General features: G+C 49.7%; 3 long non-coding RNA genes across 3 annotated transcripts; 2 read left to right on the top strand and 1 right to left on the bottom strand.

Annotated features, from left to right (window-relative positions):
• Nucleotides 1–37,506: 37,506 nt before the first annotated feature.
• LOC148685791 (uncharacterized) lies at nt 37,507–41,549 on the bottom strand. Its single transcript, XR_015949926.1, has 2 exons — nt 40,220–41,549; nt 37,507–37,794 (listed from the first exon to the last, which is right to left on the bottom strand). It is a non-coding gene; the product is annotated as an uncharacterized LOC148685791 (long non-coding RNA).
• On the top strand, nt 38,366–40,869 carry LOC148685792 (uncharacterized). The gene is made up of 2 exons (XR_015949928.1): nt 38,366–38,739; nt 40,091–40,869. It is a non-coding gene; the product is annotated as an uncharacterized LOC148685792 (long non-coding RNA).
• A 2,640-nt stretch (nt 41,550–44,189) lies between the features above and the next one.
• On the top strand, nt 44,190–46,310 carry LOC148685793 (uncharacterized). The gene is made up of 2 exons (XR_015949927.1): nt 44,190–45,844; nt 46,043–46,310. It is a non-coding gene; the product is annotated as an uncharacterized LOC148685793 (long non-coding RNA).
• The last annotated feature ends 25,012 nt before the right edge of the window (nt 46,311–71,322 follow it).

Here is a 71,322-nt window from a genome sequence, read left to right on the forward strand (position 1 = left end):
GAAGTTTCAAAGGACAGGATGGGTTGCCATTTGTCAGAGATGCTCGAAATCCTCCAGAGCACCAGCCATGCACCAATGCTCCGTTGCCACACCGCTGACCGTAACTCAAGGCTCTGCTCTGCAGGTGAGAATTGCTCGCAAGGAATCCTGGCCCTCGCAACCCAGGCCGCGTTTCCTTTCTGACGCCTGCCAGCTGCTGCAGGCCACATCACAACTGGTTAGCTGATTCTTCCTAGCTGCGCTGGGGTCAGGGTGAGGCCTTGGCACCTTTGAGTGATAGCTCGGTTGGTAGAGCACGAGACTCTTAATCTCAGGGTTGTGGGTTCGAGCCCCACGTTGGGCAAGAGATTCCTGTATTGGTTGGACCAGATGACCGCCGTGGCCCCTTCCGACTCTACAGTTTTAATCTATTCTATCAGCATTGTCAGCAGGCTCTGCAAGAGCGGGCAGCTATTTGAATGTGGGCAGCTATTTGCATGCACTGCGGTTTGAAGGAAGATTGTGCAGGCAAAGACTCGGGCATTTGCATGCTTGATGGTGAGCACCCAGGAGCCAGAGAGCATCTATCTGCCGTCTTTTCATGATGGTGGCTTGCTTGTGCAACCAGTGACTGGTTTACATACAAATTTTCTAATCTCATCTCTGCCCTTCCTTTCGTCTTCAGGATGACATGTGTGGGACAAATCTATTGTTCTGGGTTGGGGGGGTCAGGCTAGATGGTGTCTCGAGTCCCTTCCAGCTCCTGGGATCCTGTATCTGTGGGGGTCTTAATGCCGTGAACCCCTCCATCTGATGGTCAGGTTATATGCATGTGTAAATACAGTGGTACCTCGACTTACAAAGGCGATCCGTTCCATGGCGCTCTTCGTAAGTCGAAACCTTCGGTTGCCAAAGCGTCCATTTTGCGCATGCGCAAAGCGCGATTTTGCACTTTGTGCATGCGCAGACCGCGCACGCCGCTTCTGCGCAGGCGCAGAACGTGCGCACGGCGAAAAGACTTCTGGGTTTGCCGACTTTGTAAGTCGAAACCTTCGGAAGTCGAGGCATTCGGATGTCGAGGTACCACTGTAAAACCAAACTGTATATCCTGCAAGACGCCGCAATCCCTGCAAGGAAACTGAGCCCTGGGTAAGCTCTTGGAAACCCTGAAATCTCTCACCACTCAGAGATTGGAGTGGCATATGCTACTGTTTTATTCTCGCAGTGAAGTCATTTCAGTTTTGTGAGAGCAACAAGCCCTAATGTCACTCAGTGAGCATCACAGTTGAGGTGAGATTTGAACCCGGGTCTCCGTAAATTCAGTCGGGCAGGATCCCCAACAGGTGAGTTGTCACAAAGGAGAAAATGCCACCCAGGGGGTGCATTCAAGAACACCCCGTTTTATGTATTGTGGATTCACTATCCTGGAAAGTCTGGAAATTGTAGTTCGGTGACGGGGGATTAAAGTTGCTTTGTCATGCAGATTTCGGATGCCTCCAGTGTCACTATTTTGCAGGAGGAATTCAAGCACACATTGTAAATTTTGGGCTATTCGGTTAAAGTAGGTTTAATCGCTCTGCTGCCCTTGCGCAACAAAGCCACATTTTTAGAATTGTTGTTGTTGTTGTTAGGAAGCTAATGAGGAAACACTCTGAAAATAATGGGATGAACGCCTGATTAATGGAAAGATATATAAGCACCCTGCAAGCAAATCAGGATGAATGGTCTTCGCTGTTAGGGAGAGGGGAGAAAGCTGATTCGTTTCACATTTAGAGATGAACCCGCTTAATTCGCACTTTCAAAAACAATGTGTGAACGCAGCTGGCATCTCTGAATTTTGCAATGCAGTTCTCCAGCCAAGTAATAAATGTGCTTTTTAAAAATAAAAAATATGCACATACTAAGGTAATATGTGCATACAAATGCATGCATTGGTGTAAACCATATACAAATATAGCATGCTGTTAGCAAAAACAATATGTTTTGCAAAAATTAGTATTTTAGGCAAAATTGCTTTCAATAAAATGTACAGATTAGGAGAAATTTGCACTAAAAATAATAATGAACTTTTGTGGGGACTATTATTAAAAATAAATAAATAAATCACAAACTGAGGTGGAAATATGAAGACCTTAAGAGCGACGATTCTCAGAGCTCCCTGCGAATTAGGGATCGATTGTTAAACCACTCTGGGACTGTAGCTCTGGGAGAGAAATGGGAGTCTCCTCACAACTTAGCAGACTACAGTTCCCAGAATTCTTTGGGAGGAGCCATGATGATTTAAAGAGGTATGATACCACTCTAAATGTATCATGCAGCTGGGGCCTATGTCACCGTCTGTTCTCTGCCCAACGGCGCCCTCCGGTGCCAGCAGATGAAATGAACTGTGAGCCAAGCCTGTGTAGGAAGAGAAACATTTTCTGATAGCCATTGGCCATGGAGCATCCTATGAGCAGGAAACTCTTACCTTTATGTCCCACCGGTTTACCAGCTCCATCTGGTATGCAGGATGAGACCCTATCTACCCGCGGACTGTCTCGCCAGAGTGGCGCATGCTCTAGTTATCTTCCGCTTGGACTACTGCAATGCGCTCTACGTGGGGCTACTTTTGAAGGTGACCTGGAAACTACAACTAATCCAGAATGTGCAGCTAGACTGGGTGACTGGGAGCGGCCTTCTCGGTAGTGGCACCTGCCCTGTGGAACACCCTCCCACCAGGTGTCAAAGAGAAAAACAACTACCAGACTTTTAGATGACATCTGAAGGCAACCCTGTTTAGGGAAGCTTTTAATGTTTGACGCACTATTGTATTTTAATATTTTGTTGGAATCAGCCGAGAGTGGCTAGGGAAACCCAGCTAGATGGGCGGGGTATTATTATTATTATTATTATTATTATTATTATTATTATTATTATTATTTTATTCCTCCAAGGAGTTCATGGCCCCCTTCTCTCCATTTTATCCTCCAACAACCCTGTGAGATAGGCTACACTGGGAGATAACTGCCCACTTGGCTTCGTGGCCAACTGCAGATTTGAACCCCTGTCTACTAGGTCCTAGACACTCTAACCACTACACCACACTGGCTCTCGTTTCCAAGACTATAATTATCCCCTGCCACAAGATAAATCACTTTTTTGGCGGGGTATTTCAGGGGAGATCAAAGCCTTCTTCCATTCTTGCTTAAATGCCCTGTGCTTTAATTTATACCCAGCTCCCCTCTCCGCACTTTATGACTTTATGGGAATGGAGAACCAGGGAAAGGGTTGTGACTGTCTTTCAGCACATCTTTGCATGCATAATAATAATAATAATAATAATAATAATAATAATAATAATAATAATAATTTTATGATTTGTACCCCACCCATCTGACTGGGTTGCCCCAGCCATTCTTGGCAGCTGAAGGTCCCAGGTTCAATCGCCAAGGGTATCTCCCGGCAGAATAATAGAATCCTAGAATTGTTGAGTTGGAAGGGACCCTGCAGTAACGGGGTTGGACTAGATGACCCTTGGGGATCCCTTCCGACTCGACAGTTCTAGGAATCTTAAAGCAGTGTTTGAGTTCTAGGATTCTAGGAATCTAAAAGCAGTGTTTGGGCAAGAGCGACCTTCCTGAACGGGACCACAAACCCCAAGGAACTGCATAGCAAAACAAGAGAGGGAGAGATGCCTGAGTGATGTGTTTGTGTGCTTAAGGTGTGTGTGTATACAAACGAAGCACCAAGCACAAACTCTGCATGCGCTCAGAGGCATTTTCTCCTCCCGACAGCCAGCTTGCACGGGCGTGGAAAATAAAAGGTGCTTTTTTTAGTGCATGGGATGCTCACGAGATTAATATCTCACAAAGTGATGTTAAAGCGTTAAGCTCTCTGGGTGGGTTTCCACTTTTTAAAAAAGTGCTGCCGTGCCTTTAAGAGCAGCCCCGCCCGCAGAAATGTAGCCCCTCAAACTTTGGTTTGCAATTTAATCTCTGTGCTGGGGAAAGCTGTGTGGCTGACAGTTTGGGGTGGTTCTTAAAGGCACGGGGTATGGATGGGGGAAGTTGGCAACCTAGCGGCTTAACACATAGGCTAAATAAAGCGAAAGCTTTGCCCAAACTTTCCCGTTACTTTCTATTTCATTTCTTTCTCGCCTAACAGCTTCCCTGTGCTTGTGTTCATCCCTCCTATTCCGAAGGCACTTTTGCTTGTGGGTTGAGATCCAATAAATAAAATTTAATTGCTTTAATTTCAAAGGCACCTGTCTTTAGGTCACATCCCTGTTATTAATATTGGGGTGGAAGGAGAGGTTGCTGCGCTTGGAAAGCACTTGTGGTCAAAGCCTGCCCCCTGGTGGCCACCGCGAGACTCTCTCAAATTTAAATCTGCACAGCAATAAATGTTTTTGAAGTTTGCTCTCCCTATAGTTGAGACCTCCTCAGACTTTTTCCCATGGAAGCGGAGCGGCTTCAGAACAAGTTCATCCAAACACAGCCAAGATCTCACATGCCTGGGGAAGGTTTCACATTCCACCCTTTCCCCAAAAGAATTCCTCTGCCTTTTGGGAGTGCTTTACCTGCAGAAATTCAACAGGTGAAGTTTCTCCTACTGTTGAAATCCAACAGGTTTCTGGCTAACCCAGAAAAAAACCAACAGCCTGGTCTGCTCTTGCCGCTTAAAATACAGGAACAAGCTGGTGAAGCTTATCGCAGCATGGAAGGCTGTAGAATCATAGAATCATAGAGTTGGAAGAGACCACAAGGGCCATCCAGTCCAACCCCCTGCCAAGCAGGAAACACCATCAAAGCATTCTTGACATATGCCTGTCAAGCCTCTGCTTAAAGACCTCCAAAGAAGGAGACTCCACCACACTCCTTGGTAGCAAATTCCACTGCTGAACAGCTCTTACTGTCAGGAAGTTCTTCCTAATGTTTAGGTGGAATCTTCTTTCTTGAAGTTTGAATCCATTGCTCCGTGTCCGCTTCTCTGGAGCAGCAGAAAACAATCTTTCTCCCTCCTCCATATGACACCCTTTTATATATTTGAACATGGCTATCATATCACCCCTTAACCTTCTCTTCTCCAGGCTAAACATACCCAGCTCCCTAAGCCGTTCCTCATAAGGCATCGTTTCCAGGCCTTTGACCATTTTGGTTGAAAATTCTTCAATCAGGGTTCGAACACCAGCATGTTTCCCCACACCTGCTTAATGGCAGGCACATAGAAAAGATGCTAAATATGTTGCAATTAAGGAAGGGAGAGAAATTCCATTTTGGTTGCATTTTAACAGGAAGCTACCAGATTTGCACTGTGTGAACCAAACACACAGCTACTTTCCATGATAGCTTAGTTGGCAGAGCATGAGACTCTTAAATCTCAGGGTCATAGGTTCAAGTCCCACATTGAGCAAAAGATTCCTGCATTGCAGAGGGTTGGACTAGGTGTCCCTTGTGGTCCCTTCAAACTCTACCATTCTATGAATTTTGCAGTTTTCCAAATAAACAATATGTACACAAATTTATATACAGTAGATAACACACAAAAATGCCTTATATTAAGGAACATGGCTTGCAAAAATGTGTGCCTTTGTCAAAAATGCATACGAAACCTGGGCCGATTTGGAGAAACCCACGCTGAAAGGATGACAAATTTTCATGAGGGTTGCTGCGAAACTCGCAAATGGCTGCAGAAATGTGAAGAATGGACTCTGAAGCTGGGGTAAAACAAGAAACTTAAGAAAACCAAAAATGGAAAACAAGTGAGGTCCCAACTAAAGAAGAATGGCAACTTAAACTGATGGAATACAGGCAGCTGGCACACTTAACTTATAGAATAAGAGAAGAAGAATATATGTTTAAAGAATATTGGAAAATGTTTACTGAATATATGAGTGAAAATGGTGTACATTTGAAAACGTTGGCAGCATCAAGATAAATTCAACAGTGTAAATAAGTTTTGATGGATGTAAAAATGGAAAACTGAATGGTTTTTTAAATGTAAAATAAGCTGGGAACTATGACATGCAAATTGAACCATGGAAGGAGAATAAGAGAAGTCGTTGATATTTTAGAACAGGGGTCAGCAAACTTTTTCAGCAGGGGGCTGGTCCACTGTCCCTCAGACCTTGTGGGGGGCCGAACTATATTTTGAAAAAAAATATGAACAAATTACTATGCCCCACAAATAACCCAGAAATACATTTTAAATAAAAGCACACATTCTACTCATGTAAAAACACCAGGCAGGCCCCACAAATAACCCAGAGATGCATTTTAAATAAAAGGGACACATTCTACACATGTAAAAACATGCTGATTCCTGGGCCGTCCGCAGGCCGGATTTAGAAGGCGATTGGGCCACATCCGGCCCCCGGGCTTTAGTTTGGGGACCCCTGTTTTAGAAGGTAAAGGTAAAGGGACCCCTGACCATTAGGTCCAGTCGTGACCGACTCTGGGGTTGCGGCGCTCATCTTGCGTTATTGGCTGAGGGAGCCGGCGTACAGCTTCCTGGTCATGTGGCCGGCATGACTAAGCCACTTCTGGCGAACCACAAGGAAACACCGTTTACCTTCCCGCCAGAAGGTATCTACTTGCCCTTTGACGTGCTTTTGAACTGCTAGGTTGGCAGGAGCTGGGGCCGAGCAACGGGAGCTCACCCCGTCGCAGGGATTTGAATTGCCAACCTTCTGATCGGCAAGCCCTAGGCTCCGTGGTTTAACCCACAGCGCCACCCATGTCCCATAATTGATATTTTGAGGTTGTTCAAATGAATAGTCTAAAATGTAAAATAGAAAAACTTAATAAAAATCATACAAGAGAGAGAGAGAGAGAGAGAGAGAGAGAGAGAGAGAGAGAGAGAGAGAGAGAGAGGGGACCCAATCTGGCAGGTTCATCCATCCCCAGTTAAAAGGCGATGTCCAGAATCTCTGGCACTTTGCTCGTTGCCAGTTTAGTGGAAGGCAAAACTTGGAATCCCTCTTTTTTCCACACAGTGTGTCTTGCATGTTTTCATGCCACCTTGGAAAATGGGCACAGCGTGGCCAAACCAATCTGGGGACCCCTTTCATAGAATCATAGAATCGTAGAGTTGGAAGAGACCACAAGGGCCATCCAGTCCAACCCCCTGCCAAGCAGGAAACACCATCAAAGCATTCTTGATATATGCCTGTCAAGCCTCTGCTTAAAGACCTCTAAAGAAGGAGACTCCACCACACTCCTTGGTAGCAAATTCCACTGCCAAACAGCTCTTACTGTCAGGAAGTTCTTCCTAATGTTTAGGTGGAATCTTCTTTCTTGTAGCTTGAATCCATTGCTCCGTGTCCGCTTCTCTGGAGCAGCAGAAAACAACCTTTCTCCCTCCTCTATATGACATCCTTTTATATATTTGAACATGGCTATCATATCACCCCTTAACCTTCTCTTGTCCAGGCTAAACATACCCAGCTCCCTAAACCGTTCCTCATAAGGCATCGTTTCCAGGCCTTTGACCATTTTCGTTGCCCTCTTCTGGACACGTTCCAGCTTGTCAGTCTCCTTCTTGAACTGTGGTGCCCAGAACTGGACACAGTACTCCAGGTGAGGTCTGACCAGAGCAGAATACAGTGGTACTATTACTTCCCTTGATCTAGATGCTATACTCCTATTGAGTATAGTCGAACTAGTCTTATACAAACCAGCACATGTTTTCTAGGAAGCGAGTCCTATTACACCCAGGGCTACTTTACCTCCAGGTGAATATGTCCATAAAAAAATAAAATGAAAACATATTTAAAAGCATTAAGAACATAAAAAGCATTTTAAAATGTTAAGGACATCTAGAAGGTAGTTACTGGCCTCCCCACCCTCCTTGCCCCCAATAACCCTTGTTGTTAGCCTGTCCTTGGTTTGGGGTTGGGGGGAAAGTCACAGGGAATCCCAAACAGGACTTTTTCTCTCTTTGCAAAAGGGAATGTTCTGCGGCAGCTGCCCCCCAGGAAAAAAGTCCAATCCGGGGGGGGGGGGCAAGAGGAAAGAGAACAGGTGAAGACTTGGAAGGGGCTTTGAGGGATTTTCCAAGCAGGGGTGCTAAGACGCCAGGTGGAAAGAAAGTGTGTGAAGCATATGTGGCCTGGCCAGAGGTCTGGCAAACAAACAATAAAACCAAATCAAATCTAGAGTAAAAAAATGTTCTGTTAAATGGGAAAACCTGCACCCCTTCTCAAATCCATTGTAAATATACGTACATACACATCTACATGCAACAATTCTGGTGTGAATAGCGCTGGGCATTACACAAGAATGTTTCTGGGTTATTGCTGAGATCGGCGTGCCTTACAATTGGCTAAGCCACGGGTAGAAAGGAGGTTTCTCCCTTCTCTCATAACTCTCGAACTCGTGGGCATCCAATGAAGCAGAATATAGGACGATTCAGGGCGGATTAAAAAAAACCTTTGGGCTATGCTTAGTTAAACTATGGAACTCCCTGCCCCAAGATGGCCACCAACCTAGAGGCTTTAGAACAGGGGTCAGCAAACTTTTTCAGCAGGTGGCCAGTCCACTGTCTCTCAGACCTTGTGGGGGGCCGGACTGTATTTTTTTTAAAAAATAAACGAATTCCTATGCCCCACAAATAACCCAGATATGCATTTTAAATAAAAGGACACATTCTACTCATGTAAAAACACCAGGCAGGCCCCACAAATAACCCAGAGATGCATTTTAAATAAAAGGACACATTCTACTCATGTAAAAACATGCTGATTCCTGGACCGTCCGCGGGCCAGATTTAGAAGGCGATTGGGCCGCATCCGGCCCCCGGGCCTTAGTTTGGGGATCCCTGCTTTAGAAGAGGGTTAGAGACAAGTCCATAGAGGAGGAGAGGGCTATTGGTGACTAGCTACTAGCCACCAATGCTTCTGAAGACCAGTTGCTGGAAACCGCAGGAGGGGAGATTTGCTCTTGGGTTCGAATCCTGCTTAATGGTTTCCCACTGCCACCTGGTTGGTCACTGTGAGAACAGGATGTTGGACTAGATGGACCTGTGCATGGCCGTAGCCAAGGGGAGGCGGTTCCACAAAAATTGTTGAAAAGCATTGAAAGTTCTCCATTAACTGAGGCTCAACAACTTTGGCTGCTCCCCCCCCCCAAAAAAAAAATCCTGGCCATGCCCTGATCCTGCAGACTCTTTTTATGTTCTTACAGGCAGCAGCTCCTACAGTGAGGTGGAGTGGGTTGCAATTGGGGGGACTCATAAGTCACAACCATTCTCCTACTGGTATAGGGAGCAAAACTCTGGCGCTTGGCATGCTCATTCAGTGGCGCACGAGACTCTTAATCTCAGGGCTGTGAGTTTGAGCCCCGCATTGGGCGAAAAATTCCTGCATTGCAGGGCCTTCCAACTCAACAGTTCTACGGTTCTGTATCTGTTCCAGGAGCCATTCACAAAATTAGATCTAGCTAGGTTTTGTGACAGAGACAAATCACACTGTGATTCAAAACCTCGCTGCAGGATTGGACCTTCTGGCCCATCAGATCCAGCAGGGCCGTCTTACCCATAGGCGCTAGGGGTGCAGGGCACCTGGACGCCAGGCTCTCAGGGGCGCCAGGCCGAAAGTCCGGGGCCCAAGAGTTGAGTCCAGGAAGAGCCCGTCGGTCGGTCAGAGCACCACGGCAGACTCTTCTGCTGCGGGTGGTTCTGCGCCACAAGTTCGGGGGAGACCAAGCCAGCGAGATGCTGAGGTGGCCAGCCAGCTCTGCCCTCCTGCACGCCTGGGACGGGGCAAACTGGAGGGGGGGCAACAGACAGATATTTGCAACCCGGCACCGCATATGCTTAAGACAGCCCGTCCAGCATCCTTTTCTCACAAGGGCAGTATTAGTCTGTGAGGCTGTTGGTGAGGTTCCGCTCCTGCCTTTCCAATGCACCAGGTTGCTGGTGCTTAGGAAAGGCACAGGGAGCTTGGTACGGCGCATGGTAGAGAAGCCAATCCAATGCTCCCATCGCGATGTGATCCACTGTGTTGGGAAGCCAGGAGAGCAACAGTGCCCACCTGCACTGCCTCACCAATTGCTCTTGCACAGTGGACAACCAGGTTCCCTTGGGAAGCTTGCAAGTAGGATGTGGAGAGGTAGCTGGGAACCGCTCCAACTCCCAATACTTACCAGAACTGACACACCTGCACGTAGACCCAGCTGTGCCAGAGAAGGGGAGGTGTGGCTGCCGGAGTAGCCTGAAGATGTTGACTCAGGTCCCTGCTGGATATAACTGGGATGGGATGGGGAAAGAGAGGGCAGAAGCAGAGAGAGTTGCACAAGCGGTGTGCGAGAAAGAGGCGTTGAAGCAACGCCACCTCAACCTCAGAGAAAGCCTGGACAAGGCAGACTTCAGGTGAGACTTGTCTAAAAAGAGGTCTGTGAAAGAAGCAGTGGTCCAGCCCTGGACAATTGGGTGGAGAGAAATGGATATGTCTCTCTAACATAATAAAATTCTAAGGATGTCGTCACATCACAATTTGCATGGCCACAGACAGGTGGGTTATGAGCTGTGCGGCAGCCAAGTAGGCAGGCGACCCAGGAGAGGAGAGGAGAGGAGCAGATGCAACCGGATAATTGAGACATAAGCAGGTGAGCAGGTGGATGGTCCAGGCAAGGCAAGGAGGAGGGAACCTTAGAAGAGAGCAGGTGGGCACATGATCAGGTGGGTGGACCAAGCAAGTGGTTTAGACTAGCTATAGAAGAAGAGTGAGGCCCTTTGTAAAGCAGATTGTAGTACAGTCATACCTCGGTTTAAGTACGCCTCGGTTTGAGTATTTTCAATTTAAGTACTCTGCGGACCTGTCTGGAACGGATTAATCCACTTTCCATTACTTTCAATCAGGTTAAGTATGCTTCAGGTTAAGTACAGACTTCCAGAACCAATTGTGTTTGTAAACCGAAGTACCACTATTAAAACTGCACTTTTGAGTCTCAGTCTCAACCTCCTCTAAGAAAGGAGTAAGAGTCTCACCAGGCCTCCTTTGCAAATCCATCAGGGTCAAAGCAGCTTCTTAAGCTCAACATGTTATCATAACACTATCTCGCTTCAGCTAAGTTGCACTCATGCTGCCTTCCATCTTATTTGCCTCTTTCTGAATATTGGATGTCACAGGAACTGAGGGTACCCTGAAGTCTGAGGGAATCAGACTTCGTCTCCAGGGAGAACACATGTTTTCCTAAGCAACCGGTGCTCTATCTGCAACATACAACATTTTTCTGGAATTTCCAAGTGTTTCGTGAACAGTGTGTTCCGCCATTCTGCTCGGGCAGCTGCTTCACAAGGACACTCGATTTAGAAACTGCACAGAATGTTTTGGCTTTTCGAAGGAAAGCTGTCCTTCCCAGAACATCCCTCTGAGCAACGTAGCACTGGCTTTGGGCAGCGTCTTAAATTTTGCCCTTCCAGTTCTCATCAGAAAACCAGCAACTGCTCGTAACTGGGGATTTGGCAAAGAGATGAAACCCTGGTTTTTGCTGAGACCAAAAAGGAAGAGCAAAGCAATCTCTCTCTCTCTCTCTCTCTCTCTCTCTCTCTCTCTCTCTCTCTCTCTCTCACCTCAGAGCTGAAGAAAGGCCACTGCAGCAACATCTTCGAAGAAAAAGGTAAATGAAGAAATGTGATCTCCACACCAGCATCAAGGAAGGGTCCATCAGCTTTCCTTCAATCTGTAGTCGAAGCCTGTTAGCCCAAGCCATGCCCTGGTGAACTCTCCAGAGCATGGGCGTACCCAGCATGGGGCAGGGGGGCAGCTGCCCCCTAGAAGCAGGGCAGCTGGAGAGGACAGGCAGGGACTGAAGAGAAACGGCAAATGAGCAAATGCTTGGCTGAAGGGAAATGGCAAATGAGCAAATGAGGTGCCACAGAGCATTGTGGGGCAGCACTTTCTGTGCTGTGCTCGCTGTGACTTGAAAGAGTGTGGGCTGAAGTTAGCCCAGGTCCAGGTCTAGGTTTCCTTCAACGGAGGCAGCTTCGCTGCTGCTGCCTCATTTTAGTCACCGCTGCCATTAAAGGAGCGGGCGAGGCAGGAGTGCAAGCGCGGGTGGCTCCGTGTGCTGCCTTGCAAACGGCCCCCTTTCCTCTGGGGCCGTGGATGTTGACCATGCCTCCTGGGGGGATCCTGGCCACGTCATTGCCAGCTAGCCAATCGGGTGGCTGGGGTGTGTGGCTGGGGGGCGTGGCTGGTGTGCCCCCCCTAGCTTTGATCCTGGATACGCCCATGCTCCAGAGGTTCACCAGCAAGCCCAAGGCTGAACTCACAATCAGTGGCAGAGTTCACTGTCCCTAGTGCTGACACCATCATAGTTCCAGCTAAGAACTTCTTATTTGGCGATCGCTTGCGGCTGAGTAAGATTGTCTTCCATTAACACAGTTTTAACAGCGAGTCCGTAAGTGACTGTGGAGGCCAATTCTGGATCCACACGTCCTTCCACAGTGGGGACTTAGGTTTCCGGGCAGGAGTCGATCCCGGTGAGGGTTTGCCAAACATGCCTTCCTCTTAGCACATTTCTCCCTTTCATCCTGAGTTCGAGCATCTTCAAAGCCCATGACACCTTTGGTAAAGGCTGTTCTCCAACTGGAGCACTCGCAGGCCAGTGTTTGCCAGTTGCCGGTGTAAAATTTTGTTAGATTTGCCTTGAGAGAGTCTAAGACCAACATCTGCAGGATACAACATGTTCTTGACAGAATAAGGCTATGTTCACATGACCCACTTACTCTGTATGCAGGACTAGTTCTTGAAGCCACAGCCTGGATATCTCCGTTGCTTAGAGCATGGTGCTGAAGGTTGCAAGTTCGATCCCCGTATGGGACAGCGGCATATTCCTGCACTGCAGGGGGTTGGACTAGATGATCCTCAGGGTCCCTTCCAACTCTTCTGTTCTATGATTCGATGCACGCGACTCTAGCCACAGTCCATATCCACCTTGTTGTTTCTTGACAAACAATGTACTCCCCACCCCGAAACCAGCTTCAATCTTAGACAACAATGTGGAGGAAGAGGCATATGTGAGCAGCCATCGCAAGTGCGCAGGTGAGCAAGCACGCGCAAATGGCAGCTTAGTGAATAGGAGTTCCGGGTTGTGGGGTGCAGGAGCGAAAGCCAAAAATGCCATGCGCATCCTGCCCGGCTTGAAATGCAGCGAGAAAAAACATCGTTGCTGCATTTGGAGCCACTAAAGAGAACATACCCTAATAGTGCAATAATAGTGGGTTTATTCTGTATTTTTTAAAAAAATTGTTCTGCAATGCTGCTCAATGCTACCACAATGTTACTGTCCACAAAAGAAGAACAAACATATTTGGTATGGCAAGTTACAAGATTTCAGCAAGTTACTGACTGGAAATGAAACGGCATTATTATTATTATTATTATTATTATTATTATTATTATTATTATTACATGCCACCCATCTGACTAGGTTTCCCCAGCCATACTGGGAGGCTTCCAGCAAAATATAAAGACATGATAAAATATCAAACATTAAAAACTTCCCTAAACAGGGCTGCCTTCAGATGTCTTCTAAAAGTCAGATAGTTGTTTATTTCCTTGACATCTGATGGGAGGGGGTTCCACAGGGCGGGTGCCACCACCGAGAAGGCCCTCTGCCTGGTTCCCTGTAACCTCACTTTTCTCAGTGAGGGAATCGCCAGAAGGTCCTCAGAGCTGGATCTCAGGGTCCGGGCTGAACGATGGGGGTGGATACGCTCCTTCAGGTATACTGGGCCGAGGCTGTTTAGGGCTTTATAGGTCAGCACCAACACTTTGAACAGTGCACAAATCTTCATGAATATGCAGTGCTTGGAAGGTCCTACATTCAAGCTCTGTTTGAATTAAAGTAAGGAGGTTGGTGTTAGGGTTGGTCAGTGAGCCCACCTTTTTGGAGACGCATATATAGCTGTACATGCCACCTGCTTATTAGGCCTAACATCACAGAGGATGCTGCGTTGCAATTTTGGTCCCTGTGTGGATGGATGCGCATTATCCAAGAATCACCATGCTCTCCCGTGACCTTTGCAACATTGCAGGGTCTCCTGGGACAACCTGTCTAATCACACTCCACTTAATTTGTGTCCCCCAAAATGACAGTCCTGAGCAATTTCCACCGATAACTCCGTTGCTTAGATAGAGCATGGTGCTGATAATGCCAAGGTTGCAGGTTCAATCCCAGTAAGGGGCAGCTGCATATTCCTGCATTGCAGGGGGTTGGAATAGATGATCCTCAGGGTCCCTTCCAACTCTACAGTTCTATGACTCTACGATAGGGTTGCCATACGTCCGGAATTTCCCGGAGCTACCCAGAATACTGCAGTCGAAAGTCAGGGGAAATCTGGATGCACGGCAAGAACCCATGGCAGCAGTGTCGATGTCCTTTTTTTTGCGAATTGGCCAAAAAAGCTCTACAACTTTGGCCAAAAAAACCCCTACTTTTCACTTTTCTAAATATGGCGACTCTATTCCATGATTCAGTTTCGGCCCAGCTGTGCTGTACTGCTTGCATTCATGGTGAGCGCTCTGCTAGTAACGCTTTGCAACCAGTAGGTGGTAGGGTTGCAAAGCAGCCCAAATTCAGGTCCGGACAGAATGCCAGAGCAGGATACTAAGGGGGCAATGAGGTGGGGAGAGGTGGTGTGTTTATCTGTGCGTTTTACTCAAGGTTTCATCCAAGGGACAAGTCTGTCGGCTGCACCATGCGCTGCCACTGTGGGCAAGTGAAAGGAAATCCGCTGGGACTTCTCCCTTTGACTCCCCTCATGTGGGGCAGCTTTTAAAAGGCTGCACTGAACATATCTGAGGGCTGAATTGCTCTGAGTGTTATTTCCCTATTTTTCCATTTAGAGAACGTTCCGAAACCATTCTTCTTTGAGTCCCCGGTTTGCAAAATTGCAGAGGTGTGCAGGGAGTTTTGAGGTGGAAGCGGATCGTGTTTAATGTGCTTGTGCCGTGTGTGGTACATGACTGGGTTTGTAATGGCTCACATTTTCTCCACAGCTCCATCAAGAAATCCTTGCATCTGCACAGCATTAAGTCTTCAGAACCACTGTGCAGCCTGCTCACACCTGTAGAACAGAATGACTGGGGTGGTGCGTGAGATCCCGATCCATTTACATAGGAGTAAACTTCATTTAATTAGGTGGGGATTTACTGCTAAGTAAGCAGGCATAAGATCAGGCTGCGTGGCTGCTATGCTAGAATTACGGACTCCTAATTCTCCCCCCCCCCCAACTCTTAAATACTTGGCCGCTGGCAGCGTAGTCTCATAGGAGGCTTGGTGCGGAACAGCCCTAAACATATTTACTCCGAAGTTAAGGCCCTACATTCCAGTGGCGCTTGCTAAAAGAACCAGGCAGCGCCCGGCTCGAGGCTTCTCTCTGAATATGCTGGCCTGGGTGACTTTAGCAAAATGATCCGGACTCAACACCCCACATGGGTGGGACGGGTAAATACTGTAAATGCCTGCAGCCTCCCTTTCAGGGCTGTCATGACGTTTGCAACACTTTGAACAATCTGAAGGGGACGATTCTCCAAATGTTCAAACCTGAGCAACTTCTCTCAAGTTCAGCGGGGCTTCCTCCTGTCACCTCTGCAGAGGGCACTCTGCACATGCCAAGAAGCTCCCGTTTCCTAAAACCCAAGACGTCCTTTCCCACACTTCCCGTGGTGGATTTTTCTTAGGACTGCTTTCGCCAAGTTTTTTGTGCACAGCCTGCAAATGAAGACCCTCCCAGTGTCCCTGTTTTCCAGGGACAAGCCCAGATTTCCAGGTGGTTGGTTCCTGATTTGGTTCCTTAGGATGTCCCTGTATTTTCATGGGAGAAATGTTGGAGGGTATGGAGTCGTGAGACCCCTGAGCCAACGAAATCAGGAACTTTAAAAGACATCTGAAGGCAGCCCTATATAGGGGGTGCTTTTTCTTTTTTGCTTAATGGGCGGCGTATAAATAATAAATTTATCGTTGTTGGTTGTTATCACTATGGAACAGGAGGTCCCTATTTTCCCGGGAGGAATGTTGGAAGGAGTGCAAAAACCAAAGCGAGTGCGATGCGCGCTTTCCTCGGGAAGTAAACCCATTGCACGCCACGGGCTTTACTTCGGAGCAAACGAAGGCGTGCAAGCAACGTTTGCACGAAACCGTGTAGTGCGTTTTATTATTTTATTTTATTTTTATTGCGAGGAGGAACTGAGCAAGAAGCAGCAAGGAGAGAAGCCAAGGCGGCTAAGCCGCGGAAGCAGCGCTTTGTTCGCGGCGTCCATGATGTGGAGCTTTTGGCGGGAAGCGGCGACCGCGAGACGCGAAATGGCGGCGGAGGAGAGAGGGGGCGGGACCGGAGGAGGAGGGGCGGGGCCTAGGAGCAGCACAAAGGGCTGGAAGGAAAACCCGGAGCAGAGAAGAGAGAAGCGGAGCGGAGCGAGGAAGAAGCGGCTCCGGTTGTTGCTCCAGGGCTGGGCGGGAAGGGGAAGAGCGAGCAAAGCTCCCACGAAAGCTGCTCCGACCTCAGGGCCAAAAAAACCCCCAAAACAGGGATGCTCGAGCCGAAGCAAGGCAGCGTGGGCGACGACCAACCCGAAGTGGTGTCCAGCGGTTGGGTGGAGCCTCCGTGTTCAGGAGTAGTTTACCCCGGAATGTTCAGAAAGATGGGCGGAGCGAAATAATATATCGGGGATGGGCAGCATTGGAAGCAGGCAGCGGGGAGGATGAGGCTTAATATATACGGGGGGGGAGAGATTGCTGAGGTCTCTCTCCCTGCTGTTTAAATAGAAACCATGTTTTCCCGGCGAGCAGGTTGCTCAGGAAAAATGGAGAAATCCTACATGAGCTTTCGCGTGGGTGCGTTTTGATGTCTGGAGAGGCCAATCTTGCTTGTTCGTTTTTAATGGATGTGAAGACTTTTTGTAATTTGCTGAGGAGGACTTGGTGGGTTGTTTTTTTTACAGGCAGAAGTTCCTGCAGTTTCATGGTTGCAACTTGCCAGGTTCAAAAAGGGCAAGAGCTCCTCTATAATTGCCCTTCCCTAGGGCTGCACCAAGGGCCCTTGACTCTGAGATGCTCTTCCCAGGAAGGTCCACCTGGGCCCAGCATTGATAGTCTTTTTCTTTTTCTTTTTGCTATGCCCTTATTGCAAACTTGCTGTTGACAATGCCGAGCACTCTAATGTTCGATTGTTTCAAAAGGTGTGTTTTTATAAGTGTTGTGTCAGAGTCACCTCGTGACAGTCTTCTCTTAGGTGACCAATGAAATAAATAAAAAACAGCAAGGTAACCATAATTCATGACCATTCTCCTTCCCTAGCACTTTCTGGTGGATTTAAAGCAACACAAATGCAATAGGTGTGGTTTTTTTACAGCAGACCGGGCAGGTAAAAGGTAAAAGGACCCCTGACCATTAGGTCCAGTCGTGAGCGACTCTGGGGTTGCGGCGCTCATCTCGTGTTATTGGCCGAGGGAGCCGGTGTACAGCTTCTGGGTCATGTGGCCAGCATGACAAAGCCGCTTCTGGTGAACCAGAGCAGCACACGGAAACGCCGTTTACCTTTCTGCCGGAGCAGTACCTATTTATCTACATGCACTTTGAGGTGCTTTTGAACTGCTAGGTTGGCAGGAGCAGGGACTGAGCAACGGGAGCTCACTCTGTCGCGGGGATTCGAACCGCTGACCTTCTGATCAGCAAGCCCTAGGCTCTGTGGTTTAACCCACAGCGCCACCCGCATCCCTGATTAACCCGTAGGTCAAAATTATTATCTCCCATTCTGCGGATAAGGGAACTGGGGCCACCTAATGAGCCTGTTGTCTTCTTCCGACTTTCTGGCTTGTGTGTACGCTATATATTTAAAGTACTGTTTCAGGATTGGGGAGGGGTTGGTTTGGATGCCATCTTCGGGTCCCAACCAAGCCTGTGATTTTGCATCTTCAGGATTGTACTGTAGTTTGCAGTAGGAAGGACTGCTGGGCCTGTATGCACTCCATTTACATGTCTAAAAAGCTGGTGAGGCTCTTTCAGAAGATGTGATTCTCCTTGCTGTCCCCCTGGCTGGATGTCATGCAGAACAATAGGCCAGGAACTAGGCTTTTTAAGTCTTGGCAGAAGCTGGAAAGAGATACAGGGCCTTATCTTTTTTTTCTGTGCACAGAATCAAAGGCTATGGCTTTGGGGACCTCTCACTGCCCCCCAAACCTAATTGGGAAGCAAAATCTGCTGGGAGTGTTGATGCTGTGAAAATGAAACCATGTATCCTAAAGTCCCCCACAGTCTCCAGTGCCTTCCAGTCCAAGGAAACCAATTCTGCATCCAATTCTGGGCACCACCATTTAAGGATACAGTACAGTATTGGCAAATTGGAATGTGTACAGAGGAGGGCAACCAAGATGGTCTGGAAACCAAGCCTGATGAGGAACGGTTGAAGGAGCTGGGTATGTTTAGCCTGGAAAAGAGGAGACTCAGAAGAGATATGATAGACATCTTCAGATATCTAAAGGGCTGTCACATGGAGGAGGGAGAAAGCTTGTTTTCTCCTGCTCTGGAGGGTAGGACTCGAACCTGTGGCTTCCAGTTACAAGAAAGGAGATTCCGACTAAACATTTGGAGGAACTGTCTGACAGTAAGAGCTGTTCAGCAGTGGAACAGACTCCCACAAGAGTGGTGGAGTCTCCTTTCTTGGAGGTTTTTAAACAGTGGTTGGATGGCCGTCTGTCATGGATGCTTGAGCAGAGATTCCTGCATTTCAGGGGGTTGGACTAGATGACCCTTGGGGGTACCTCCCCACTCTACAATTCTATTATTCTTGCAACCAAGCCTGTGTAAGCATCTGGAACCACTGAAGCCTCTTGGAAATCGGTGTATGTTCAACAGCACTTATTTAAGGTCTTCACGTGGCTTCATATACATATAGCAGAGTAATTTAGCTTCCAAAGAGTTTTTGGAGCAATCCATTTGCAATCCAGGCTTCCTGGGGTCCTCTTTTCACCCACCCACCAGAGGTCCATTCTGCTGTGGAATTTTATTGTTGAGATTTAAAAAAAAATGAAAAATGGCAGTGCCCAAGAAGGGCAAGCCCACTTGCTTGCCTGCCTTCATTGGTGCAGGGCCTGTGGAAGGGAGTGGGTGGATTGCGAGGGCGCCCACTGACAGGGCTGGCCCCACTATTGGGCAAAATGAGCGAACCGCCTCAGGCGGCAGAAGCTGGCAGGGCGACTGCGGCCCCTAACTATTCCTCCTGCACTCGCGCCCCAGCTAGGCCCCCTCAGTTGCCACACGGCCTCTCCTGCGCTCCCCCAATCTGGTCAGCTGCCTTGGGTTCAGCAGAGAGTGCTCGCCCCTCGCCAATGTTTGAAGTACAATTCTGTGGCTATTCCACTTGGCCTCTGGGTGTGGAATGGGGTGAAATTGTGCCATCTTGACCCGCCCCTTGAGGCCTTTGGGTTCCCAAACAACCGGAGACTTTGCTGACTGCACTCGAACGTTTATGGACGCTGAGGAAAGACAGCGGTTGTGCAGTGGTTAGAGTGCCAGGCTCGGGAGGCCAGCGTTCAAATCCCCACTCAGTCGTGAAGCCCGCTTGGGTGATCTTCTGCCTCCCTCGCAGGGTTGTTATGAGGATAAAGTACATACACTGTCTTGACCAGGCATCCCCAACCTACAGCCCTCCAGGTGTTTTGGCCTACAACTCCCATGGTTCCTAGCTAACAGGACCAGTGGTCGGGGAAGATGGGAATTGTAGTCCAAAACATCTGGAGGGCCGAAGTTTGGGGATGCCTGGTCTGGACCTTGGAAGGAAGCTGGCCTGTAAACATCATAACAGTGCACCTTGAGTCTAGGTAGGCCCTATTTCGCCCACCCTTTTTCCTCCCCCCCCCCCATTATTTCCTGACCCCTGGCCCCTTGGAGCTCTGCCACCCAGTTCGGCAGAGCAGCTCAACCTGTTTCCTGTCTCGCCTCGAGGAGAACCCGTGTGAGAAGGGCGCCTTGTGTTGCCCTCTTTCCCTCCCAACGCCTTGCCTCTCGGCCTTCTCTCCTTCCTCCTCTCTCCGAGGCTGGGAGCAGGATCCTGGCATCTGACGCCTTGGCATCCCCATGCGCATGAGCGTATTTGGCATGCGCGCTTGCTTCCCGGTGTGCCAGCCCAGCGTAAAGGGAGCGCCTTCAGTGGCACATCCAGCTCAGCTTGTCGAACAGGTTTGAGGCATGGAGCGCATCCGCCGTGACTCCCTGCAAGTCTTCCGTGGTGGCAAGCCAAGTCGAGCTGCCTGGGAGTCCAGAGGTTGCTGTTCCAGGTGACCGCATGGCACCGTTGTACAGTGCGTCACAGGGTGTGCATGGAGAGGTGCTGCTTTGCTCTGGTGCAGTGGATTGAACATTATAATTTCACGGGGCGCACTGCAGCCGCGCACTGCGGCTCCTTCACTGTTCCTCTGCCTCTCATCCTTGGAGATTTCCTGTTCCTTCTGGGAACTTCTTCGTTTTGACACAGCTGCCTCCACCCAGCTTAAAAGAACAGCACAGGTGGGAGTCCCCGAAAAAGCAAGAGATCTGAGCTGGAAATATGAATTGTGGCTGAATGCTGCCACCTTGTGATAGGCAGACCCGTTGCAAGCGAGCATACAGAGCCGAGTCAAGACAGCTGCTCCATCTAGCTCAGTATTGCCCTACACTGACTGGCAGCAGCTCTCCAAGTTTTCAGTCAGAGGTCTCTCCCGGCCCTGCCTGGGATTGAATCGAAGACCTTCCCTGAGCTATGGACCACATATAACAAATATATCTATATGTGTTTTTAGGTGCCCAATTGCTTGTAACTATGCTTTGGTGTTTTTTAACTGTTTAAAATACGTTTCTGTTTTATTTTAAACTGTACATTTTGGCACAGGTCCCCTGGGTTCGTTGGGGACAAAAATAGATCGGTTGGCATCTGCCTGTCTCATAGAATCATGGAATTGTCGAGTTCCATGAGGGTCATCATTCTAGCCCAAGCCCCTGCAATGCGGAAATCTTTTGCCCAACCTCGGCTAGAACTCACAACCCTGAGAGTGAGACGCTCCACCAACTGAGCTATCCCAGTGTCTTGGGCGACAATGGAGGCGTGTGCCTTTGGGTATGAAGTCAAACTGTTTGAGAGTTACAACGCCTGCTGTGGCTGTCGAGACTGATATGGGAGAGACATGTTTTGTTGCAGCTGGGGCAGGCAAAGGCATCCGGTTTTGCTCCTGCAGATGCACCATGGCGTTTCTTCTCTCTGTGCTCCTCCAGTGGTCATCCCTCCTCTGGTCATTACTGTGAATACATGACCTGTCTGTCTCCAGGCACTGCGGTCGTCTGCAAGGGATTCTCACATGGCCTGGTGCTTGAAGCCGGTTCCCTGTAGATCACATCCTTTGAGGTCCTGCCATCTTCCAGTCTGTGGACATGACCAAGCCAGTATAGATGTGTCACCATCATAATAATTATTTACCAGCAGGGTTCCACGGCTGCAATGGAACTTCCACTTCTTCTCCTTCTCCTATGAGCCACAAAATCTGCTCCAGAGGGTACCGCAATCCTCCAGAGCTGCTTTTGAGAGATCTCAGGGGTGCACACAGAAGTCCAGTGCCCCTGGGTACAGCCCATTAAAATGACACATGTGTGGGTCACATAGGTACAAAGTATTTATTACACATATATCAGATGTTTACTTGCCATGCGTTTGCACTTCACAAGGTGAGATTAAGTATAAATCATGATGGCAAATGACGTGATAGTGACAATCAGTAGCAGCAGCAGCAGTTCAGGTCTGTAGCAATGTGCGCCCCATGAAAGAGGAAATCATAGAATTGTAGAGTTGGAAGGGACCCCTAAGGGTCATCTAGCCCAACCCCCTTTAATGCAGGAATCTCAGCTGAAGAATTCCTAACAGGTGACTTCAGACACAGCACATTTCCTTCAGGGATGTTGTATTCATTCGTTCATTCATTGAAAAACCTATACCGCTTACTATAATAGCAATTCAATGCAGAGAGCAGTTCTGCATAGGAAATTCTACATTGCGTGTACAGCATAATTTTTAAGCAACACGATGCATTTTGCCCCCTTGGTTGCATATGCACATCCTAAGAACCTACAGCCAATAAAATTTGCTGTGGGTTGTGGGTTGCACAAAGCCAGTGCAAAGAAATCTTCATTTCAGCCCATTGGTGTTTAAAAGTGCAGGCTTCCGAGGCACACAGAACTCTTCATCGTGCTAAATACCCAAGAAAGAAACAGTGCACAGAGATGCAGGTGCTATGTGATGCTGGCAGATGATGTGAGAGCCCGGGATTTGTTTCCAGTGGCGGTGGTGTGTGTGTGTCTCAAATCCCATCCAGTTGTTCCCTATGTGAGTGGCACTTTTCCTTTTCAGCAGGAAAAGGAGTGAGACCACTGGATGCAAATATTATCTATCAGGGCGAACAAGGGCAACTCAGTTCCACGGCCAGAAATGAATCATAGAATTGTAGAGTTGGAAGGGATCCCAAGGGTCATCTAGTCCAACCCCCTTCAAAGCAGGATATTTTTTTTGTCCAAGGTGGTGTTCAAACCCACGACCCTGAGATTAAGAGTCCCATGCTCTACCAACTGAGCTCGAACCCAGATTGGAATGGAGCTAAATAATCTGTGTGCTCCAAAAATGCTTGCAGCTGCACAACCACAACCCTCTCCACCATCTTCCTCAAGATGGTGGTATTTGCAACGGGTCAATAGTTATTCCAATCCAAAGGGCCCAGAGCTGGTTTCTTTAAGAACGGCTGCATCACTGCCTCATTCAAGGCAGCAGGGAACACCCACTCATGCAGGGAAGCATTAACCACACTCTGGACCCAACCAGCAAACTCCGCTCTGCTCGATCCAGTAAGCGAGATCCAGTAAACGATCAACCAGGGTTCCGTTTTGTTCAGGGCCAGCCCTACGGCCAGGCTGGGTGGCGTAGGGCACCACAGCGTCGGCCCGCCAGGAGGGCGCCGCGAACTGCGCCCGCCCGTTGGCCGGCTGGTCCGCCGCGCAGCTGCGCCCACGGCAACCGCGCTGTGCCTGCCCGCCCGCCGCGCAGCAACGCCTGTGGCAGCCACGCTGCGCCCACCCACCCACTCATCCGTTGCTCCATGGCGCCAGGGGCACTTAAGACGGCCCTGCTTTTGTTGCCGAAACACACTGCCCCAAGTCCAACCTGAGAAAAACACGGGAAGGTGACACACAAAACATTGGACTGCAACTATTTGATAATTGCTACAAAAGTCAGGTGCTAGCCTCTCTCTGCTGAGCAATAGCAAGAATCCCTGGGGTACCAGACACTTGCCCAGAGTCTGTGTTCCTTTGGAGATTTGAGACGTGGTGGAGACTGTCGTAGCTTTAAGGAAAAAAATGGTTTATTCACCTATTTACACCTTCAGTCTGCATGGAGGGAGTCCAGATCTTACAGCTTGGTCATTTCAAGAGGGGCTTGACCCCCCCCCCACAGCAGTGCAGCCAGCCTTCAGCCAACCTTCAGCCTTGTTAGAAGCAGGACGCTTCATGGACCCATGTGGGTGTCGACTGTACTTTTTTTTTGGAGAATTTACTGTGATATCCTTCAGTGGGGTGATTCCTCAAGAGCCACCGCGGTGCGTGCCTGGCTGCAGTTTTAGAAATCTCTGCTGTTGCATATCACTCTCTTGGAAGCCTCTGCTCATTCTTGACCACAAAGTGTTTGCCCAGATAAAAGGCTTGCATCGTTTCCAGAAAGCACTCTTTGCAGAAAGCAAGTTATATAGACATTAAAAATCCTTGAGCATCTGCCAGGTGCCCCGGGGCGGGCGGGGGGTGTGTGCAACTGTTGCCTGGAGACGCTAGCAGTTTTGTGGGAGGAAGATCTCACTGCCTGGGTCCCTCCCCCCCCCTCAAAAAAAAAACACCTGGCCTTTGCATTCTACTTCCCTTCCTCTCCTGGTGACTGGTGTTCACATGCACTTCCTCTTCCTCCCTCACACAAACACACAGTTGCCTTCTGCTTCTCCTCTCCTCGTAAAACCAGCAATTCTACGCCCAGGTGGAGAGAAGCAGGAGGCCAAAGTCAGGGGATGTTGTCCTTGGATTCATGGATGCTTCCAAATGTGGGTGATTTAGTTGAAGCAACGTGACCGTTCCAAAACTTTTGCAGGTGTGAACAGTATTGAAAGCAGGATTGTGTATAACCGCCCTGGTACCACCATGAATGCAAATAATTATGGAGGCGCTACAGGAAGGACTCATCCTGATTTGCTTGTGGCGAGACTAGACGACGTCACATCAAGCAAGCGTTATCCCACACTTTTTGCTATATTTTTGCTGCCACTTTCCTTATCACAAAATATCCAGCCTTTTGGAGAAAGTGGATTGGTTTTGCAAGAGCTCCAAATCAGATTGAGAACATATGAAGAGCCTGCTGGATGAGGCCTGTGGCCCAACAAGCTCAGCATCCTGTTCTCACAGTGGCCAACCAGATGCCTATGGGAAGCAAATATCAATTCGGGTTTCCAGCAGATTGAGCAGGTTTTTGCAGAGAAAAGTTCTGGAGCAAAAAAGAGCCCTTCGACATAGAGCTTTAAATCACGGACCATGCCTGGAAAGAGAGGAGAAAATGCAAGTGTGGATAAGCCAGTTGTGTAGAGTTGTGATATTCCAAGCAGTCCTTGACTTGAGCTCTGGTTAGCATTGTCTAATATTAAGCCCTTCAGCACCATGAAGGGTGCTGGAGGAGACTCTTGAGAGTCCCATGGACTGCAAGAAGATCAAACCTATCCATTCTGAAGGAAATCAGCCCCGAGTGCTCACTGGAAGGACATAGAATCATAGAATCGTAGAGTTGGAAGAGACTACAAGGGCCATCCAGTCCAACCCCCTGCCGAGCAGGAAACGCCAAAGCATTCTTGACATATGCCTGTCAAGCCTCTGGTTAAAGACCTCCAAATCGTGAAGCTGAGACAGATCGTGAAGCTGAGGCTCCAATACTTTGGCCACCTCATGAGAAGAGAAGAGTCCCTGGAAAAGACCTTGATGTTGGGAAAGATTGAGGGCACAAGGAGAAGGGGACGACAGAGGACAAGATGGTTGGACAGTGTTCTCGAAGCTACGAACATGAGTTTGATCAAACTGCGGGAGGCAGTGCAAGACAGGAGTGCCTGGCATGCTATGGTCCATGGGGTCACGAAGAGTCGGACACAACTAAATGACTAAATGACAAGAACAATATTAAGCCCTTATCCTACACTCTGCACAGCAGAACCAATTAATTGCATCTGAATTTTGTAACCTGGTTAAGATTCTAAGATGCTGCTTGCACCACTCAGAAAACTGCTGTGTATCTTTGGTTGCATCTGGGTTATGCACATGCAAAGAACCTGGGATCTCGTGCAACCACGGATTGCTGATCACGTTCCCTTTAGCCTTTTGAAAACACCACATGAAACCACCACGGGTTCCTCAAGGCTGTAGATCCCCCCTTTAACTTAGAATCTGGTTTTCCCCAGCCCACTCATCGCCCATCTTTCTCTCCCCATCAACGAGGGGAAACTGCAATGCACCACTCTGCTCAGTCATGAGACGAGCCAGGCAGCACAGATATTGATCATCCGCTACCAGAGCCAAGGCGGACGGTGTGTGGGCGTCTTCTTGTCACTGGGCCTGTGGCCAAGCACACGGGTGGCGGCGGCAGAGATGGAATGCCAACTGCTCCTTCCTCTTTCTAAGTGCAGCAGCCATTGGATGCTGGGCCGCAACGAGGCCTCGTCCTGTGGTTTCTGAGAATGTGCAAAAAAGCGCCAAATGTAGCACCAGAGTGGAGCATGCTGGAGAGCTCTTAGGTCTGCAGCATGGAGATCGCACGTCCTCATTGCTTCCTGGTTGGATCAGGAAAAATGCCCCTTTTTGTCTTGCACAATCCATCTCTTTTAATCATCTGCCGCAGGTGCCCTGCAGGAGAGGCTCCCAACTGGAGCAAGCCAGACCTTGTTGTTTGCTGCAAAAACTAAACTCAACTAAACAAAAACCCTGCAAAACTTTGGCACAGGTTTGAAGAGGATCCCAATTTGGGGGGGTTCATCATTAATTTTCCTCCAAGCATCTGTATTCAGTGGGTTACTTTGACAGGCGGTTGGAAAAGGCAAACCTGTCAATTTGGGTTTCTCTCACTTCTCATTTATTTCAGCCTTCAGTTAAGTTCTCCACATTTTCACACATTACCAAGCTTGTTCCTTTCTTTGTTCTTGTGAAAAGCCTTCAGCAAATTTCTCCTTGATATGCACATATCTCACTACGAGCGCTATGTACATTTTTGTCACCCATCACCTGTCTGGAAAAAACCGTGTTGCAAAATTCAGAGAAGCATCGGTTTTGAAGGACGGCTGCATTTCGGTGTGAATATTGTTTCAGAAAGTGCAGGTTACCGGTACATGTAGGCTCGCCTTTAAACGGGGACTAAATAGAATATCTCCTACATTATAATGATGCCAGACGATTCCAGTTCAAAGGAAAGAATCGTGACCAGGCTTTTAAGGACACTTTTTCTGGTCCCAGATTGAAATAAAGACCCTTTGTATTCCCGGCTTGGAATTAAGCCAGGACTGCAAGAGAAGAATTTAGGCCAGGCATCCTCAAACTTTGGCCCTCCAGATGTTTTGGACTGCAATTCCCATCTTCCCCGATCACTGGTCCTGTTAGCTAGGGATCATGGAAGTTGTAGGCCAAAACATCTGGAGGGCTGCAGTTTGGGGATGCCTGATTTAGGCTATGATGCTAGTAGCCCCTGTAACTTGCCTTTACTCCTTCCTGCACACAGGGCCGGCTCTAGGGGTAGGCTGGGTGGTGCGAGGCGCCAGGGCGCTGGGCCGGCAGGGGGGCACCGCACGGAAGCTGTGCTGCGCGCTACGCCTGCCCACCAGGGCGGGGGCACCGGAGCGATCTCCGCACCATGGTGCCAGGGTGCCCGACATGCTTGAGACGGCCCTGCCGGCACACTGACACCACCCTGGAGGTCACAAAGAAGGTAACAGTTTTGCGCCTGGGGCAAAAGCCCCATGGGGCCATTCCCCCCCCCCTTGATATGCCCCTGTAAATAAATTCATGGCCTTTGGGGAGCCTTGCCAGCTAACCGAAGGCATCTGGCACAAGAGCTGGGTAAGCATTTATAGATTTCTCCGCTGAAACTGACTCTTGTGACCCAAACCGCTTCAGGATGTGGGCAGGGGTGACGCAAAGGCCAAGCCCAAGGCAGGCTGGCAGGAAGGAAGGAAGGAAGGTTGGGCCCTTGGGGTTGAACCAGGGAGGGAGGGAGGGGCAAATCTCTTAATTTTGTTCGGTTTCAATCTTGAAGTCTGTTCTCCAGCGTGCAACTTGCTTTAAAATCCTCGTGGGAATTCAGCAGCATTTCCGAGCAAAATTCTCCTAATAAGCACATTTTTGGAATGCAAGGTTTAAAAAACTGCTATGTGCATTTTTGAAAGGGATGCGCCCATTTGTAGACGCTCTTTTCGCCACTGTGTATGTTTTTGTACGCATTGCTTGGTTGGAGAACCGCGCTGCCCAATTCAGAGAAGTGCTAGTTTCGGTTTCAGATCCTGAGGTGTGAATGAGAGAGTTTCTCACTGAAATGCAAACAAAACCAATTCTCTCTCCCCCCCCCCAAAAAAAATCTCTAGGTGTATCTAAAAGGTCAGACTTGCACATTTCCCAGCTCTCTGACATGCCCACATGAGTTCCTTCTGCACCAACAACAGGTCCTCTGCGGGAAAATTGCATAAAAACTGTAACCCGACAATTAGCATTTAGCACATTTAATGGCATACAATTGCACGTCAGGCATTTATGTAGTATAACAGAATGTCATTAGAATATGTCAGAAATATTTAAAAAGCTGGGGAAATTTGAGGAAAGAAACATTGGACCTTTCCAAACCATGGAGGGCAATTCCAGATGGTTGTGTTTTTTTTTGGGGGGGGGGTGGAGGATTCAATTGCATACCAGCAAATTACCTTGACGCAACGTCATCTGCCCTCCCCACCCTTAAAAAATCAGAATGAACGCTCAGCATTTAGCTCTCATACTCACTGGGTTGCCAACCTCACAAGTTGGGTCTAGTGCTTCTGCTTGTTAGGGCTGCCAAGTTTACTAAAATCACGTTTAAAGCTACGATGTGCGTTTTATTGGTGGCATTAGCCTGCGCACACAAGTACTGCCTGAAAATGCAGTGCGAGTCTTTTCCTCAGTCCATATTGAAGTCGGTTTGCGGGGGAAACTGCACCAAAACACGGTATTTTGTCAGAAACTATAGGATACCTCCAGATAGCTCTAGATCACCATGGTGATCCGCCCATGGGGGTGCCGTAGCAATCTGCCCATGGGGGCACCATGGCAAGCTGCCCACAGAGTCCGCCTGGCGGACGCAAGCCCCACGCTGCCATTTCGGGCAGCACAGGGCCCTGAGCCACCGTGTCACTCCCAGGAGAGATGCGTGACTCGGGCGCAATGCAGGCCAGGCCCCACGGTAAGTGCCCCCCCGCCCCCCCAGTGGTGTGCCATTTTGTCACCCCCCTCAAGGATGATACCCGGTGTGGACCGCACACCCCACACACCCTTCATACACCCCTGAATAAGGGGAGTGTGTAAACCCCTCCACTTGCTTTTACAGTCATACCTTGGGGTGCGAATGCTGTGGGCCAAACCCGGAGGAACCGGAATGGGTTACTTCCAGGTTTCAGCACTCGCGCATGCGCAGAAGCACAACATGACATCATGCGCAGAAGCGCCAAATCGCGTCACGGGTTGCAAACGCTGTGGGTTGCGAACATGCCTCCTGGACAGATCACGTTCACAACCCGAGGTCTGACGGTATTTTTAAATGAAATCTGTGAATTTGGGGGTTATGGTTTATTGAATAACACACACAAGGCCAGCACCAAGATGCCCATGGCTGCCCTCCTCCCACTGATACCCAAAGAGAGTGGAATCTCAGCTTATTGTAGAGCTGGAAAAGTTTCTGAAAAGGGCATCCAAAATGATCCAGGAATTAGAGAGCAACTCAGGTTGCAGCATTCAGGACTTTTGGGTTCCGAGGAAAGGTAAGAGACAACAGGATGGAAGTTTATACAAATTATCCTCCACCGTATGGAGAACGCAGACGGAGAATTTTTTTTCTCCCTCTCTTGTTAATGCCAGAACTGGTGGGTGTCCAGCAAAGATTCAGGACAGAGAAAAGGATGGACTGTGGAACTCCCTGCCACAGGAGGCAGTGATGGCCACCAGCCTGGACGACCTTAAAAGAGGATTAGACAAATTTGTGGAGGAAAAGGCTACAGGTGCCTATTAGCCCTCAGGGCCATCTTAAGCATATCTGGCGCCCTGGCGCCGTGGTGCGACGGATCCCTCCGGTGCCCCCGCCCTGCCCCGTTTCCCAGCATGGTGGGCGGGCAAAGCTGCGCGGCGCGCAAGTGGGCTCAGCGTGGCGGCGCCCTGGCGGCCGGGTGCCCTGGCGCCCTGCACCACCCAGCCTGGCTGTAGGGCCGGCCCTGTTAGCCCTGTTCTGTCTCCACAGCTGGAGGCAGCGATGCTTCTGAATCCCAGTTGCTGGAAACCGCAGGAGGAGGAGAGGGTCGCTCTTGTGTTCGAATCCTGCTTGCAGGTTTTGCACAGATTGGCCCCTGTGAGAACAGGATGCTGGACTAGATGGGCCATGGGCCTGATCCGGCAGGCTCTTCCTACAACCCCCATTGCAAATCAGGCGACATTCAGCTGAAAATGCAACTTAGACTGGCTTCTCCAGTCTCCCTCTTGGTTGCGTTTTCAGCCAAATTTGGGGGAACCGCTTGAAGCATCCGTTGTGTGAAGCTATTTCCATTGCTCTTGTGTGATTTGCAAACAGCTGAAAGTCTGTACAATTTGGGAACGAACCTGGCTGGCCATGGGGGCTGAATAATTCCAAATGCAACTGTATGTTCTTCTATGTATGCTCCTGTCTTTAGTCTGGCCTAGCAAGTAGAGGTGGAGCAGCCATGCTATATTTAAACCCAGGAGCTTGTGGGGCGGGGACGGCCCTCCCTCGCCGGGCTCTTCTGGTGCCAAGCCAGAGACGGCGAAAGCCAGCCGTGTCTCGCTGCTGGCCGCACCCTTGTCTCATTCGAAACTATTACAGCTCTCCGGCTGCCAAGGAGCTGTTTTGTCGGGAGGCGGGGGGAAAGCACCCGAGGCGACAACAGAAGCCGCTTGTTTCAGGGAGAACAACGCCTGCCTCTGTGTGGTAACACAGAGAGACCCACACATGTGCAAAGGACTGCCCCCCCCAAAGGCTCCTACTCAGGAGAGCTGTGACTCACAGGGTGGTGCACGCCCTCACCAACAAACGGGGTTGTGCATGGAAGGAGCATGCCTGCTAACTCTCTCGCTCTCAGAATCACAGACTCGTAGAGTCGGAAGGGGCCACCGAGCAAAGAAGAGTGGCAAACCAAGGTGATGGACTCTGCCGAGATGGCAAAATGAACTGGGAAGCTTGGGAATCGAGAAGACGAGAAATTTATATATATATAAAAGAATGGGAAATGTTTGTAATGTATTGTTGTTGTTGTTGTTTAGTCGTTTAGTCGTGTCCGACTCTTCGTGACCCCATGGACCAGAGCACGCCAGGCACTCCTGTCTTGCACTGCCTCCCGCAGTTTGGTCAAACTCATGTTCGTAGCTTCGAGAACACTGTCCAACCATCTCATCCTCTGTTGTCCCCTTTTCCTAGTGCCCTCCATCTTTCCCAAAACATGAGGGTCTTTTCCAGGGAGTCTTCTCTTCTCATGAGGTGGCCAAAGTATTGGAGCCTCGGCTTCAGGATCTGTCCTTCCAGTGAGCACTCAGGGCCGATTTGCTTCAGAATGGATAGGTTTGATCTTCTTGCAGTCCACGGGACTCTCAAGAGTCTCCTCCAGCACCAAAATTCAAAAGCATCAATGTATATACAAAATCATTGTGAGCAGGCCAAAACATTAGCAGGGTTTTAAACACACTTGTAATGTAACAGAAAGTACAGATAAGTTAGGAAGATGGCAAATTGGAGAAATATGGATATGCAGTTGAAAATAGAATCAAAAGGTACCCATGGAAGGGATGGGGGAAAGACAGGAGATTCAGAAGAATCTCGATATTTGGATTATGCACTGTTTTTTTATGTATGGTTATTTTCTTTTTTCTTTCTTCTTTTTCTTTGAAAATAATATATATGAAGGGACCACCAAAGGTCATCTAGCTCAACCCCAGGAATCTTTTGCCCAATGTGGGTCTCAAATCCACGACCCTGAGATTAGGATTTTTATTATTCAAGGAGATATAGAACTACCCAGCTTTTAGAAGATATCTAAAGGCAGTCCTCTATTGGGAGGTTTATAATGTTTGATATTTATTATTATTATTATTATTATTATTATTATTATTATTATTATTGTATGTGTTGGAAGCTTCCTAGAGTTGGCGGGGGATAAAGAATAAAATTACTGCTATTATTAAGAGCCTAATGCTCTACCGCCTGCAACTATTTACCGGTACTTAATCTGATGCATTTCTATCCTGCCTTTTTCTCCCAACACCTCATTAAAGTCCCCACAACAACCCTGTGGGAGAGGTTGGGCTAAGAGAGGCAGGGACTCTCACCCAGTGAGAGCTTCATGGCCGAGTGGGGATTCGAACCCTGGTCTCCCAAGTCTGACACTCTAACTATATTTTTCTCCCTAGCACGAGAACTTGTGGATGTCCACGTGAAGCTGAATGCTGGAAGATTCAGGACAGATAAAAGAAAGCCCTTCTTCACACAGAGCATAGAGAAACTATGGAACTCAGGGTCACAGGAGGCAGTGATTGCCACCAACCTAGATGGCTTTCAGAGAGTGTTATAAGAATTTTAAGGTGTCAAATATAGAATAAATATTCATAAATGCACACATATCTAAATATATGAACCATGTGTCTGAAGTAGCATGGCAGAGCGATCCTGGAGCCATTTTGACTCTCCCAATGGCCTCAAATATTCCCCTGCAGTAAGGGAGGCAAATGGAGAAAGCCCTCCGGTTGTCCTTTTGCTTGTAAATCCTGTATTAAGGGTATATTTGTATATGAACAGGGTGAGCCTGTAACCTGGACTGGGGACCTAAAGTATTAACCATCACAAAAGAATGGCCAGGCTGCCCAGCTAATGCAATCAGTGACCATTATCGGGTACCCTGGCAAGCAGGATCTATGCTGTAGACCACCACCTTCTCTGATGCATGTACCGGTATGTTGTTTCCAGGGTGGGGGTGGGGGTCTTGGGCCACAGGGTGGGCAATTTCAAAAGTCTATATAAGGGGTTGCCCCCGTTGTTCAGGGTTCTCCCTCCTGCATGTGGCAAATGAGGACCCTGTTGCAACAGTTTAATAAAGATTAGGCTTACTAGCCGCTTTGCTTGTCAATATAACTCTGGTTGGCCTCCGTTTTCTCCTACTGATAGGGAACCCACTTAAGGACTCTATCCGGGCTCCAGAATACCCCCCATAAGGGAAAGGGAGCAGTTTTTTTCTTATAACAGAGAGAAATAGACAAATTCAAGGAGGAGAGGGCTATTGATGGCTCCTAGCCCTGATGGCTTATGCCCTGCCTCCGCAGACAGGTTGCTGGAAACCCCTGTGCTCCAATCCTGCCTGCGGGTTTCGCAGCCCCTGTGAGAACAGGCTGCTGGAATAGATGGGACACGGGCCGGATCCAGCAGGTTGTTCTTGTGTAACAGCGGGGATAGCTCAGTCGGTAGAGCATGAGACTCTTCATTTCAGGTTCGTGGGTTCGAGCCCCACATTCCTGCAATGCAGAGGGCTAGGCTAGATGACCCTCAGGACCCCCTTGCAACTCTACAGTTCTGTGATTCTCAGTGCAGTTATACCAAACAGTCTATGCGTTTGGCGCGAGATCAAATGCAGGAGTAGCGTTCCGATGTAGAATGGGATGTCCCTATATTCACTGGATAAATCTCTCTGTTATAAGCGCCTTCTGTCAAGAGTTTGGGTGTAACCTTCGACGCCTCCCTTTCCATGGAGGCGCAGGTTGCATCCACAGCAAAGGTGGCATTTTTCCATCTCCGCCGTATTAAGCAGTTGGTCCCTTACCTCTCTCGCCCTGATCTGGCCACAGTGATCCATGCGACGGTCACCTCCAGGCTTGATTATTGTAACTCGCTCTACGTGGGACTGCCCTTAAAACTGACCCAGAAACTCCAGCGGGTGCAGAATGCCGCGGCGAGGCTCCTTACGGGGTCCCGGCCGTGGGATCACATTCATCCAGTGCTTTACCAGCTGCACTGGCTCCCGGTGGAGTACAGGATCAGGTTTAAGGTGCTGGTTTTGACCTTTAAAGCCCTATGCGGCTTGGGACCCTCGTACCTACGGGACCGCCTCTCCTGGTATGCCCCGCGGAGGACCTTAAGGTCCACAAACAACAATACTCTGGAGATCCCGAGCCATAAGGTGGCTAGATTGGCCTCTATTAGGGCCAGGGCCTTTTCAGTATTGGCCCCAATTTGGTGGAACGCTCTTTCACAGGAGACCAGGGCCCTGCGGGATTTGTCATCTTTCCGCAGGGCCTGCAAGACAGAGCTGTTCCGCCTGGCCTTTGGGTTGGACTTAGCCTGACCCCTGTGTTTTCCTCCCTCGTGGCCTGGATTTACTACTTGAAATGAGGCTGCATTTTAAATTTTAATTCTGTATTTTAATCTGTATTTTAATTAATTGTTTTTATGTTTTATTGTGGTTTTGTTGGTGTGAGCCGCCCTGAGCCCGGTTTTTGACTGGGGAGGGCGGGGTATAAATAAAAATTTATTATTATTATTATTATTGATTTTTTTGTTTTGCCTTCTTGCAAACTGCTTTGAGGTTGTAGTTTTCTTTACAACCAAGCGGCGTATAAATTTTATGAAGTAAATGAATAAAAACCAAATAATTGCCCACTGAATTTAGGCTTGGGCCTGAGAGTGCGTCCCCAAATCTTCTGCACCATTGTAGAGGATTTCTCTTTTTACCTGCTCCAATTACCGTAGTTTTGCAACCGTGCTGGAAGGCCTGTGTGCTGATTTCCCAGCCTGCCAATTTGCAAATCCCTCCACTGTGAGTCTCCGGTGCTTTTCCCCCTCAAAAGAAGGAGGGTGCCCTGAATTTTCCACCTCTCCGTGAAGGAGTGGGAATGAAAAACAATGTCCAGACCAGCAGAAGCCGGATCTGCTTAGCTTCTGACATTCCCAGTACCTGGCTCACCAGAGCCAGACAACAGGACCACAAAGAGCCTCAGACAGGCCAACCAACTACCGGGAATTATTCCAAAAAACCTTCTACTAATTGGTTGCTAACTCCACATAATCCACTCAGACAAGGAACATTTTAGCGTAATCAGCCGGCCTGGCTTCACCAAGCACACCCCTTCTGGCTTCCCTCCCAGGAGAGGCTGCGGCTTAGATTAAGTTTCAGAAAGTCGAGCGTCAGATTTCCATCTCCTCGGTCTTAGCAAACGGCCATTCCTGGATCGGGCTGCAACGTTTCATCCAGAGGTTAGGGGGTGGGTGGTGGTACTGATTTGGGCCCCCAGGCCTCTTGATGTGGCCCTTGGGACTCTCCCTAGGCCAGGTCCGCTCGTTCGCCCTCCTCTGTGCCATCCTAGAGCACTTTTTTAAAAATTGTTTTTATAGAAAAAAATTCAGATGGCTAAGCAACACGTAGCATCTCTGTTTTCAGTTCGTAGAGTATTTCCTATGTTATGGAAAAATCTAGGTGTGAGGCTACTCAGCCACCTAGCTCATCAGGCAAGGGCCTGCAGTTCACTCATAGCTGCCAAGTCTTCTGTATTCCCTGGGAAATCCCCGTTTTTCCAGCTGTTCCTAGCTGAAAAAACGGATTTTTTTTGTTTTTTCCCGGTTTATTCTGGCGCGGTGGCCATTTTGGAACTGGGCGGAGCATGCTCAGAAGCGACTTTTAATGCTGCTCTGCCCAGTTCCAAAATGGCTGCAGTGCGACTTCTGGCGCGACGGCCATTTTGGAACTGGGCAAAGCAGCATCAAAAGTCACTTCTGAGTATGCTCCGCCCAGCTCCAAAATGGCGGCAGCGCTACTTCCGGCCTGCTACTTCCGGCAGGTATGGGTTCACTGCGGACGTAAAGGAAGGAGTCCAGCCACCATCCGGAGCAAAACAGCAAAGTTTATTACTGCGCAGTATCAGCAGCAGGTTCAAGCCAAGACTGAACCCTGAGAACAGGGTTACAAGAACTTTTAAAACTTCCCACCTGAATCCCATAATGCATTTCAAAAGCGTCATTCCTACATCACTGTTACATAGCTAAACGTCAGAAAAGGGGAGGTACATACAATGTTAACATACTGGTAAACAAGATTAACATAAGGGTAATAGTTCAGGGCAAAAGTAAATGTGTGATAAGTACCGGGAGGAACTTACTGAGTATCCACAGGAAAAGAACAATAAGGTCCTGGCTTTGCATCCTCTGTCACCTGGGTGGGTCTGATTATGGGATTAGGTAAGGCCAAAAATCAGCTCAGCAAAGTGCCTCTGGGCACTTCCTGGAGTCCCTTTTCAAGGGCAAAATACAAAGAAGAAGAAGAAGAAGAAGAAGAAGAAGAAGAAGAAGAAGAAGAAGAAGAAGAAGAAGAAGAAGAAGAAGAAGAAGAAGAAGAAGAAGAAGAAGAAGAAGAAGAAGAAGAGGAGGAGGAGGAGGAGGAGGAGGGGGAGGAGGAGGAGTTTGGATTTGATATCCCGCTTTATCACTACCCGAAGGAGTCTCAAAGCGGCTAACATTCTCCTTTCCCTTCCTCCTCCACAACAAACACTCTTTGAGGTGAGTGTAGTGAGAGACTTCAGAGAATATCCGCCCTCACCCCTCCCTTCAGGTGGGCGGGGTTTGCGACACCGCGTGGGGCTTACCTGGCTGGGGCCACCCACCTGAGCGTTTTGGCCTATGACCCGCCACCTGGCTGGAGGGGGCGGGGTAGGGCCAAAGAAAGGAGCCAGAGCACATTGGAGAAGCCTCTTTGATTCTTTCTTCCTTCTGGAGTCACCCACCCACCCTCCCTCACTAAGAAAGCCATTGAGAAGGCAAAGATGGCAAATGCCAAAGAGAGACTCTTGGGATGCAGAGCATATAATTTAGGATGGGGGGGCAGGCGGTTTGCAGTGATGTTGCAGGCTGCAAAATACACCAAGCAAGGGAGAGGGTCAGTCGCGTTTTTCTGCCTGGTTTCTGTTTGAATCCAAGGCTGCGGTTCTGGGAGACGCCATATCCTCTTGGAGCACGAAGCTAGGAGACCCTCCATCGCAGGCTCAGGTTGTATATACCGGTAGGTGTAAATGAACCATATATCCCAGAGTCTCCGCTGTGCCTCATTTCCAAAAGGAAACACAGACCCTGCGTAAGCGTTCCTGGAACCCCTGGGGTGGCGTGCAACAGTATTATATTCCCCTCCTCTCCAGGCTCTGTTCTTTCTCCGTTCTGCCTTTTGCTGGTGTGTGTGTGTGTGTGTGTGTGTGTGTGTGTGTGTGTGTGTGTGTGTTTTCATCCTGAATGTTCTTGGCCCTTCCTGCAAGCAGATGGCCCCCTGTGCTGGGAGCTGGGCCACAGAGGCAGAGAAGGAAGCCAGAGGAGGGGGTGCGGGGAGCTCAAAAGGAGGATTTCAAAGTATGCACTGCAGAGGTAAGGTAAAGGTAAAGGTACCCCTGACCGTTAGGTCCAGTCGCGGACGACTCTGGGGTTTCGTGCTGAACTCGCTCTATAGGCCAAGGGAGCTGGCCGCTGCAGAGGTACCAAGCCACAATCTCAGCAAAGCCTGGGAGTTCAGGCTGGAGAAAGCAGGATGAGGTTTGCAGGCCTCCAAGGAGGAGATGGATGGGGCAGAATTGCCAAGACAGCTGGAGATACCCAGCTGGAGAGAGTAGATCTCTCTCCTCTTCTCTGACTTGCCTTTGGCCCTGGGCTTTTCTTGGAGATGTCCCACCTATTCTTGGCAGTTAAAGGAAGCTGTCGGAGACCTGGGCTTTCCAAATCCAAGCATAACATCCGTTGCAAAGCCAGATCGTGCTCCCTGCAAGCAACCAAGAGAGGCCCGCAGTCCCAGAGCCGCTCTGTCGAAGCAGAACTCCCCGACTAGATCCCAGGGTCCTTTGCGAAAGCCAGTCTGGCTAAGCCTGGGCTATAGGCGACATCTTAGGTTGCAATTGAAATCATTCAACCCCCGTTGCCAATCAGATTTATTATCAAAATTTACAGAATTCAGCCGCTTGCAAATCACACAGAAGCAATGGAAATAGCTTGACACAACGGATGCTTCAAGTGGTTCCCCCAAATTCAGCTAAAAATGCAACTTAGAGTGAGACTGCACAATAAATGCATTTTCAGATAAATCCCATCTGTTTGCAATGGGGGTTGAATAATTTAGATTGCACCTGCCTTGCTAGAGGATAGCTATGTTGCCAGCAAGCTGAGCAGAGAGATGTGTAGATTGGAATTTACATGCCGAATAGTGTAAAAAAATAAAATAAAATACTTATTCTGAATGGCAAAAATGGAATGGCGTATGTTTGGGCTGTACACAGAACTGTTGTGATGGAAGGGACCAGGGGTCATCCAGTCCAACCCCCTGCAATGCAGGAATCCCAGCTAAAGCATCCACAACAGGTGGCCATCCAACCTCCGCTTTAAAACTTTGCAGGAATGAGTGTCCCCCACTTTCTCAGGCAGTCTGTTCAACTGTCAAAACAGCTCATCAGAAAGTTCCTCCGCATGTTCTAGTCGGCACGAGGAACGGGAGAATCATGTAAGCCACTTCGATTAAAAAAAAGAGATGAAATTAAACAATGGTATTGTCTTTGCTGGATTTCTACCCCACCTTTCCTCCCAAGGACCCCGTGGTGATTTTCCTGCTCATTCTATCTTCACAACAACCCTGTAGGGTAGGGTAGGCAGAGAGTGAGGGTCTGGCCAACAATCACCAACAGCACTTTATGATTTGGCTGCCGCGACACACACCTTATATTTCATCCCATTTGGATTACTGTGACATCCTCTGAAAAGTGCTCAGAAACATGCACTGGCTCAAAGAGCTGCAGCCGGACTGTCAACTGGGACTGGTTTTAGGGAGCAGACGACTTCCTTGCTACAAGAGCTCCATCAGTTACCATTCTGTTTCAGGCACAATCAAAAGTGCAGGTTATGACCTATAGACCTCGGGGGCTTAGGTCCAGGCTACCTTTTATATTATCCAAACCTTTACCTTGACTGTAAGCCACCTTGAGTTCCTGTCAGGGCAAAAGGCAGGATGTAAATAAATAAACATCAACATCAGTGCTATTCTCTTTTTTTTAGAAGAAAAAGGTGCTGGGACTCACATGAAGTTGTTATGTCTGCCAGAGTTTTAACATTTGGGGTGGGGGGGAAAGTGTGCCAGAAAGATCCGGTGCTCTAAGCAGAGAATTATAGCATTGTAGAGTTGGAAGGGACCCAAGGGTCATCTAGTCCAACCCCCTGCAATGCAGGAATCTCAGCAATAGGCCACGCTGCCTATTAAACATTCCAGGTGCAGCTTTTTCTAGCGATGAGCCAGGTGCGGAAGAGGAGGCTGGCAGAGGGGGGGGGGAAACGGGATGTCAAGAAAATCAGATGAGAAGGAGGGAACGAACGAGGGCTGAGGGCAGGATGAGGATCCAGGAAAGAATGAGACTCGAGTGGGTGAGTCAGAGCAGAGGAGGCCTGGCAAGGCAGGCAGGTGAGGTACGTTGTTTGTTTGCCATCTCCAGCGTTACGGTTGCCACCCAGCCCTCCCTGCCCGCCTGAGATGCCTCCCCTCCTGTTTACAGCTCGCCCTGCCATGCAAGTTAAAAATATCCCCAACCCTTGCGGAAGCCGAATAAAGATCCAGCCAGCAGAGTGGAGGAGGGGAGGGGAGGGCGCTGCTCCCATCACATTTCCGTTCCCAGGATTATCCCCTGGAAAATCGACCCCCAACCCACCAGAAAGTGCTCCCCACCCACCCTGCAGAGAGGCCTTGTCCTGCCCTGCAGACGCCTCTGGAAGGGAGACCTTGGCTGGAGAGCCTTGGAGGCAGAATGCTAGGAAGCCAAGCGTTCCTTTCTGCACAAGGGAGAGCTGGCCGCCACAGGTCTCTTGTTTTACTGTGGCCTCCCCCGAGCTGGCGCTCTCCAGATGCCCAAAACATCTGGAGGAAACTGCTTGGGAGTTTTAGTTCAGCTGGGAGTTGTAATCTAGAACATCTGGAGGAAACTGCTTGGGAGTTTTAGTTCACCTGGGAATTTTAGTCCAAAACATCTGGAGGAAACTGCTTGGGAGTTTTAGTTCAGCTGGCAGTTTTAGTCCAAAACATCTGGAGGGAACTGCTTGGGAATTTTAGTTCAGCTGGGAGTTGTATTCCAGAACATCCACAGGGGACCAGCTGAAGGTGAAGCCTGTTTTGAAGGAATGTCCCAGGGTTGCTTTAGCTGTGATTCTTGCATTGCAGGGGGTTGGACTAGATGACCCTTGGGGTCCCTTGCGACTCAAGCCTGGAAAGAGGGTGTTTGTGACTCAGCCATACGTCCTCCATCACTCTTTCCAGTGTGGGAAGCAGATCTTGGTGCTGCTTGCAAATCCTCTAAACAGCAGCCCAGAATTTCCAGGGACAGTGTTCTGTAGTGGTTAGTGCAGGGCACACTTTCAGAATAAAAAATTGCTCGTGCCACCATGATTTTTAAAAAATATATTGATGAGACATTAGGAAATGAAAAGAAACAACTCCCAGCAGTGCTTGATTTATAACTCAGAACACAACTCTTTTATAATAGGATCGTGGGACACCCAGAAAGTATAAAACAATACAGCTACATAAGAGCATTCCCAAAATATAATTAGAAATCAGTCTTCTCCAGCCTTCTGTTCAAATGTCCTCAGGATTGTCCTTAGTATCACTTGATCATCTTGCTCTCACTTTGAAAAAACATCTATCCATATTCTGCAAATAAACATATTTTAAAACATATATACTATGCTACTCTGAAGTGTTTAAATGTTTCTTTGATTGCCCTTGAATCTTTCTGCGGCACCTTCCCATCCTCTCCTGCCACACCAGGGTGCTGCTGGTAAAGTGGTAAGTGCATCGGACTATGACCCGGGAGATCAGGGTTCGAATCCCCCCTCGGCCATGAAGTTCACGGAGTGTGGTCTTGGGTGCCAGTCACTGCCTCTCAACCTAACCTACCTTGCAGGGTTGTTGTCCCGAGGATAAAAATGGGGAAGAGGAACAGGTAAATAAATTTTGAAGCATCGTGCAACACCGGACACCCTAACATGAGCCGCTGTTTGGATCCGATCGATCCTCAAAGTTCTGGACCTTGTTGCTCTCTTCGTCTTGCTGTCTCTCTGGGCCATATTCCATGCCAGGTTAAATCCGTTGGTCGGCTACCGTTCTTTTGCAATCGCTGGAGGAGAACAGGCAGCTTTCAACCATGCCAAGCTCACCCCGTGGCTGCGGGGAAGAGACAAGCGGCAACAAATTCCCTTGGGAACAGTGCAAAGGAGGAGCAGAATTGGGGGAGAAGAGAAAATGGGAGTCCGCAGAACAGCTGGGAGCACAAGCCTTTCCCGTTTCCTGGAGATTTTGTGGTGGGCCGAGAGTTACGCAGCGGAGGCCACTCTCCCAAATGGATTTTGCAATGCTATCTGCAAAAATGGGGTGCTTTGCACGGCTTGGCTTCCGCATCCCGGGCAGATTTTCGAAACCGCCACCACCTGCTCTTCCCTGCAAATCCAGAGATTACGTGTAATCCACTGGATAATCGGGGAAGGCAGATGTCCCAATGGAATTTGCAGTTATTATTATTATATATTAAATTTGTACGTCGCCCGTCATCCAAAGATCACACAGGGGTGGTTCACAACGTAAAAATACAAAATGAGAACGAAACAAAAAACAAACCAGCAACCCACCTCCCGGAAACCCATTTAAAAGGCCATAGAATGTTAAATCAGTCAAAAGCCTTGTTACAGAGAAATGTTTTTGCCTGGTGTCTAAAGATGTATTATTATTTTATTGTTTTATATTATTTGTTACAATTGCCACACCACCCTATACCCGTAGATCTCAGGGCAGTTTGCAACATAATATCACAATATAATGTGTAATGAAGGCGCCAGGTGAGCCTCCTTGGGGAGAGCATTCTATAAACGGGGAGCCACCACAGAAAAGGCCCTGTTCTCATGTTGCCACCCTCCAGACCTCTTATGGAAGAGGCGCACAAGGAAGGGGGAGAGAGGAGCCCATCCCCTGGGGTACTTTCAGGCTGCGGCTGCGGCTACTATTTCCAGGTGGAATTTCATCAGAGGCTGGCGAATTCAGGTGGCACGATTTTAGTTGGTTGGGAGAAAATCTTGGTTCGGAGATGCAATTGTTTCTTTGCTGGAAGGGGGTTCAAAGAATTTAGGGCAGCTCTCATTCCTTCACAGGAGAGCCCCATACACTTAATAAGGGATAGCCCTATGTGAAGAGGGTGCAAGAGAGGTGTTGGCTTGCTCTTTCCACCTGCTTCCAAAGCCACCCTGGGGAGTCAATTAAAACCTTCAAGGAATCGCCACATGTAGGTCTTTTATGATGTAAAGAGGTGGAAAAAAATCCACTGCAGGGACCATTTCCTCTTGCCATTGTTTATTGGGAAGGGAGGAAAGGTTCAAATGGGATGACGCAAAACCACAGGGGAGGATTCCTTTAAAAAAAAGGGAGAATTAGGGGGCAGGGAGCAAAAGGACTTTCCATTTTTGCAAGAAACAGAAAAGATAAATGAACTCAACTTCCTATGAATATGCCGCTCTTGAAAAGGCAGGATGCAAACTTTTCAGACAACTTCTTGAGTTTTGAACAATGCAAAATCATCCCCTGCGCTAGATTAAAGAAAGATGTAAGCAGCGTCCATTGGAGGGTACGTTTTATAGGGCAGCCTTGGGCCTACCCAGTGGGGCTGGACCAAGGCCCCCAACAAAATGCAACGTCCTTCCGATAGAAAGCTGGAACCTTCCTCCCTGACATGCTACTTTTCAGTGTGCGAGGATTTTAATTTTTTTAAAAAAAATTAAATGGAGGAAGAAGCCTTCAGTTCGTGATTCGGAAGTGGCGCAGTCCTGCCGTGTGTGGTGGGAGTCGTAGTTCAACCACCTTGGGAGGTGCCAGGTTGGACAAGGCTGTTCCATTTTTTTTAAAAAAAGAGGGAATTGGAGCAGGTGTTTGAATCCCCATTGGGCCATCATTTGGGGCAACCAAAATTATCAAAGGGATGGAGGGGCTCCCCTACGAAGAAAAAGGTCGCAGCATTTGGGACTTTTCGGCTCAGAGAAAAGGCAGGTGAGATGGCAGAAGCACTAAATCGCGCTTTGCACATGCACATAAGCGCCACATTGCGTCACGCGCATGCGCAGATGCGGCACTTCATGTTGTGGCCTTTTCACGTTGCAAACAGGCCGCCGGAGCGGATCCTGTTCGCAACATGAGGTACCACTGTACAGTGGTGCCTCGCAAGACGAATTTAATTCGTTCTGTGAGTCAATTCGTTTTGCGAAAAATTCGTCTAGCGAATCCCATAGGAATGCATTGAATTTTTTTGAATTTTTTCGCCCATAGGAACACATTAATTGAATTTCAGTGCATTCCTATGGGAAACCGTGATTCAATAGACATTTTTTTCACAAAATGAATTCGTCTAGCGAGGCAACCTCCGCTCGAAAAATCTCTTCGTTAAGCGAAAAATTCGTCTTACAGGGCATTTGTCTAGCGAGGCACCACTGTATATTGTAAGCTCCTTGGGGCAAGTCCTCACTTCTCTCGCTCTACAGCAGGGCTGGAGGGACTCCTCTGCGATCCCCTCCCTGCTCCTGCACAGAGTCCCGGCTGCCATTTGGCACTTACAAATTTTGCACGCACTCGGAGTCTCTCGAGACATCGCTGTCTTTAGGAATCGCGAGCAGGCTCAGAGCAGGCTTAAGCGCATGAGAAGGTGCTCTGCTGAGGCCCACTGCAAATCAGGAGGGAGCTCGGAAAGATCTCCCTCTCCGGTGGCTTTGTCCTCCTTCGATGGAGGAGCATAAACGCAAGAAACGGAAGAGCGAAAAGCTCTTCCTTTCACCTCCGTAAATATTGGGTGGCAATTCCTGCAAAAAAAGAGGCGCTTGCATGCACAGCCATAAAGATACATTTGGAAGGCAAAATGTGCTTTGACTGAGGATAGGCTGGGCCATGGCCATGTTTGGGTAAGTCCTGCCATCCTGACCCATGAGTAAGGAGTTACTCATCCGGCTGCCTGGACTGCTTGCAAGTGGGACAGGCGCCATCTTTTAAGGCTTGCAGGCAACAGACACATCAGCGCGCAAGACAAGGCTATCGTAGTGGCCAGAGTTCTGCTACTGTTATCACATGACTTCATGGTCACCCCCCCCAAAAAAATTTTAATTGTAAATATCACTGCTTGTAGAAAGGTAGCAAGTCAGGGAGAGAGGTTCTAGCTTTCTAGCGGCAGGGCTCCGAGTTACTGTAACAGTTCAGTGAATATAGAAAAAATAAAACAAAAATAATATCCCCTTGTCATATCCTCTCACAGTACACAGGACTTGTTTGCTTTTCCTGCTCAGCTTCTCCTGCACCTGCCACAGCAGCCATTTTGTATTCGGCCACAGCCATTTTGTTGTGCCACACATATGTCACAGCAGCCATTTTGCATTATGACACATACCCACACCAGCCATTCCTTGTTATGCCCCCACATCTGCGACTGGCACCCACAGTGCTTCTAATTCCGAACCAGTTCCAAAAAACCTGACCCATGTGACGGGGAAAGAACCTGGGATTTTTTGTGGCATCCTCCTGATAGCATTTTGCATAACCTTGACAACAAGCAGGGGGTTTTAAACACAAATGGACACGTCCAGGAGCTTTGCATTTAAAGGGTGAGCCTGCTCTGTGCGCCACACGGCCCTCTGGCTTGCTTGCCATTGAAGCCACTTGCTCCGGCCCCCGGCTCCTTCCCGAAGCCTTTTTTTTTCCAGTCCCCCGACGGCACAGGATCGCGGGCGCGCCCTCCATTCATTCAGCCTGCCGTGCGCGCTGGCGGCCCCTAGTGGTGGAAACGTCCCTTTGGAGGGAGAGCTCCGACTCCTCCCCCCCCCGCGCCCTTCATCCTTCCGCCCCTCCCAAGGACCACGCGGGACTCCTTTTGTGCACGTCCGAAACGTGCTGGGTATTAATAGCATATGCCTGCTGGGCGGGAGGGGTCGGTGCCTGATAGCAGCAGGCGGGGAGGGCGAAGGGGTGTCGATTGTCAGGAGAAAGGACCAGCTGGGCGGGGAGGGGGGGATTTGCAAATACTCCTCCTCCTTCTTCCGCCCGCCCCGTCCTCTGGGCCAACACGCGCTTTAGCCTATATCCCTCCTGATCTGCTGCTGTTGCAGTTTCGGCGGTGGGGGCCGGCAGGAGGTAAAGGGAAGCGGGTCTTTGTACACCCCTTGGGGGCGGGGAGGCCCGCAGCAAGAGCTTCTTGAGAAACCAAAACGGGGTCGAGGCGAGCCTAGACGGGCCCGCCACTCCCCCAAAAAACTCCGATGTTGCCGCGGAACCTGCACTTTGCACGCGCACCCGAGCAACCTCCTGAACCTTTTCCCTCATCTACGATGAGCTCTCGGAAAAGACGAATGGGGTATATTTAAAAGCGTAATAATTCCGCATCTGGATCAGCCGTCGATCCCAAAGTGGCCAACAAAGGTGCCTTCGAATACCGTCCCCCTCAAATATCAAGGCAGCGAGGCCTCTTATTCAGACGGGCAGACTGTTTCTGTCCCCGGAGGTCCCACTGAGCCGCCGTGGCTAGTAGCCTCGACCTCTACCGGCGAATGTGTCCCCCTGAGCCGGATTCCCCAGTTGTGGAAGGGAACCGTGCCCACATTTCAAACCGGCGCCCTTGGGTGATGGTGGCGTGCGGAAACGGCGCTCTCCCGGCCACGGCCGCTCTTTGCTCCGGCGGGTGACCCCGAGTTGTCCTTTCCTCGCTGCTGCTGCTACACGTGTGTGCGTGCGCGTGTGTGTCCTCGCGCTGTGCGCCCCGATCTGCCGCTCCCCCCGCAACCCAACCCACCGCATCAGGCAGCGCTTGGTGGAAATAGACGGGGGGGAGAGAAGGGAGGGGGTCAGATTTAAAACACGGAGGACGCTGGAAAGTAAGAGAATGCAGCACGAGAGAGGAAGGAAGACGAACGAGGAGGATTTGGGGGGAATGGACGGGAGGGGGAGAGAACGAGGTCCGGTCTCCGAGAAGACTGCGGGGAGCCCGGACCCGCCGCCGCCGTCGAGGCGGATTGGGGAGGGGACCCATCGGGCGGCCCTGAGAAGCGCCCTAGAGGAGAGAAAGGGGGACGGGACGGCCTCCGGGCGCCCCTCGCGGAGAATCCCAACGGCTCTTCGCTGCAAAAACTCAGTTTTGCGGAAGGTGGGGAGACGGACGCGCAAAGGAAGCCATCTTGCCTCACCCTGGGCTCCCTCGGAAGGATTTCGGGGGGTCTCCTTTGCTCGCTAGAGCAGTCTCGTGGGGCGCGAGGTGGTGGTCGCTCTTTGGGCTGGGTTTGAATGCAGGGTCCACAATTAGATGCCTTCTCCGGGGTGTGTGCAAAAAGCCAGAGGTTTGTGTGCTGGGAAAAGTCAAAGCACCGCATCTCCTTTTAATTTTCCTGCACAGGCAAATGCGCCATGGCGAGGTAGCATTTGCGTCTTGAGAATCCTTTATATATACTGTACGCGTCTTTTTAGAAGCGAAGGAGTCGAGGGGTTGATCTTGTTCCTTGCAAATTTCCGCAGGTAAGTATGCGTCCGATTTCTTGTCTCTTCGCCTTCCTCCCCCCCCTCCAAATACTGTTCTCTGCACTCCGTCCTGTTTTTCCATCCCTCACATTCGTCCTGCCACCCGCACCTCCGATTATATACCACCAACAATGTCTTATTATTTAACAAGCTCTCCTTTGGGTATCGTCCGTGGTGCTAAAACGCCACGTCTAGCTGCAGTTTCACTGTGCGCGGACAAACCACCCCTCGCTGACTCGCATCTTTTTAAATTCTATGTTGAGGATTGGTTCCATTCTACAGATGAGCAACTGAGGATGACAAGACAAAGAGAAGCATGCTGGCTACCTTTCTGCCAACGAGGGGACTTGTGGGCTTGAAGGGAGTTTTCCTAAAATAATTTGCCCCCTCCATTTCCCGTCTGTTTCCCTTTCCCAACATCCCTTCCATGACAATGTTAATAAAAAATGCGCGTTGCATTAGCTTCCGTGGCCCCACGACTGGTTATTATTTCCACTAATTGATGCCATGACTGGCGCTCTGCATGTTAACTTGAAGCAAGACCCCGGGTCATCTTCCCCGAGGACCTTACAATCTGAGCAATCACCATGAAAGAGAAGTGTAAAAAGACGGGGTGACTTTTTTTGTGGGGGGCCCGCTTTCAGTGCATTTGCACCTTTTTGTTTGTGGAGGCTAGAAGGTACAAAGAGGAGCTGTTCACTTTTGGGGGGCCGGCTTTGGTTGTGGGGAGCCAGGCTTTGAACCTCTGCCCAAGCAGCCGCGGCGCGCTCCCCGGGCAAAGCTGCGCGCTCTCGCTCTCGCCCCCGCCATTTAACGCTGGTTTAACGTGAAACTGGAAGAGAAGCGGGCGGGTTAAACGTCGAGCAAAGAGCAACATTGTTTTCGGTGGAGAAGCCACGAGGCTTGCTAAGCGCATTGTTGGAGGGACGGGTTCCCTAGAGTCCCATTTTTAGCCCGGAGTGCGGCATCGTGACAGCGCAGCATAGCGAGCAGAAGAGGAACCATTTTGAAACCGAATCTCCCCTTTTCGTTGTTGTTGCTTGGCGTACATTTTACATATGGGGGGCTTCAAGCGAGGGAAAGAGGAAGCAGGCCGGTTTTCGGTCGCGAAAACAGCCCTTCGGAGACACCTGCAGCATCCCGGGTCAAAATGCAGGGGTGGGTTCAGACGCGCTTAGAGCAGCGCGCCGTGGGAAGGAAGCCTCTTATATCCTAGCGATTGCAGAGGCTTTTAAAGTCTGGGTAGAATACTCCAGATCTCCATTTTTTAGGCTGGTCTCGGAAACGTGCTTAGGGAGGAAGCCCTATGGAAGCCGACGAGATTTACTTCGGCGTAAGCCCGTTTACCCTTTCGCTGGTTTTATTTGGAATGCGTCGCTTTGGAAAGGAAGCGCTTTAAAATCGAGTTTTTACAAGTTATTACTACTGCATTCTCATGAAAAAAAGAGGATCTATTTGAGCTTCTGGAAAAGACCGAAAGCTGGCCACGCGCAGCAGTCCCCGCTTTGCATTTTTTCTAAGATTTCAGCTGTCCCCTGTAACGCGAAGGGGCTGCGACCGCTGGGCGGGTGCACACTTATTAAAACCAAATTAATGTCATTTATTTTCATTCGTGTTCTGCTTCCGTTGCCAAACCAAGCTGGCTTTCAGCTCGAGAGTGCGCTTCCCCCCCCCCAATTTAAAGCGCGCGCGCCCCTAAAAAGGACACTGGGTCGGAAGTGGAGTTCGCGCCGCGCTACAACTCCCGGCGCACTACAGCTCCCAGGATTCTTTGATGCGGGAGGGGACGTGCTTTTGATTGTCGGGGGTGCAAACAGCTTGAACGGGTTAGCAAGTGGGGAGCTCCCCGCCCCCCTTTCCCTCTCCCGCTCCCTCCACAACAGTCACCCCAGCAAGAAACCTGGAGTCGCACCCCGGCCCGCGGGGTGGGGCGTGACGGGGTTATTTTCCAACAGCGGAGGCACGGCCTGGCTGCCTTCTGCAAGGAAACAAAAGAGGCCCGTATGGCGTAATGGAAAAATACATGGGGGTGGGGGTGGAGAGAGGGTTGTACCATCGCGGCTCGACGGGAGGGAGGGAAGGGCTGGCCGAGCGCCTGCCGTCCAGGTTTCGAGGGGGAGACCCGGCGAGGGACGAGGAAGGCGCTCCTCTTCATCCCTCCGCAAGAGGCGTTCGCAGCTGCGCTGGGAGACGCGTGCACGAATAAATAGGTTCGGGGGCGGAGGTTGCAGCTGCTTGCTGGGAGCGCGCGAGGCTCCATGGAGGAATTCACACGCCAGTTGTGCGGAGGGAAGATGTCCAGAGGGAGATTTGGAGCTAGCAACCCCCACCGCACGTTAGGATTCAGGAGAAACCACTTTCTGAGCAGTTCCGGGGTGGGGGCAGGCAAGCACCCCAGAAAGTGGGGTCCAGATTTTCAGCCCTGGTTCCTGGTGCAGGCGCTGGTGGGGTGGCCCTGGTGGTTTTGGAGCAGGAGGAAGCGATGGCTCCGCTCTCGAATCCTGCCACCGACCTCGGTTGTCCCATCTGTAGAATGGGGCCAAAATAGAAGGCGACTTGACAGAACTTTGGTGTGAAAGTGGGCATCTTGGGGAAGGGAGGGGCAGGAAGCCTCCCCCCTTTTAATGGCCACAGGGTGGTAGATAATATAATGAATTATTGGGGAGGGTGCTGTTGAGTCTTCACCGTTTATTTCTGCACTGTTGCACGCAAGAGGTCCTTCCTGCTGGAGCCTTCTCAGGCTCACAATCTCCCCCCCCCCAATGAAAAAGAAAGAACCACAACTGCCAAGAGATACTAGTTGGCCAACTGTGAACACAACACACACGATAGCTCAGCGGAACCTCTTTCTCCAGAGGCAGTCTACCAGCTTCGGCGGGGGGGGGGGGGTGCCCATCCACATTCCCTGCTAGCACTCTTCCCAGAGGTATCCTTGGGCTGTTAATGAGCTATGGGGAGAGGGAGAGTGCCTTACCCCACACATGACTACAGGCACTTGAAATGCACATGGATGTTGGCAGCAAAGGATGGATGTGGGCGGGGGCACTTTCACAGAGAGGCTGGGGAGAAAAATTTGGCTGAGACCAGTAGGGATATGGAAATTTGCACGGGTGACTCACCTGCGCAACCTGGAAAATACTACAGCAGCAGGAAGGGGGGGGGAGTGTTCCCATTGTGCTTGGCTGCACTTCAGATTTCCCCTATCTGGAAAACACTGCGTTGTGTTGTTGTGCGTGTGTGCATGCTTGGGGGTTTCAGTGCATAAAGCTTTTAAAATAACCAGAAGCTCACCAAATCGGGTGGTTTAACTTTGGCGTTTGTTGTTGTTGTTTGATTGATTAAATTTATATACCGCCCTATACTTGCAGGTATCATGGCGTTATACAGAATAAAATCAAACTATAAAACCACAAAATCCATAATCAAAATAAAAACAACAGCAACCCAATAACACCCGTATTTTATTTTATTTTAAGGGCTAGATGAGTCGGGGGGTATTTTTGGGTGTGTGTGTGTGTGTAAGGAGTACAAAACCAGGAAGGGTGTTTTTTAGTTTCTCAGTCTTTCTCCAGCCCCCCCCCCCGCCTGCTTTGGGCTCCCTCTTTTCAACTGCAGGTTGCCGACTCCTTGACTTGGGGCGGGCAAGGCAAGGGCGGGGAGAGAGCGTGGGCTGAAAGCCCCTAGTGGAAACCAGAGATTGGGGGGAGAACAGAGGGTGCCCCCTTTATTCCTGAGGAACAGCCCTCGCTCTGTAGGCGAGAATCCTTCCCTGGCATTTCCGGGTAGGGCTGGGAATCTACCTCCTGTGGAATCCTGGAGAGCCACTGCCAGTCGGAGGAGACAAAACCTAGATGGACCCAGGGGGCAGTGTTTCGTAGGGGGCAGAGAAAAGAGCCCAGGAGAAATCATGGCGTAATGTTGGTGGCATCAGCAGAACGACTTCTCTGCTCCCCTTCCCTATCTCACTTCCTCCTTTCTCTGGGCGGCTAAATTTAGATTGTAAGCTCCTCTGGGCGGGGACCTTTCTGTTCCCCTTTTGCTCACAACGCTCCGCAGGTGCCGGTGAGATGAAACCCAGCATTTCCCCAGAAGCCCGTGAGGCAGGGGGAGGCCGCCCGCTGATACAAATATCCTCTGTAAGGGGCTAAGCGGAGACAGAAGGAGCTGGCACCACGAAAGGCCAAAAAGAGGAAGAAAGGATGCACTTATTTTGCACTGATGGTGCAAAACGGCTGGGGAAGTTGGATTGGGGTTGGAGGTTCCCCCCCCCCCACACACACCGACTCATCTAGCCTTCCAGGGGCTTCTCCACCCCTGTCCTCTTGACGGCCAGCCGTGGGGAAAGGTCAGCTTCCCTGACCTCCAGGCCATGAGCCAATCTTGCAGCAACCCCACCGACCGAACAAAATCAGCCACAAGGGGCGCTCTATGACATGCGGCATCCGAGGAAAGAAGCAGTTTTATATGGACATAAATGGGCTGCTAAATCGAATGCCTGCTGCCTGCCCGCCTCTGCTGTGGGGCGGACTACGAATCCCAGCATGCTGCCCTTCCCCGTGAGTCATACGGCAGACCATTTTGAGATTGCCCAGCCCCTGGGTTTCCATTTCATGCGCTCTGACTATAGCAATTGCCTGTGATACAAGGCCGGCATGTTTTTGAACAGCTTCTGAGGCCCAGGCTCTCTCTAGGAGACAACCGGCTGGCACCCGGGCATTTTCCCTTTCGTGTTGAAGCAAATCCCCCGACGGCTGCATTCCTTCTGAGCTCCTGATGCCTTGTATAGGGAAACTTTTAAACGTTTAATGTTTTATTATGTTTTCATATACTGGGGCAACCCAGTCAGGTGGACAAGGTGCAAATACTGTAAATTATTATTACTAGACAGCTGACATGGTTATCACTGCGGCTTCATGAATTCCTTGGTTGCAGATATTCGTGGCAAACAGGCTGCCGTCTGTGTTTGCTGTCTCCCTCTTTTTTTTAAATCTCGGCTCCCTCCCCTTTTAAAATATAATTCCCCCCTCTTAAAATATACCCAAGGCTTGGCAGAATTTGGAGTTTACCGGCTTGCTGGCAAAAGGCAGCTGACCTGATCGCCCTTTTTTCTTGGCTTTTCACAGAACACTCTGTCCCTCTTGGAAAACCTCCCCTGCACCCCCCCCCCAAATCCTGTCCAGCAAACGATGCTGTTTGACCTACTTTGTGTCTCCCTTCTCATGGTTCCTCGCTTGATGTGAAAGAGGCAACGTGACCCAGTGGAGGAGGCATCTAGATCTAGGGAAGTAATAGTATTCTGCTCTGGTCAGACCTCACCTGGAGTACTGTGTCCAGTTCTGGGCACCACAGTTCAAGAAGGATACTGACAAGCTGGAACGTGTCCAGAGGAGGGCAACCAAAATGGTCAAAGGCCTGGAAACGATGCCTTATGAGGAACGGCTTAGGGAGCTGGGTATGTTTAGCTTGGAGAAGAGAAGGTTAAGGGGTGATATGATAGCCATGTTCAAATATATGAAAGGATGTCATATAGAGGAGGGAAAAACGGGTAGCAATGGATCGCGTTCATCAGTTACACTGATTGATTGAATTAAATTGAATTAAATTGTTTTGGTTGGATTTTGAATAAGGAAGAACTTTCTGACACTAAGAATTGTTTGACAGTGGACTCCCTCGGAAGGTGGTGGACTCTCCTTCCTTGGAGGTTTCTAATACAGAGGTTGGAGGGCCCTCTGTCATAAAATCATAGAGTTAGAGGGGACCCCAAGGGCCATCTAGTCCAACCCCCTGCAATGCAGGAATCTCAGCTGAAGCATCCATGACAGATGCCCATCCAACTTCTGCTTAAAAACCTCCAAGAAAGGAGAGTCCACAACCTCCTGAGGGAGATCGTTCCACTGCCGAACAGATCTTACTTTTCAAAAAGTTCTTCCTGATGTTGAGTCGGTATCTCATTTCTTGTACGGTAACTTGAAGCCATGGGTTCGAGTCCTACCCTCCAGAGCAGGAAGACAAGCTTGTTCCTTCTTCCATGGGGCGGCCGACTTCAGATATTTGAAGATGGCTATCATATCATATCTGTCAGGGATTCCTTAGCTGTGATTACTGCTTTGATGACCCTGGCCGTCCCTTCCAACTCTGCAATCCTAGAATCCTAGATGCTGGAGTAGCCTATAGAAGCCCTTGGCTGGACCCAGCTTCTGGCGTAAAGAGCTGCTCTGGTGACAGCTGTGTATGTAGAGGCCCTTGAAGACCTCGGGTGTGTGACATCTGCACGGTTCTTTGGGCCGCGGAGGCCCTTGGCAAAGGGCAGCCTCCGTAATAACGCCAAGGCCATAAGCTTGCATCTATTTTTACGCTGCAAAGTAATTGCTGGTGCTTTCCAATCCTTAATCCGCCTTGTGCAACTGGCTTCTTCCCTGCCGAGAGAGAGAGAGAGAGAGAGAGAGAGAGAGAGAGAGAGAGAGAGAGAGAGAGAGAGAGAGAGAGAGAGACCGGCTGCGTGTTCCCCGTCACACACTTTTGTCCGTGTGCAGCCAACGGGGCTTGAGACACGTCCCGGGGGAGATCTCTAGAACCGTCCCATTTATGGCGTGGCTTTGGAGTAAGCCCAGGCAGGGCAAGACACTCCCCAACTCCAAATCCAGGGATTCCCCAGAAAGGAGCAGGGCGTTCCTCATTCCTTAAAAGTGGGTCGCTCTGTTCTGCAGGAGAGTTTCCCTCGGATGTCCCTAAAATATCAGAAACTCTGTCTGCGGAAACTCAGAGCTGCCCCAGTTTTGCAGAACGGCATCCCTGAAAAGGTGTGGAAACCACTGAAGGCATCTTCGTTCCAACAAGCTTTCCCACTCGTTCTGCCCGGACACTGAGGTCCAGTGCCGAGGGCCTTCTGGCGGTTCCCTCGCTACGAGAAGCTAAGTTACAGGGAACCAGGCAGAGGGCCTTCTCGGTAGTGGCACCCACCCTGTGGAATGCCCTCCCACCAGAGGTCAAAGAGAACAACAATTACCAGACCTTTAGAAGGCATTTTAGGGCAGCCCTGTTTAGGGAAGCTTTTAATGTTTGATGGATTTCTGTATTTTAATATTTTGTTGGAAGCCGCCCAGAGTGGCTAGGGGAATCCGGCCAGATGGGCGGGGTATAAATAATAAATTATTATTATTATTATTATTATTATTATTATTATTATTATTATTATTATTCCACTCCCTTACGTCTTTTATTCTGTTTTAAGCCTATCGTTCCTGGTTTTGGTACTATTTGTAGTCATTTTTATACATATCGTCTTGAGAGTCCTGCGGAAGGCGATGAATAAAACTAAATGAATAAGCAAGGGGAGTCCAAGCTTGATTCATTCCAAATCCTAGGACTGGAGAGTTGGAAGGGTCCCCCAAGGCTCATCTAGTCCAACCCTTGCAATGCAGGGGACGGACACTTCTGACGGTATGTTGACCTCAGCTGTCATGCTGCTTACCACAGCTGGGCAGAAAGGGAGGGGGGTTGCGTGTATAGAGACACAGGTTTAACACAACACGGGGGTCAAGCTTTCAATTTATGTGTCGATCTAAACGCTCTGATTCTGCACAAAGGCAGAGAAGAGCCCTTGTGGCCAATAGATTCCAACACTGAGCCTTGGGGGTGAAGAAAGTACCTTAGGTGAAGATGCTCGCTGACGCAGCTTTATTGGGGGCGCAGGGGGTCTCTCTGCAATGGTGTTTCTGGAGGCTGGCTGGCTCCTGGCCCAGCCCTGCCTGGCATCCGCTTCAGGGAACCCAGCAACCTTTGAATCGGTGAAGGGGCAACATTGACGCAGTGCCCCCAGGCCCCCGGGAAGCTTGGCTCAGATTCTGAAGGCAGTGTGAGAGTGGGCAAGGTAGAACTGCAACGGAAAATTGCAGCACACAGCCAGACATCTCTTCATTCTGTAGGCTCTGTTCCGTTTCCCCACCCCTCTCTCCACACCTACGAGGGTCAGGCGGCATCCTGCACGCCTTCTTTTGAGCTTCTGCAAACCTTTGGGTTTACCTGAATTGCTGGGGGTTGGCCTAGATGACCCTTGGTGTCCCTTCCAACTCTACAATTCTGTGGTTCTACGATTGCCCTCTGGTTAGTGAATGTTGCCATTGTGTGCCCAAAAGCACATTGTGGAAGATTCCTGGTTTGAGCCTCAACATTTCCAAGTCAGTCTGAAATCCATGCTGAAAATACCCTGTGCATTCAGCCTGGACGGCCAATGAAGCCCAGACTCCATTTATTTGTCAAACAGGATGTTTATTTAACATTGCAATTGTACTGTAATTTGCATGCAGAAGGTCTCCAGCCTTTCAACCCTAGAACGCTGCTGCCAGCCAGTGTAGGCAATACTGGGCTGGGTGAGCCAGTGGGTATTCCCACCAATATTCCCCTCCCCACCTGCATGACATTGCACCCTGCAGGTGATGGTGCAATTTGGCCGCCTGAGTCCTGGGGTGCTCTCTCCAAGCAAGAGAGGCAGAGAAGGGGTTTTCCCAAGCAGGAACTGGCCGAGGATTGCCATAAAAGGTCCTGGTAGAGGCGAAGGGGCGGAGACAAGGACGACAGTGGGCGGGGCCTGGAGGGAAGAGCGAGTGGCAGAGAGGGAGGGACCTCCGTCCAGGACTACCGAAGCAGCGTTCCCCAACCGGGTGCCCCCTGGATGTTTTGGGCCATGGTTTCCATTTACAACTTTTATCACCGACCACAGTATGTTTTGCAAAGCTCCAATGACTCAACGTGCGATTCTCCTTCTGCCTGACCCAGACAGGCTTTCCTTTTCCAAAACCGATTCTTCTGTGTTGTTGATACAAGCGATGGCTTTTGATCTGATGTAAATCCTGACCCACGGCTCCCTATTTATTTCCTAACACCGAGGGTCAAGAAGATGATGTAAACAACCTCCGAACGCCGCTCTGGTTTAATTGGCTTCCCACTCCGGGATTCTCAAGAAGTAATAAACATGCATATGTTAAAATGCATAGGTGCTTTTTTAAAAAAACATTTTTGCATAAATTCCGAACTGCGTGGGAACAGGGTACATGCACTCCTTGGAGCGAAGGTTAGAGGGGAGAGCACTCTGCATATGCTCAGAGGCACTTTTAAATGCCTTGCTTCACACCATCGAGAGCTGGCTCCGTTGCAGTCATCAAACCTTGAAGCAAGGAGTCTTTGCAGCAGCTCCCCCCCTCCACTTCTCCTCCTTTGGGGAAGGGGGAGGACCGGTGCTGGGGGGCTGCCCCCTCGCTCCTTTGTGCAGCCCCCAGAGAGCTCCGACTGGAAAACAAAAGGTGCTTTTGTGGGGCGTTTTACGGCCCAGCTGGTGACATTTTACCACCTCTGCTTTCACCCCAGATTCAAAGGACACAGATGCACTTTAAAGCTGGAGGGGGATGGAGGGATTTGGGGGTGGGGGTGGGGGTGAGCAAAGCCATTTAGCAGGAAGGCCCAGGGGTCTTTGTTGGCTGCCGTAAATCTAGCCCCTTTGCCCTGGTCCCCTTCCTTCTGTACCTCTGGGGTATCTTGGTGTCTGCCCCCCTCCTTCATAGCCAAACCCACCCACCCCCAGATCATCTGGCCCGGATGCCTCTATCCATATTTTTTGTTTCTTCGGCTGCCAACCAGATGCTAAACAAAGCTGCTTCTCTTGTTTATGTTTGACATTCACCCACCGCCCTTTCTCCAAGGAGCTGGTCGTCTCTCGCATTCAGAACAGCGTCGGTGTGTCCTGTTTTTTTTTTACTTTTTTGAAATATGGCAAAACTAGGTTCGGATAAGAAAGAGTGCCTTTGCCCAAGGCCACCCAGTGGGCATCATCCCCCCCCCCACATTGGGGATCTGGAAGAAGAGGCGCCTCTCCAGTACAAATCCAACACATTCTGTCCACACGCTCAGATCATTGCTTCTTGGCGCCTGTCTAAATGGCACTTTTCTTTCGAAAAAAGGAACACCTTGGGGACGGGCGCCCTCTGCATATGCTCGGAAGCACCAACGTGCCGTGTTTCGTAAAACAAAAAGTTGGCAGCTCTGCTCATAAAGATACATGTAGCATTTTACTCATGCATTGTGGGAGGTCTGGCCGTCATTCCCCAAAGAAGCGCATCTATTGTGTTGGCATCGCTGGGAAAATGTGTCTCTTCACACACACACACCCGACTCCCAGACATGGACAATGAGATGGAGGAGCAACCTATTGGGTAGCGCTTGTGACGTCCTTCGTGATAAACCAACCCCCCCCCAATGCCTGTTTTTTAAAAATATACTTTGGATTAATTTTTTTATATAAATATATTTTTAGATATCATTTACCACTGCAGCACAGATGCTAGATAGAATATTATTCACTTTAACTTGGGAGCTCCCATCTGGGCACTGGCTGCTTCCCTGCAGGATCTCACATCCGTCTGTAAACAGAACATTGGCCCCCAAGCCAAACAATGACTCACGGCGCAGAGGCGACATTCGAACCCAGCTCTCCCGGATGGATCAAAGCCTATCCTTTTATCCAGTAGATCAAAAGCTAGTCACATCCCATCCACTGCGCGCTACGGAGGGAGCGAGCGGGTGCAAATGATTCATCTCTCTTCCCCATGAGACCTGGGCGTGATGGCACTGGGCGCCCCCTGGTGGCCATCGGTGGTGGTGCCCGTCTGCCGTAGCATCCTGCTGTTGCCGAAGGCTTGCACCGTTGGCTTGCGATGAATGGAGCGGGAGCGCCATCTGCTGGTCAATGTAGAAATCACACGGGCTGCCTTTCCCCAGCTCTCGCGCAACCAATGGGGTTTGGGGTTTGTTTTTGGAAGGAGAAATGAGCTTTTCGTGTCGTTTTGGTGCCTCTGAATGGGAAGAGAGAGAGCGATTGCTAATCCCCACTCTGGGAACTGTTGCTCTGTGAGGGGAATAGGGGGTCTGTGAACTCTCAGCACCCTTAGCAAACTAGAGTTCCCCGGGGGTGGGGGGATGCTATGACTGTTCAAAGGAGCCCGATGCCGCGCTTGAAATGTATAGTGCACCCCTGTCTGGCTACGATCCTAAGCACACTTCCTCGAGAGGCAGTGTTGTGCAGTGGTTAGAGTGTCGGACCAGGTAAAGGTAAAGGTAAAGGGACCCCTGACCATTAGGTCCAGTCGTGACCGACTCTGGGGTTGCGCGCTCATCTCGCATTATTGGCCGAGGGAGCCGGCGTATAGCTTCCAGGTCATGTGGCCAGCATGACAAAGCCGCTTCTGGTAAACCAGAGCAGCACATGGAAACGCCGTTTACCTTCCCGCTGTAGCGGTACCTATTTATCTACTTGCATTTTGACGTGCTTTCGAACTGCTAGGTTGGCAGGAGCTGGGACCAAGCAACGGGAGCTCACCCCATCACAGGGATTCGAACCGCCGACCTTCTGATCAGCAAGCCCTAGGCTCAGTGGTTTAACCACAGCGCCACCAGGACCTGGGTTCAAATCCTCACTCAGCTGCATGAAACTCACTGGGTGACCTTGGGCGGGGAGCAGTCACTATCACTCAGCCTAGCCTACCTCGCAGGATTCGTGCAGAGAGGGAGAGCCATGTAAGTCGTCTCGAACTCCTTAGAGAAAGAGGTGGAATATAAACGAACCCCAAAATTTGGGATCCCCTCCAGACAAACTTTTTGTATAAAGCTCATCTTAGTGCTTAAACTAACCCACAAATTCAGAACAACGTTTCCTAAACTCCTACCCACTCAAACCTCTCTTGTACCTGCGATACATTGACGATATTTTTATTATCTGGACACATGGACAACAGACCCTGGAAACCTCCCACCGGACATTCAATGAATTTCACCCCACCATCAACCTAACAATGAACCAACCTATGCAAGAAATACATTTTTTGGACACTACTATAAAAATACAGGATGGTCGTATAGGCACCACCCTATACCGAAAACCAACTGACTGACAAACATATCTACATGCTTCTAGCTACCACCCCAAACATACCAAGCAATCCATTGTATACAGGCCGGCCCTACGTTACAGCCGCATCTGTTCCAACTCTACAGACAGAGACTCTCACCTAAGAGATCTACAGCAAACCTTTTTAGAACTAAAATACCCACCCAATGAAGTTAAACAACAGATCAACAGAGCCAGACTGATACCCAGAGAGAACTTGCTGCAAGACAGACCCAAAAAAGAAAATAACAGAACACCACTAGTAATCACATACAGCTCCCAAGTTAAAACAGTACAATGCATCATCAGAGATCTACAACCTCTCCTAGACAACCCAATCTTAAACAGCTCCTCACCCACAATAATACCACCAGCAGACTTAACACGGACACTGGTACCAGAGCCTGCAATAAACCCAGATGCCAACTTTGCTGCCACATACACCCGGACAACACCATTACTGGCCCCAACAACATCAAACATACCATCTCAGGACGATTTAATTGCTCATCTTCTAACATTGTGTATGCCATCAAACGCCAACAGTGCCCTTCAGCTCTCTATATTGGACAAACAGGCCAAACCCTACGCCAAAGGATAAATGGACAAAAATCTGACATCAGGAATCACAAGACAGAGAAACCAGTAGGAGAAGACTTCAATCTCCCAGGACATTCTATACAAGATCTCAAAGTAGCTGTCTTATTACAAAAGAATTTCAGAAATAGACTGGAAAGAGAAGTTGCTGAATTGCAACTCATTACCAAGCTTAAAACCATGGAGAGACCTGGTCTGAATAAGGACATTGGATTCTTATCTCATTATACATGATAAAGCTTTCTTTAGCCACCTCACCCCTTGCTTTTTCCTGCAAGACCAATTGCAGACGTTAACAGTCATCAACAGGTTTACCACTCCTATCAGCTAATCACCCATTCCCACCACGCTTCTGAGTAATACCCCTCCCCACCCTCTGACTATACATAAGGGTATGGTGACTTCTGTTTCAGTGTATCTGAAGAAGTGTGCATGCACACGAAAGCTCATGCCTATGACAAACTTAGTTGGTCTCTAAGGTGCTACTGTAAGCAATTTTTGTTTTGTTTTGTTTCAAGGGCAACCAAGTTGATGAAGGTTCTGGAAAGCAAGCCTGATGATGAACAGTTGAAGGAGTTGGGTATGTTTAGCCTGGGAAATAGGAGACTGAGAGGAGATATGATCTCCATCTTCAAATATCTCAAGGGCTGTCACATGGAGGAGGAAGGAAGCTTGTTTCCTCCTGCTCTGGAGGGTAGGACTCAAACCTGTGGCTTCAAGTTACAAGAAAGGAGATTGCATTGCAAGGGGTTGGACTAGATGACCCTCGGGGTCCCTCCCAGTTCTACAATTCTGGGCAGCAGAAGAATGGGCTACTGTCATTCTCTGCACTATGCAACATGCCGCCAAGTCTCCTACTCTACGCAGTCCTAAGAAGGGAGACCTTGTCATTGCCCACTCACCATGAAACAAACCTAGCAGTCACACACAGATCCCCTGGTCTTCCCCACAATGCCTTGCGTTGAGAGTCGGACGGGCCAGGTTGAGAGGTGTGGAGGGCCACATTTACCTCTTGGGGCCGAGATACCCCACATTCTCCTTGCAAGTAAACTGTCAGGACTGCCTGTTGCCAGTGGGTGGGGCTGCAGCCTGCGAAGGGCGAATCCAGCGCCAAAAGTGGGTGCAGGCAGGCACCCCACTCCTGCCTTCGTGACACCCCATTTCTCTCTCTCTCTCTCTCTCTCTCTCTCTCTATCTATCAGCCCTCCCTGTCTCTCCCCCCTTGTTCAACAGGCTGCCAGGGAAGCGACCGTCTCTTGCCAGAGCTCTGAACTAAGTTAGGGCCACATTTTCCCCTTCCTCTTTCCATCACTCCCTCACATGACATTTGCCCAAGTGCCACAGATTGCCCGCCTCTGCCTCACCTTTGGGCCCCCAGACATTGGCGGACTACAACTCCCATTGTCCCCTGCCAGGATACCGGTAGCTGTAATGGGAGTTGTAGTTTGCCATTGTCTGGGCACTCGAGGCTGCTTTGGACTCTACAGGTATTCTCACAAATGCATATGCATCTGGGCCGGAATGCCAACAGGATACCATGCTCCTATTTTACTGTCTCCAACAAGGTAGGCTCAGTATTCTGCCCAGTTCAAAATTATGAATATTTAGGTCTCGACCAGCCAAAGAGCACAGACCTTCGCTTTCCATCTCATGGAGAAACACTACATTGCCCAGTAACGGCTGTCCATTGCTCAGTGGGAGAGCAACTGCCTTGCAGCTGGAATGTCCTGGGTTCGAATCCTGACAGCATCTGCAGGCAGGGCTGGAAGAGCTTCCTTGTCAGAAATGCTTCCAGTCCTTGCAGACAACACGGAGGTAGATGTTGCAATGGTCTGACTCAGCAGAAGGCAGCTTCCTGTGTTCTTGAAAATTATTGAGACAGCTGACCCTGGGCATGCTTGCATTGTTGTCGTCTGTCTCAAGAGACAATGGAGTTTGCCTCCGGGGGTGAAGTCAAACTGCTGTGTTAACAGCCCCAAAGTGACCTCCCTGGGTGCAAGCCTGGGCAGTGTGTGTGGAGGTCCTGGGCTGCCCAGACGGCAAGGCTCCCCTCTCGGCCTCCCCGATGTGGTCCAAAGGAAAGTAGAGTGAGACGTTTGGCATCCGCTTGGCTGGAGGAGTTGCCGGAAGGAGGCGTACAAGGCACCAGCCAACTGCATTAGGGACTCCGCTCTGGATTTTTGTAGGATTAACTCCCCAGCCTTTTTGTTGTTGTTGTTGTTTAGTCGTTTAGTCGTGTCCGACTCTTCGTGACCCCATGGACCAGAACACGCCAGGCACTCCTGTCTTGCACTGCCTCCCGCAGTTTGGTCAAATTCATGTTCGTAGCTTCGAGAACACTGTCCAACCATCTCGTCCTCTGTCATCCCCTTCTCCTTGTGCCCTCCATCTTTCCCAGCACCAGGGTCTTTCCCAGGGAGTCTTCTCTTCTCATGAGGTGGCCAAAGTATTGGAGCCTCAGCTTCACGATCTGTCCTTCCAGTGAGCACTCAGGGCTGATTTCCTTCAGAATGGATAGGTTTGATCTTCTTGCAGTCCATGAGTCCCCAGCCTTTTAGGGAAGCTTTTAATCTTTAAGAAATTAGTGTATTTTAATATTTCTGTTGGAAGCCGCCCAGAGTGGCTGGGGAAACCCAGCCAGATGGGCAGGGTATAAATAATAAATTATTATTATTATTATTATTATTATTATTATTATTATTATTATTATTTCCTTGAATATATCTGACAACTGGGAAACAGAGGCCTGTGAGCGCTCTTTGGGAACAGCCTTTCCCAAAGGTGTCATGGGCTTTGATGATGCTCAAACTCAGGACAAAAGGGAGAAACGTGCTAAGAGGAAGGCACGCTCACCGTGATCAATTCCCACCTGGAAACCTATGTCCCCACTGTGGAAGGATGTGTGGATCCAGAATTGGCCTCCACAGTCACTTACAGACTTGCTGCTAAAACCCTGTTTTGGAAGACAATCTTACTCGGCTGCGGGGGATTGCCAAAGAAGAAGAAGAAGAAGATATCCTGCGAAGGAGCAGAGGTTTAGGACCAGAGATTCCTTTCTCCTTGAAGCGCTCCCTTTCCAGGTGGGCGAGCTCCACCTACAGCACTGGCAGAAACCTCCTTCTTGACCGTTGGTCCCATCCGCTCAATCTTCCAGAGCCTGTTTCTGCCCTTATTCCCTTATGGGGTACACAAGAGCCCTTATTGGGTTCTCCATCGGTCGGACAATATAACAGAGGCCAACCAGAGAATTTTGAGAAGCAAAGCCTTTATTTTTGCTGTTGCAACAGGGTCCTTCCCCTCACGCAGGAGAACAAGGAAGGAACCCAGAACAAAAGAGAACCTCCACTTTTATCAGTTTTCCCATCACCAAGAAACGCCCCCAATACATCATTCCTACATCACAGCTATGTAATCAATACCTCACAAAAAATGAGGGTTCAAGGTAGAAATCTGAGCACTTTTGACACCTCTCCTAGTCCTCCTCTCACCCCTCCCAGGTGTAAATTCAATGTGCTTCTCCAATGTGCTCTAGCTCCTTTCTTCGGCCTTACTCCACCCCCTCCGGCCAGGCGTCCTTTGTCCTACCTGGCCAGGTGGCGGGTCATAGGCCAAGTCGCTCAGGTGGGTGGCACCAGCCAGGTAAGCCCCGCTTGGTGTCGCAAACCCCGCCCACCTGAGGGGAGGGGTGAGGGCGGATATTCCTAAACACAAAGAGAAATTAACATTTTCGTAAGAGTTGATCACTGTCTTTTTGTTCAGAGGGGTATTCCATTGTGAATGCGATGGCTAGCAGTCTGGCACCATTGATGGGGAAATGTCCAGTTGGCAGAGCCTCGGCTGACAGGATTATGGCTCCCAAGTTGCTAGTCATGTGGAAATGTGTGTGTGTGTGATTCAGTGGAGTGGGGGAAATTCCTACAAGATGGCTATCACTTTAATTCTGGTCAGTTTGGGAGAGTCAAAATGGTTTTCAGGCCTGTCTTCCTGTACTGTTTGCGTGGTACATTTATGAACATTTATTATATTCTTAAAATTCTTATAACACCCCTAAGTTGGGTTTGAGACCCATAGGCTTCTCTCACTTGGTTTAGTTGGCCAGTCAAAGCCGGATGTAGCTGCTGTCTCATGCTGACTGTTTCCAGGAGCCACAGGTGAGAGCTGAGTGCAGGGTGGGGACCAAAGGAGGGCAAACTCCCCCAGAAGGAGCAGGATGTGTCCCCCACCAGAGGTCCTCCCCAAACACCCCATGCATAGGTCTGAATCTTATTCTGATCTGATCACTGGGTTCATAAGCAACTGCAGCATTTAGGTAAATGATAATTTTGCCTAACTCCCTGGCACCCACACGAGGAACGAAAAAGGCTTTCGTTTTGTATCTAAGCCCCCGCAAAAGCTCAATGGGCTACAGAGGTTCCACTCCCAGGCTGCCACCTGTTTTCACCAGTTTGCATGCATGCTCCATCAACTCATTTGCAAAATAGGAGCCTCTCCTCTCCTGGCTGATTTTAAACCAGCCTTGATGTCATTCCTTGTTTGCAGCTCAGGATTTAAAACCCAGGAGGAGGCAGAGCCCCCCTCCCCTCTCGCCTTTGCTGGAGGCTCTCTGAAAGGACGGCGCGCCTGGCCAATGAAAAGCCCAGCTGTGTGAGCATGATGTCACCAGGACAGGCTCCCATTGGGCAAGGTCAGGCAACTTAACCTAGCAACAGCCGCCCAGGCCGCCTCACCCCCATTAACCCCCTGCAAGCCAGCTCTGCTCCCCCCCCCCAAGCTGTTAATCACTTTTGTGGGGACCTGTACAACCGCAGAAGGCGCTTCCTTCTCCCTGCTCACAAAGGAGGGAGCTGGCAGGTGAAAAGGAGGCCTGTCAGCCGTGGAAACCGCAGCCCTTTTGTTGCCCGGCCTTGGTTCCTCCTGCGCCGGCTGCCCTGGCAGTTGCTGGAGCCTTGCCCCACCCCCCCTCGGGCGCACGCAGATGGCACCATTGTTGCCCGAACAAAGCCAGAGGGGAGCGCCGTGCCATGGGTTCACAGCTGGTGGGCAAGCGCCAGGCCTGGCTCGGCTCAAGCTGTTGTGGTGGAAGCTCGCCAGCAAGCGGCAATAAATAACAAGGGACAGCAGCACAACGAGGACCCCCTCTGCACCTTCCCGGACGGGCAAAGCCCCCTCTGTACCAGCCCTGTAATGCCAGGTTGCCAACCGGGGCTTGGTCCCAGTTTGTAGGCCGAGCACAACAAACCATGGTTTCCCAGGTCGGGTGTAGCAGCAAGCTACGGTTTACCTCTGCATGGAAAAAGCTGGGCTATTGCTGTGCTTGAAGAGGGTGAGGGGGACCTCGAAGCACATTTTGCCGCCTGAGGCGAAGAGCAAGATGGCTCTGCCTCTCTTTCCGTGTGCAAAGTGTACAGAGTCCGGCTGTTGGGTCTGGCAATGGGGCAGCGTCCTTTGCTGTGCCAGAGAGCGGCAGGTCAGGTCAGAGGGTGCAGGCCAGGCACCTGTCACCTGAGGTGCTCACCTCACTCTGCCTCCTGGTAGGGCGGAGGACTCGAACCAATGGCTTCAAGTTACAAGAAAGGAGATTCCGGCTAAATATCAGGAAGACCTTTCTGAGGGAAATTGCTGTTTGATAGTGGACTGTCCTTCACTGGAGATTTCTGAACAGAGGCTCACCTGTCTGGGATTATTTAGCTGTGATTCCTGCACTTGCAGGGGGTTGGACTAGATCAGTGTTTCTCAACCTTTTTTGGGCCACGGCACACTTGTTCTGTGAAAAAAATCACGAGGCACACCACCATTAAAAAAGTTAAAAAAATTAACTCTGTGCTGCCCTATATTATAATTATGACTGTAAGAAACACTTGCCAAATATTGCTTTCCGGTGGGTTAGCGCTGTGTATTGCCGGCCGCCAAGCTCGTTTGCACTGAGCTTTGGGAAAGAGGAGGAGAAATATTGCTTTCCGGGCGGGTTAGTGTTGATCATTGGCGGCCGCCAGGCACGTGACGATGCAAATCGCCCTTCTCGTCGCCGCATGTCGCAGCACACCAGGCAGCGTCTCACGGCACACTAGTGTGCCGCGGAACAGTGGTTGAGAAACGCTGGACTAGATGACCCTTGTGGGTTCCTTCCATCCCTACAATTCTACGATTCTGTGGTTCTACCAATAATGTTTGCACCGGCAAAAGTTGCAGGGTGGATCGACTGCTGCACTTCTGATCAGTACACACCCACACCCACACACCCGTAACTTCCTCCTGAAATCCTGTACACAACACAAATGTCTCGGTTTGTTTCTGGTCCTGCTTTTGTTGCTCTGTAATGCAAAATTTCCCCTCCAGGAAACAATCCTGCTGTAGCATTACGGAGCTGATATAGCCAAATGATGTGCGGACGGTTCAGTTTCAATCCTGCGCTCATGATGCAATCTTAAACCCATGCAGCCCTGAATCCAGCAGCAAACTGCTCCTGGGATTCCGCTTGCAATTGAGGTGTGGGAGACGAAACGATTATGCTCTTTGTGGGGTGAGTTGGGGGGCGGGCCCTGCGTTTCCCCTCTGCAGGGCCCAGGAGGGGATTTCTGGCTCCCTGCTGGCCAAGCGTAATCCCAGGAAATTTAACCCAAAGTCCAGCAAATAACTTTTCTTTTCTTTTTAGGCTCCGGAGGTTGCCTTGGGGATGGCAGCTTGGCTTTTGAAGTCATCCTGGATCGGTTGCCACGGCGACCGGGTCTCTCTGCGGTCACCATTGCCATGGCGACAGACTGGCTTGAGTGATGGAGAATGGGGCTTAAGCCAGAGGGACTGGCTCTCCTTCCGCTGGGCTTGGCGAAGGCAAACTCGCAGGCCGCAGAAATCCCTCTGCCCCAAGGCCCAGACCCACAGACCAAAATACCTAGGGAAAGACCACCACCCCCACCCCCAACTCATGAGAGGAGCACCTGCTTTGAATGCAGAAGGTCCCGGGTGGGGTGTTTGCTTCTTCTTTTTTTACATAGTTTTTTAAAATTGATTTTCACAGTTTTTACAAATTTACTTATATTTCTTAAATTGTTGACATCCCACCCTTACTTCCATGATGTTTTTATTCCCACCTTATACGTACTGCTTTATATGACATACTTTAATCTAATACAATTACCCTCTATTTCACTTGTCATTGTTTTCATTCCGCTGCTCATAATTCAAACCCTGCCTGCGTTTTCATTTGGCTAGAACAGGTTTTTCAAATAGTCCGAAAAAGGTCTCCGCTCTTCCATGAACAGTTCGTCTCTTTTATCTCTTTATTTTTGCTGTCAATTTTGCCATTTCCACATAGCCCATTCTCTTTTGAAGCCATTCCTCCGTGGCAGGACCTTCTCCTTCTTCCCATTTCTGAACATACAGGATTCCAGCTGCTGGAAGGGCCCAATTTTGATCCTCAGCATCTTCAGACAGGCCTGAGAAAGACGGCCTGGGGAGCAGCTGCCAGTCAGAGCCCAGACTAGGCTTGGAGAAACTTTCCCGGTCTGGTTTCTGTGCTTTCCGTTTTTGTTTGTATTACGCATTTTGTGCTTTAAGCTTGTTATGTTGTGAACAGCCCTGAAATGGAGTGTGGTATACCTATTCAAGAAACAATAAAATGAAACAAATAAATAGAACTCTGAGGGCCGCATTCCTTTCCGGATAAGCTTCTGGGGGCCACATGCAAAACCAGGCAAAGCAACGGATGCTAATTTTACCTTTCGCGCAGCAGACCAGTTTCTACGGACGCTACAAAAGCACCTAGCTAAACCATACCTTCCAACTTCTTCCAAAGAAAAACAGGGGGGACGTCTTCCGGGTCGCACCCTGGGGTGAGTCACGTGACCCATGCATTGCTCTCGCACCCCTCTTCATCCCCACCCCACAATTCATATTCATATATGTGTTTTTAACTCTTCTCACCGGCTCATATAAATAGCTGAGTCTGGTGAGCACTTAATGTTCCCAACCCTTATAGTTATAGTTGTAAATTGTGGGTTCACATCTGATTTTAATCTGATTTTAAGATGTATTTCAGTCGATCGCTGGATTTTATGTTTTAATAGGGTTGCCAGACTCAATAGAGGACAGGACTTCGGTGCCTTTAATTGCCCTGCTCTCTTTTGAGTCTGGAAACCTTAAAGAGAAACCAGGAGACCCTTTGCTTGGAAATTAAACAAAGGGTCTGCTGGTTTCTCTTTAAGGTTTCCAGACTCAAAAGAGAGCAGGGCAATTAAAGGCACAGAAGTCCTGTCCTCTATTGAGTCGGGCAACCCTAGTTAGCCGCCCTGAGCCCGGTTTGGCTGGGGAGGGCAGGATAGAAAAAAAAATGTGTTGTTGTTTATCTATTCTTTATTAAAACTAAAAGGAATTATAAAACAACACAAGAAGAAAAGGAAGAGGGGAAAAAGCAAGCTTATAAATTTACCAGATTACTATACAGTACTTCCCCTAAACCAGGGGTTCCCAAACTAATACCCGGGGGCCGGATGCGGCCCAATCACCTTCTAAATCCGGCCCGCGGACGGTCTGGGAATCAGCATGTTTTTACATGAATAGAATGTGTCCTTTTATTTAAAATGCACCTCTGGGTTATTTGTGGGGCATAGGAATTCGTTCATTTTTTAAAAAAGAATATAGTCCGGCCCCCCACAAGGTCTAAGAGACAGTGGACCGGCCCCCTGCTGAAAAAGTTTGCTGACCCCTGCCCTAAACCTTACCTGATACAGTGTTTATACACATGATTTCCAAATATTGTTGAATTTGCCGATGGCAAGTCTGCGTTCAATGTGCCACTTGTTGAAATGTTGAGGGTTCATACATCTCTTCTCTCTATTATTCTGCTGATTAGCCCAGTTTCCGGGGCTGCTTTTCAGTTTTCTTGAAAGCAGACTTGGAGAAATGGATCTAGGCAGTGGGACCAAGCCCCCCTCCCCCGGGCAAAATTGACAGGGGTGTGGAGAGGTGGGGTGCAATCCCACCAGTGGGGATTGCACCCCTGCCAGTCACCTGAAGGGAACACAGAGCCGTTAGCGGCTCACCAGCCCCGCCCCTTACAGCAGGGAGATGTTCCTGCAGCTGCTCCACACCTGCCATCATAGGGCCTGCCAAATTAGGAATCCCCCCCCGCCCTGATTTAGACCTGCAGGTCAGGTGTTCCCCACAGCTGCACGGACCAAATGTGCAGGCGAAGCTAAGACGCTGGGATTAACAGCTCCTGACCCAGCCTCTTCATCAAAAGCTACTTAGCAGGCTCAGCAGGTGTTGGGAGCCTGAAATAGAGAGGCAGAAAGGGCATCGAAGAGATGCTTTAGTTCAGGGGTCCCCAGACTTACCGCGCAGTGGGCCGGTGCCCGCCGCGCCGACCGCGCGGCGGGCCGGAGGGCAGGGGAGTGCGCGCGCAGCGGGCCGGAGGGCGGGGGAGTGCGCGCCCGTGCGCATGCGCACACGCACACGGGCGGGGGGGAAATCGCCGAAAATCCATTTTGCGCATGCGTATGGGCCTCCCCCGACCCGGAAGTGCATCGGAAATGACCTCTTCTGGGTCGGGAGAGGCCCATACGCATGCGCAAAATGGATTTTCGGCGATTTTTTGCCGATTTTTCTGATCGTCGCCGTGCCGCGCGCCGTAAGAGCGGGCGGCGGCAGCGGGCGGCGGGGGTCGTCGCGGGCCGGATTGGGAGGCCGATTGGGCCGCATCCGGCCCGGGGGCCGTAGTTTGGGGACCCCTGCTTTAGTTATACTTATTTCACCTGCTGCCCATAAGACAAAGTTCCTCTGGGCAGTTCGTGAAACAGTATAAAAGGAAGCTCTCGATACAGGTTAAGGGTGGGACTCTGGGGTTACGGCGCTCATCTTGCTCTATAGGCCGAGGGAGCCGGTGTTTGTCCGCAGACAGCTTCCGGGTCATGTGGCCAGCATGACAAAGCTGCTTCTGGCAAACCAGAGCAGCGCACGGAAACGCCGGTTACCTTCCCGCCGGAGCGGTTCCTATTTATCTACTTGCACTTTGACGTGCTTTCGAACTGCTAGTTGGGCAGGAGCTGGGACCGAGCAACGGGAGCTCACCCTGTGGCAGGGATTCGAACCGCCGACCTTCTGATCAGCAAGCCCTAGGCTCTGTGGTTTAACCCACAGCGCCACCTGGGTCCCTTCTCGATACAGAGCATATATTAAAACCCACCACTGGAGGATAAAATCCGCATGAAACCCAGCATGAGATCAGTCTAAGGCAGGCATCCCCAAACTTCGGCCCTCCAGATGTTTTGGACTACAATTCCCATCATCCCTGACCACTGGTCCTGTTAGCTAGGGATCATGGGAGTTGTAGGCCAAAACATCTGGAGGGCCGCAGTTTGGGGATACCTGGTCTAAGGCTGCTGAAGGGAAAGAAGAGGTGCTGGCCCACATTGCAGGGAGGGCGTGCAGATAAGTAGCCATCTTTGAGGTCACCCCGGCAGGTTTGCTTGCTCCCATACCCTCCCCACCCTTAGCCCCACCGCTGCCTTTAATCTAGCTGCCTCTTACAGCTCTGATGACTTAAGGCCAGGATTGTGGCTCCATGCAAAGGGCAAGGATGTTTGCCTTCGAAACAGGGATACAAACTTTGCCAGCGCATATATTGGGGGGGGGGAGGGTGTCACACAGCCAGTGGCAGATCTATGACACAGCATTTTTATGCATGTCCACAGAGAATTCCCACAGTGACCTCACTAACTGGACAGCTCAGTGTGTAGGTGGTTCTAGCTACCCACAGAACAGCGTGGGAAGATCCAAAGCTCTTCCTTTTCGGAGCCAAGCAGCTCATCGGCAGGGAAATTGACTAACTCCAAGACTGTGGGCTGGGGCTGCTTCTTTGCCCTCTGGTTAAGAAGGCATTATGATTTCAAAACATCCTGGCTGTTCAGAATCAAATGGGTTTCACTGCGCTGCTTCTGCTCTGCCTGAGCTGAGAGAGCAATCCAAAGTCATAGAATCATAGAGTTGGAAGAGACCACAAGGGCCATCCAGTCCAACCCCCTGCCGAGCAGGAAACACCATCAAAGCATTCTTGACATATGCCTGTCAAGCCTCTGCTTAAAGACCTCCAAAGAAGGAGACTCCACCACACTCCTTGGTAGCAAATTCCACTGCCAAACAGCTCTTACTGTCAGGAAGTTCTTTCTAATGTTTAGGTGGAGGACAGGAACCCTGAACAGGGGCTGGGGGAATCGTGTATACAAATAGCAAACTCATTTTCTGAATGTGGATTCTTAATACGTAGCAAAAACAGCACCGTCCATGAACACAGGGAGAGGTCAGGCTCAGGAAAACCCCAGCTTTGGCCCCAGGTCCGTGCCCTGGCTGTCTCACTTGGCTGGGGATGTAAAATATGTAATTATGTTGGGGTCCAGAAAACACAGAACAAGGACTGGCATGAAACGTAACTGAAGGAGTATCTCCACCCCCATCGGTCTGCCCGGACACTGATGTCCAGTGCTGAGGGCCTTCTGGAGGTTCCCTTGCTGCGAGAAGCCACGTTACAGGAAACCAGGCAGAGGGCCTTCTCGGTAGTGGCACCCACCCTCGCACCAAATGTCAAAGAGAAAAACAACTACCAGACTTTTAGAAGACATCTGAAGGCGGGACTTCCGGTTGAATCGCCATTGCAGTCAGACAGGAGTTTTCTCGCTCTGAGAAACTCCGGCACTTTGAAGGGGGACCCGCAAAAGCACTGCGGACCCCCAGAAGAACCTCAGGTAGAGCTTCCTGAGGGCATAGCAACCTGGCGGACAGCCCTGATGTCTCCCCTGCTCCCCGGTAAGCTCTAATAAGAGCCCCGAGAGCGAGCGGGGTGGAAAGACGTGAATGCTATAGGTCTATTGTTGCCTTCATCGTGCGAAGCTTTTAGTTCTGGCTGACTCTGAGTGGTCAATTCTTTCCAACCAAGAAGATTTTATGACAATTAGGACCCCATGAGTAAAATGATTTGTTAATTGGAGGGAATTTGCAAGAATTGGGCATGGGAAGGGATTATAAAAACAGAAGTCGGTCCCTGTCCCCTGAGAGACTTGAAGAAGCTACCTTACCCGAAGCCGGGAACCTATTTGATACAATTTAACCTTCTAAAGATTGAACTTAATCCCCCCCCCTGAAGCAGGGTAAGGGGGGGAGATATTTATTGATTTAAAACTTCCTGTGATTGGTGGAATTTCGCTCTGGAAACGGTGACCCGGTCAAAGTGGAGAGACGTTTGATATTAAATGCAAAGGAATTAGTCTCTTTCCCAAAGCTTTTGATGCCGTGGTGATAGTAAGGAAAGAAGTAAATTGGACTTATCATTTTCAAATTGGATAATTTGTTGTAAGATTTCAAGAAATGAAGAGAAGAATATAAGGAGATATTGTTTCTAGGCTGGATGTAACTTTCGCTTTTAACTCTGGAATGGACTTAGCACGCATCCCCGTGGAGTGCCAGTGCTGAGCTTCAGGGAGGTAGATGTAACAGGTCCAATCCTCACTCTTTGTGTCCGATCTCTTAGAAAGTCTTTAATCCAATCACAGATGTTAGAAGAAAGGTCCAGGTCCCTTAACTTTCCAATGAGAATGTCCGGAAGGATGGTATTGAAAGCCGAGCTATAATCAATAAACAGCATTCTGACATAATTCCCTGGTCTCTCCAGATGACTCGCTGCGTGGCGAAAAGCTGTAGCAATGGCATCATCTGTTGACCTATTTCTCCTGTAGGCGAACTGGTGGTTATCAAAGTCTGGTGGAAAACATGTTCTAAGATATTGAAGGACCAATCTCCCAAAGCATTTCATCACTACAGATGTTAATGCAATGGGTCTATAGTCATTTAGGCAGATAATTGCTGTTTCCTTTGGGACTGGGATAATGGTGGCCCCTTTCAAACATGATGGTACATAAGCGGTTTGCAGAGAGATGTTAAAAATCCTTGTCAAGAC

Source organism: Zootoca vivipara, chromosome 5 (assembly GCF_965207765.1).
Source record: "Zootoca vivipara chromosome 5, rZooViv2.hap1.1, whole genome shotgun sequence".
In the NCBI taxonomy this organism is placed as follows: domain Eukaryota; kingdom Metazoa; phylum Chordata; class Lepidosauria; order Squamata; family Lacertidae; genus Zootoca; species Zootoca vivipara.